Source organism: Lactuca sativa, chromosome 2 (assembly GCF_002870075.4).
Source record: "Lactuca sativa cultivar Salinas chromosome 2, Lsat_Salinas_v11, whole genome shotgun sequence".
Lineage (NCBI taxonomy): Eukaryota > Viridiplantae > Streptophyta > Magnoliopsida > Asterales > Asteraceae > Lactuca > Lactuca sativa.
In genome coordinates this window covers 219,383,282-219,455,370 of record NC_056624.2, presented here as the reverse complement: position 1 = coordinate 219,455,370, position 72,089 = coordinate 219,383,282, and the positions used below count along the sequence as shown (strand labels likewise).

The 72,089-nt window shown below is 38.7% G+C and overlaps 2 protein-coding genes across 2 annotated transcripts; one reads left to right on the top strand and one right to left on the bottom strand.

Moving 5' to 3' along the window:
- The first annotated feature begins 42,959 nt into the window (after positions 1-42,959).
- On the top strand, positions 42,960-44,793 carry LOC111901293 (protein yippee-like). Its single transcript, XM_023897145.2, has 5 exons — positions 42,960-43,150; positions 43,766-43,809; positions 43,996-44,104; positions 44,198-44,253; positions 44,402-44,793. Exons 1-5 carry the CDS (start codon positions 43,055-43,057, stop codon positions 44,490-44,492), a joined length of 396 nt encoding a protein of 131 aa, XP_023752913.1. The 5' UTR covers positions 42,960-43,054; the 3' UTR covers positions 44,493-44,793.
- An 8,028-nt stretch (positions 44,794-52,821) lies between these two features.
- LOC111901294 (arginyl-tRNA--protein transferase 2) lies at positions 52,822-56,211 on the bottom strand. The gene is made up of 6 exons (XM_023897147.3): positions 55,876-56,211; positions 55,017-55,055; positions 54,674-54,824; positions 53,543-54,589; positions 53,114-53,471; positions 52,822-53,038 (listed from the first exon to the last, which is right to left on the bottom strand). The coding sequence occupies exons 1-6, from the start codon at positions 56,024-56,026 to the stop codon at positions 52,922-52,924; spliced, it is 1,863 nt and encodes a 620-aa protein (XP_023752915.1). The 5' UTR covers positions 56,027-56,211; the 3' UTR covers positions 52,822-52,921.
- Between the last annotated feature and the right edge of the window lie 15,878 nt (positions 56,212-72,089).

The window sequence follows — 72,089 nt, the reverse complement described above, 5'->3', positions numbered from 1 at the left end:
GACAAGCCGATAATTAACAAAAGAGATATTCAAAAGAATGGCGATGAAAAAGATCGTAGTTGTAATTATGTATATATGGACTTCTTAGATAATTTTATTTTTATCATTACAATAAATAATATAAAATTAAATACCAAAAGAATAATTTTTACCAAGTGTACATCGTTTCCCAAGTTTCTTCCAAAAAATCAAACTCGGTGAGTGTTGCTCGCCAAAAACAATCCTTACTAACCCCTCCGATGCAAAGCTTATTGATTGTTTGATTAAAAACTTCGAATTTCGTATGTTTATTTTTCCAGTTGAAAGCACAAGTGTAAACATCATCGTTATTAAACTCGATAAGGTACTCGCTACCATTGTTAATCGTTTTAAAAAAAGGCCATTGATACGCCCGTCCACAGCCAACCATGAGGTTTTCAAGACCGATATCTACGATGTGCACGGTGTATTTAGGAAATGGCTCCGCCTGTGAATAAAAGAAAGGTTGGGGTGGCGTCATAATTGAAATCATAAGGAGAACCCAAACAAGATCAAGACATCTCTTAGGATTTTCCATTTTATTATTTGTTAGGTAAACTTCCATCCTACCGAGTTGATTTATAGGCTAGAATATGAGTTATGTCATTTAATATACGATTTCAAGTATTTCAATGTGGCGCGTTATTTTTATGTATATGGTAAACGATCGAATAATTTATATAATTTACATATCAAGTTAAATACATTAACGATTTATGGCTTAGGGGACATAGCAAGTAAAGTTGTATATGTCATTCGGAGTTGTCTCCAGCAACCCTACGGGGCCAGGCCCTCAATGAAATATTTAGGATCAAATTTTTCTCTATAACGAAGTTAGCTCAATGTGATAATTACATATCAGACCATCGGTGATTATATTATGATTTAATACATCACATTCGGTCAATAAGATAACGATAAAAAAATACTAGATTTCTTTGTAAATAAAAATGCAAATGCGCTCGACTCCATACGTTCTCGCAGCCTCCTTTTTCTATGTGTGTATTGTATAACTATACTGTTAAATGTGATCGTGAAACTGTATTATCAAAGCATATGATTTTGCATATATAATTTAGCAAATTATTGTTTTAATTAATCGTTTTTATTTATATTTTCTTGACTTAGTAATTTTTATAAATGTTGTACTTTGAACTTAATTATAACTGTAATTTTGTTGAGATTACGAGGTTTTGATTTTTAAAGTTTAACGGATTAAATATGATTTGTTTAAATTGGAGTAAAAAGAGACAATTCAATCGACCATGTCATTTTGGCCCGAGAAGATCACATACCTAAGACTAGTAAGTAATACCCACAACCTATGGAAATTCTAAATCCAACAATTCATCAGCCGATCCAACATATAATTGTTTTTATTGACTGATGTTCAAAGCGAAGAATCTTTTGGTGCTTTATGTTTTTGCTCTTGGGTCATGTTTTCAATGTGGGATATGGAAATCTTGATCCATTATGCATGATATTATTAAGACAAAACTTCAAAAATGGTCCCTATGGTTTTCGAAAATATCAAGTTTAGTCCCTAAGTTCAAAAAACCTCACGGATCGTCCCTGTGGTTTCAAAACTTTTAACATTTGGTCCTTCCGGCTAACTCCGTTACCATTTAGCCGTTAAGTCAGGGGCATTTTTGGCATTTCACTACACAGGGACCATTTATGAGGTTTTCTATTACTTTTTTTTTAAATAAAAAATAAATAAAATTCAGTTCCTCCAAGAACTTCGAGGAGTTTCCAAAACTCAGATTGTAGTCATAGATCAACCACTAGAAAACCCTGATTACACATCTCTAGGAAACCTCGATTACAAACCCTCAATATATGCATCTTGACACCAGTAGGGTCTGTGGATAAATAAAGAGAATTACAAACCGATTTCATCGATCTTACCTAACCCGATTACAAATTGACTTCATTGGGTACCTACGTTTTTAAAAGGAGAAGAATGGAAGAGATAGCATACGTGATTGGAGGTTCTTGTTTAAATTCATGTTGTCCTTTACAGATCAATTCTCCAAAAGCATAGAAAGAATCTGGAAGCACTCAACATCCAAATGGGTATGGTGTGTATGTTCCTTTCGAAACTGGTCTGGTGTGGAGTCCGATAGCTGAGGAATGAATGCAAGATGCCAACATAAAATCTAGGTTGGGGTCGATTCTTGAAGATGAAAGGTCTCGTTGAAGATAATATCACCACCATTGATCCTGATTTAGATAAAGGAAAATATGTAACCATTGTTTTCCAGTAAATGGTAAAAAGACACAATGAGGAAGATAGGATTTTTAGTTGAACCTGAGCCATTGGAGGAATTACAAACTGATGAAGTTGAAAATTTTGGGGCTTCTTCCTACACATGCTTCTGATTGGGTTTCTTCTTTTCCAACTGCACATGAAGTTGGGTATTCCTATGCTGCCATGGTTTTTTCCAACGAACATGAACAAAAACAGAGGTGTAGCAACCCTACTTGTATCCAGGTTCCGGCCAAGTCGATATGACCTGCTCCTCCACCTATACTTCGATTTTTTTTTTGAAGATCCAAAAAGAAGGTGATGCTTCACCAGAAGAGCCGTCGACTGTATAGTTTCTTGATTCACGAGAGATAAGAGAGAGAGAGAGAGAGAGAGAGAGAGAGAGAGGGGTGAGAGAGAGAGAAAGAGGGTGGGACCCAAGCATATTAAATTTTATTTATTTTTTATTTAAAAAAAAAGTAATAGAAAACCTCATAAATGGTCCCTGTGTAGTGAAATGCCAAAAATGCCCCTGACTTAACGGCTAAATGGTAACGGAGTTAGCCGGAAGGACCAAATGTTAAAAGTTTTGAAACCACAGGGACGATCCGTGAGGTTTTTTGAACTTAGGGACTAAACTTGATATTTTCGAAAACCACAGGGACCATTTTTGAAGTTTTGTCTATTATTAATATGAGTAATATTTTGAGTGTGGGTTTACTTTGAGCAAAACAATCCTAGGCATGTGCGTCATCCATCAATCAAAATTGTTGATGATTCTTGGAAATAAGGTACAAAATTAGAATGAAAAAATAATCAACTAAATGTCTATATATCTTGAGGTTTGTGTAGTTTAACTTTCTATATTTATATTTTAACCCTATACCTGACAATCACAAAATCCCATACGAGATAATACTCGAGGACACTTAGAGATATATATACAAAAATGAAAGTTGTGTAACGACTTTTTAAGACCCTAAGATAGTTTCAAATGTGGTGAATTATGACTATACATATACATATACTATATGAAATTGAATAAGACCGATGAAAATAACTATTTTTATGCATAAAAAACTGTTACTAGAAATAACCCCATGAAAACCGAAAGAATTGATCATACAATTTGTTCTAGGTAGCATAAGTTTACTACTCCGTCTAGTAGCTTGAGCTGTTACAATCCAAATGCGTTTTTCATGTGGAACAACCATATCTGGTATTTTAGTACGGAACTCGAATTATCTTTTTGTGTTCCAAACAGTTGTTATGAACTATTTCCCTTCGACACGTAAGAAGTGATTCCCCATTTGTACAAAAACCACTTCAATCCACAATAGATACACATCTTCTCCCCGTAGAAAAGTCACAACCAACGACAAATTGCTGGGAAGAGAAAGGGGTACTCAAAAAATTACAAGATCTTTCACCTCAAGTTCTCGATTGAAAAATTTTCGATCGTAAAAGGTGAAAAAAGGAGAATAATGAAAATAATGATATTCGATTTGAGAAACTGTGAAAGTGCCTTTTGATAAAGATGATGCATTAGAAGTTTGTTTGAAATCAAGAGTTTTGTTATTAGAAAATTTGAAATTATTTTGAAACTATCGTTGTTTGTAGTTAACTATATGACATAATCATTTGAACAAGTCGGGTAGGCTTATTAAATTATTTATCTTTTGTTTGTATTTGATTATTATTGAATATCACTTTCTTTTGTTGAATTTGATTAAGCCGGTACATCATACTACAAGCTTGAGAGATTTAAACCAATCATGATCCATGTTCAAAGTTTATGGAACTACTTCTCCTAAAAAAGAATTGCGTTTTTATGTTGTATCTTCTTTAAAATCATGGTAATAACCTCGCAATACATTAAATATTTAACAGAAAAAGTGAAGTCTCGTCCATAAAGGGAACTAAAATATGTGTCAAAGTAATTTCATGCATAAAATGATCAAAAATCAAAACTTTGTATATAAACCGGTTAGCACATATTTGCAAATATTATGACCCTCCAATTCATTTCATATTGTTTTCAGAAAATGCATTTTGTTGAATGTAATCAGTTTAACATTAAGATACTAAAGAGTGAAAAAAACTACATCGTCGCTGAAATAGCAATGAGATTCCATCACTAATATGCCAAGTTATTTGGTTCATACAAACGAAAATATTTTGTAACTTCCATTTTCATTGTTTTGACAAGCCGATAATTAACAAAAGAGATATTCAAAAGAATGGCGATGAAAAAGATCGTAGTTGTAATTGTAAATCCAACAATGCATCAGCCGATCCAACATATAATTGTTTTTATTGACTGATGTTCAAAGTGAAGAATCTTTGGATGCTTTATGTTTTTGCTCTTGGGTCATAATTTCAATGTGGGATACGGAAATCTTGATCCATTATGCATGATATCATTAATATGAGTAATATTTTGAGTGTGGGTTTACTTTGAGAAAAACAAGCCTAGGCATGTGCGTCATCCCTCAATCAAAATTGTTGACGATTCTTGGAAATAAGGTACAAAATTAGAATGAAAAAATAATCAACTAAATGCCTATATATCTTGAGGTTTGTGTAGGTTAACTTTCTATATTTATATTTTAACCCTATACCTGACAATCACAAAATCCCATACGGGATAATACTCGAGGACACTAAGAGATATATGTACAAAAATGAAAGTTGTGTAACGACTTTTAAAGACCCTAAGATCGTTTCAAAATTGGTGAATTATGATTATACATATACATATAGTATATGAAATTGAACAAGACCGATGAAAATAACTTTTTTCTATGCAGAAAAACTGTTGCTAGGAATAACCCCATGAAAACCGAAAGAATTGATCATACAATTTGTTTTAGGTAGCATAAGTTTACTACTCCGTCTAGCAGCTTGAGCTGTTACAATCCAAACACGTTTTTCATGTGGAACAACCATATCTGGTATTTTAGTCCGGAACTTGAATTATCTTTTTGTGTTCCAAACAGTTGTTATGAACTATTTCCCTTCTACGCGTAAGAAGTGATTCCCCATTTGTACAAAAACCACTTCAATCCATAACAGTTTTTCTGCATAATCATTTGAACAAGTCGGGTAGACTTATTAAATTATTTATCTTTTGTTTGTATTTGATTATTATTGAATATCACTTTCTTTTGTTGAATTTGATTAAGCCGGTACATCATGCTATAAGCTTGAGAGATTTAAACCAATCATGATCCATGTTCAAAGTTTATGGAACTACTTCTCCTAAAAAGAATTGTGTTTTTATGTTGTATCTTCTTAATACATTAAATATTTAACAGAAAAAGTGAAGTCTCGTCCATAAAGGGAACTAAAATATGTGTCAAAGTAATTTCATGCATAAAATGATCAAAAATCATAACCTTGTATATAAACCGGTTACCACATATTTGCAAATATTATGACCCTCCAATTCATTTCATATTATTTTCGTAAAATGCATTTTGTTGAATGTAATCAGTTTAACATTAAGGGACTGTTTGGCAGGATCTGAATTTTTAAGATCTGAAATTTTTAAGAGGTCTGAGTTTTCTAAGAGGGTCTGAAATTTTAAGAGCTGAATGTTTAACATGCTGTTTGGTTGGGACCTCTGAATTGTACTGTTGAATTATTAAAATGACCATTTTACCCTTCTGTTTTATTTTTTATTAAATTCAACTGTTTATTTAGAAAATAACCTAATAAAAATTCTTAATTATGTATTAAAAAATAAATAAACACCATATAAAATCAAAATTTGGCATAAATCAAATTTAAACACTAATTCAAATCAAACATAAATATTTTTAAATCCATAAAATCATACTAAAATCCAAATAAAATCCTACAAATTTAATTTCACACTAATTGATTCGCAATCTGGTCACGTAAATTATCCATGTGTTCATTTCCTTGTGAACCCCATTCCATATCGTGTACGTTTTCGCCATCATTTTGTCCCCTTGTGCTTGAGCATTGTTCTCCTCGAACGCCATAAATAACTCATCATGAATATCGCATTTCCTTATGAAATTGTGGACTGCAAAACAAGCAACGACTATATCTCTTTGCACTGAAAAAGGAAAAGGAGCCATTCGCTTTAGGATTGGGAATCTCGCCTTCAAAACACCGTAAGCACGTTCAATAACATTTCTGAGTTGCGCATGTGCATGATTGAATTTTTCTTCTTTAGTTAACGCACGACGTCGTCGATAGTCAGCTAACCAATACCTCGTGTTGCGATAAGGAGTCATAAATCCACGAGTGTTGGTGTATGCAGCATCGCAAAGGTAATATTTATCTATACACATGAGTGAATGAAGTATTATATATAGAAATTTAATATCGTATTTTAGAATAAATTTAAAAAGAATTAAAAACCTGGAGGAGGGAACGGAAAGCCTGAAGTCGGGTTACATGCAACTTCTTTCAAAACTCGCGAATCATGTGTTATACCCTCCCAACCGGCCCATACGAATGTGAACATCATATCAAAATCCCAAATTCCTAAAACATTTTGAAAGCATTCACCTTTTCCTCTTCCCCTATAGCGAGTCTGTTGATCAGCAGGCACAACAGCATGTACAAGAGTTCCATCTAGCTCACCTATTGCCCCAGGAAAGATTTCTTTTAGCTTACGATGCCTCTCTGAGGAATTCACGGTTGCATTATGTAACATTCCCCTCTGGCACGTATCACAATATTGTCCGCTTTGGGCCACTCGGCATGAGGACTTCCTAGGGGGTCACCCATCCTGGTACTACTCCCGCCCGAGCACGCTTAACTGCAGAGTTCGTATGGGATCTGCTGCCCTCACGGCTTTAAAACGCGTTGTGATAGAGAAGGTATCCACACCCCTTATAAGGAATGCTTAGTTCTCCTTCCCATCCGATGTGGGATCAGATCTAACCCAACAAATACAACCAATTTTAAATTTTTCAAAAACATCTCGATTCCATAAAATCTTTACAAAAAGGTTTTCAATACAAAACAGTTATCGTGTTCCCAGAATCATAACACTACGAAATCATGAGGAGCGGTACGATCACGCCTTCGCCTTGCCACGATCACATGAAGAACCTGAAAAACATAAAACCACAACTGTAAGCCCAAAAGCTTAGTGAGATATCCCCCAAAATACCAACCGCAAATACCATACACGCATATCATGCCACAACATATCTAAACATGGAACAGCCATGCTCTCCGGGTCTACTGTGTGACTGGTCTGCCACACCGGCCTACAATCCACCTGGTCCACTCTCTGAGTTTATCTGCATACATCGAGTCTGCAGTGTGATTGGTCCGCCCGTTCCCGGGTCTTCAATCCACCTGGTCCACTCTCTGAGTCTACAGTATGACTGGTCTGCCTGCACCGGGCCTTCGGTCTGTCTGGTCCACTCTCCGAGCCTTCGGCACGTCTAGTCCACCCTTTCGGGACCTACAGCCTATCCGGACCGCTAGCTGGGCCTACGAGACAACCGGTCCGCCCTGGGTATCTTGGCCTACTGCACACAGCAGGACCCGCCTCAACCCAACTCCAGTCCAAGCAACCATGTGCACATACATACATACAATCATAAAGCAAATCACAGTCCACAAGCAGATCAAACAGATCACATAACATATCATCATCCTAACCAGGATATTGACCTAACAGGTCACTAGCATAGCGCATCCCTATCTCTCAGGATACCGATCTCAATCAGGCCTCTAACATATACCATCCTAACTCTCAGGATGCAAACATATCACAGCAACAACATAACAATAACATAGCAACAACTACTCGGATCTCAATCCGATAAGGGCCGTCCTTGGTGCCTTAGACCCAGTTGATATAGTGAGGATAACTCACCTCGAAACTGCCGACTGAACAGATAACCCAAGCTGCTCCGATCACTGATACGATCTCCACCACTGGTCAACCACCAATGCACTCAAAAGAACGCCCCAACTGCAAGGAAACTCGAATCCAAGCAAAGCCCCTTGCTCCACACCTTCAAACTCCCAAACTTTCTTCAACAAATACTTCTCCAATGCTCCAATCCACTCAACAATGGTGCTTCTCCGCGATTTAGGGTTTCTGGAACTCAAAGGGGAAATAAAGAGGCTGGGGAGAGAACATAATGTTCCTTATATGGGGCTCAACCCCGAGAATTAGGGTTTTCTCCACTCAGCGCCTACTCGCCGAGTCCATCTCATCGACTCGCCGAGTAGGCTACTTATCACGCGACCAAGTCGCGACCCTACTCGCCGAGTCCATCCATGGACTCGCCGAGTCACTCTTTCCCAATTAACACTTTTAGCCCTTCAACTCTACTCTTGCTATTTCGGGATGTTACAATTCTCCCCCACTTAAATTAGGCTTCGCCCTCGAAGCCTACAGCAACTCAACTCCAAGGATACTCCCGCAACGCGCCACCTGGCCTCAACCAGGCCAGGTCCCTCAAGGCATACCCAATCGAAACTCGAACACACTTTCCCTTCCTCACGGTGTCTTGACCACCGTCTCAAATCGGGCACTGGATTCACGCTCTGATAACTTCACTTAACCACTGAGTACTACTCATAATGCAACACTGCTCCAAATCACAACCATCACTCGACTCATAAGGGCTAGAAAACCATGAACCATCGGATCCCCGATCTGAATCCCACTCTATCCATTCTGTGACGACGGAAAGACTCATTCTCTATCTCAGAGCAACTCCCACGAGTTCTCCTCTTGCAATCACATACACATGCTGAACTAGCTCTAGCACCCTCAGGTTGGGAAAACCCGATACACTGATGACATCCTCAAACATCCCCCAGGATGACCCACTAATACATACCCAAAACCCTGATCAGAATCACACTAAGAGTCCAGGACTCTCTCCCTACATCCTTTCCAAGCCTCTTGGCTCTACACCTGCGGAATTCCTTCCGCAACCTCAGCAGACATCCCAAACCGGATGAGCTTCTATTCCACTATCGTAAACACTCTGCTCAAAACCATACTCGAATTACTCTAATCATAACTCTGCTCTGCCGCTTTCACTTCCGTGAACTTGCACTCCCTCTCGGAGTTACACACCTTTCTCTCTTCCTTTTCCAAGGAATCCACTTGGCCACATTGTCACTCCAACAAGTGCCACGGTGCTCGCCCAACGCGACACCACCCTTTTTGTGTATCCGCTATCAATCCAACACACATACTTTGGCTCTCATCGCAGGGGCTCTCAAGCCCATGCACTAACTCAACTCATCAAAATCACAACCCGGGGCCAGACCTTCCAATGCAACACACTGCGACATACCCTAAACCATATCCTCAACAGATCCATCAATACCTACAGAGTCTTCAGCATGACTGGACCGCCTCACCAGGCCTTCAGCCCATCTGGACCACCCTCAGAACCTTCAGCCAATTTGGACCGCTCTCAGTGCCTTTAGTTTGGCTGGACCGTTCTCCGAGCCTTCGGCCTGACTGGTACGCCTACCGGCCTTCAGTCTATCCAGACCGCTCAACTAGCATTCGTCATTCTGAGCTATCACCTCCGGAAATCCTCCCATGCATATCCTTCTAGCCCTCTAGGGGTTCCGAACTCTAACTTCATCAAACATACTCGATCCCGGCCTGCTTCCAGGCCTCCACAATCAATTGCCCTAGGTCTGAAACCCACCCCGCATGCCCGACACTCGCTCCTATCAGCCTATACTCTGGGCTGACAAAACACTGCTGAATCCCAACAGCTAAGCACCCTCAAATACTCATCGACCTCCCGGAGAATTCTCCAATTCTCCCCCACTTATAGCACTGATTAACAACCACCGGTCGCCATCACCGACCTTCCAGAACAACCCTACACAAAGGAAACACTTTCATGCGGACTGCTTCCCACAAGCATAAACAACCTTAACGAGATCTCATATCAACACAGATTAACCTGCTCGAAAGAAACTCAAACTGCATCAAACCACTCCCGAAAAGCCGATGCTACCCGACCTTCAAACCCATGCCAGATTCCCACTAACAACCCTCATGAATGATAACCAACGGAATTCCCAAAACAACAACCCATAACCAAAACCACAACCCGCAAAATGACGAATACCGCATCGAAAACCACACAAGGATACCAGCACAAAACAATACACCACAATATCACAAGATAACAAGACATCAACAAAGAAACATACCCGCAGCTGTCTCTGGCACTGCCCTGACCTCCTCTGCAACAAGCTGAAAAGCACGACCCTGAGCCCTTGGGGGCTCCGCTCCACCCTGACCTCCACCTGTGATCCTCAAAGTGGTCGGTGTTGGAGCCTACACCGATCCAGCAGCAAGCTGTGGACAGTTAACCCTCAAATTTCCAACCTGATGACAAAGATAGCAAATCCTCAAATCCCGAACTGGCGCTGACTGCCGATAATCCCTCGCATAATGCCCCTCCTTTCCACACTTGCGGCATGCACCTCCAGACCTACAAGCTCCGGTGTGACTCCTCCCACACTTTCCACAAGTGTGGCTGCTCAGATCCCCCACTCTAACATCAATGGTATTGGACCGTTTCGGCGCCAGCTGCGACTGCACTGGGGCCTGCCTCAGCTCACGCAACTGCAACTCAATCTCTAACTCACGCCGCCTAGCGGCCTCCTGCAACTCCAACAATGTCCCGCACCTCTGCGCAGACACAAACTGCCTGATGTCCCTCTTGAGCATGCTCAGATATCGAGACATCTGAGCCTGCTCTGAAGCGAACTCTGGGCAAAACATCGCCCTCTCAGTGAACATCCTGGTGATCTCAGTCACCGACTCCGAATCCTGCTTCAGCTCAAGGAACTCCTGAGCCAATCTCTCCCTCTCAACTTGCGGAACATAACGAGTGATGAACATCTCTCTGAACTGATCCCATGAAACCTCGGCTCTCTGCGCATCTGAATATGACCCTGTGGTCAATCTCCACCAATCCTTCGCCCCGAGCCTCAACAGGTTCAGAGCACACCGCACCCGCTGATCGGCAGGGCATGAACATGTGAAGAAACACCCATCCACGTCCAATAACCATCTCATAGCAACAATCGGGTCCTGAACTCCATTGAAGGTGGGAGGCTTCGTATAAGCGAAGTCCGATACTGAAAGCCCCGACCAGCTCCTCCCCCTGCTGCCGCTACAACCGTTGTAGCCGCCGCGGCAGCCGTCTCTGCGAGAGCCGCATAGCGCTCATCAAAATACTCAACCATGGCGGTCTTAATCGACCCAAACAGCTCTGGCAACTCAGCCCGAAACAACTCAGCAATCTCATCACGTAGGATCTCACGAATCCTCGCATCCAACTCGCTCGTGCTCATCTGACCGATAACCTCGGGCGGTACCGATCCGCCCGGAACTCCCTCTCCTGCTCCTGATCCTGACCCGGATCCACTCTCATCATGCCTCGGAATCTCCATACTGAAAAACACCACACAAAAACTCAGACTCTTCCCACAAACCTGGGATCCAACTCTCTCAACCCAACCCTAGAGATCATAGTTTCCCTGATACGCGTATGGGTCCTGTGCTTTCAGTAGTACGGGCCCATACTACCTTCCACACCTACCCATATTTGTATGAAGTACTACCACAACACCCTAGAGAAACATGCATAACAACGCTCAACCCTCACCACTAGAGGAACACTAAAAATATCCCATAAGGAACCCTAGGCTACAGGCATCACAAATCAAGCAACATATCATGAAATCCTGAAGATCCCTAGCCTATCACTAGCATGTTGTTCTATCAAAGCTCAAAAACAAATAACATGCATGGTATTTTGGGGGTTACTTACTGGCTTTGGCTGATCATACCTCCGCGTCCTCCCCTACTCATTTTTTTGAAAATCATTTTTTTTAATTACTCTTTTGAAAACTCTCCTCGATTTGAGACTGGAATCACACGAATGTTCCTCCAATTCACTCAAACCAAGGCTCTGATACCAACTTGTAACGACCGAAAAATACAACCAATTTTAAATTTTTCAAAAACATCTCGATTCCATAAAATCTTTACAAAAAGGTTTTCAGTACAAAACAGTTATCGTGTTCCCAGAATCATAACACTACGAAATCATGAGGAGCGGTACGATCACGCCTTCGCCTTGCCACGATCACCTGAAGAACCTAAAAAACATAAAACCACAACTGTAAGCCCGAAAGCTTAGTGAGATATCCCCAAAATACCAACCACAAATACCATACACGCATATCATGCCACAACATATCTAAACACGGAACAGTCATGCTCTCCGGGTCTACTGTGTGACTGATCCGCCGCACCGGCCTACAGTCCACCTGGTCCACCCTCTGAGTCTATCCGCATACATCGAGTCTGCAGTGTGATTGGTCCGCCCATTCCCGGGTCTTCAATCCACCTGATCCACTCTCTGAGTCTACATTATGACTGGTCCGCCCGCACCGGGCCTTCAGTCTGTCTGGTCCACTCTCCGAGCCTTCGGCACGTCTACTCCACCCTTTCGGGACCTACAGCCTATTCGGACCGCTCGCTGGGCCTACGGGACAACCGGTCCGCCCTGGGTATCTTGGCCTACTGCACACAGCAGGACCCGCCTCAACCCAACTCCAGTCCAAGCAACCATGTGCACATACATACATACAATCATAAAGCAAATCACAGTCCACAAGCACATCAAACAGATCACATAACATATCATCATCCTAACCAGGATACTGACCTAACAGGTCACTAGCATAGCGCCTCCCTATCTCTCAGGATACCGATCTCAATCAGGCCTCTAACATATACCATCCTAACTCTCAGGATGCATACATATCACAGCAACAACATAACAATAACATAGTAACAACTACCCGGATCTCAATCCGATAAGGGCCGGCCTTGGTGCCTTAGACCCAGTTGATATAGTGAGGATAACTCACCTCGAAACTGCCGACTGAACAGATAACCCAAGCTGCTCCGATCACTGATACGATCTCCACCACTGGTCAACCACCAATACACTCAAAAGAACGCCCCAACTGTAAGGAAACTCGAATCCAAGGAAAGCCCCTTGCTCCACACCTTCAAACTCCCAAACTTTCTTCAACAAATACTTCTCCAATGCTCCAATCCACTCAACAATGGTGCTTCTCCGCGATTTAGGGTTTCTGGAACTCAAAGGGGAAATAAAGAGGCTAGGGAGGGAACATAATGTTCCTTATATAGGGCTCAACCCCGAGAATTAGGGTTTTCTCCACTCAGCGCCTACTCGCTGAGTCCATCTCATCGACTCGCCGAGTAGGCTACTTATCACGCGACCAAGTCGCGACCCTACTCGCCGAGTCCATCCATGGACTCGCCGAGTCACTCTTTCCCAATTAACACTTTTAGCCCTTCAACTCTACTCTTGCTATTTCGGGATGTTACACATTAGAATTCGTTGGCACTATAACTTCTTTTGCAAAAATCATCATTGCATTTAGCACCTCATGAAAGCATCTATGAACTGTTTCTGTGGAGTGTTGAAACCTTCGTTTGATAATCCTGAACCGTTTATTATGTGCTATAGTTGTCAAGAACATAGCCATCTTTTCTTCAACGCTTATATGCCTACTACTTTGCAACCAATTGTTTCGTCTAAAATGATTGCATAAAAGTACATATACTTCACATGACAGACGCATCAGGTCATGACATTGTGTAGAAGTTCCATGTAACAATTCTTGTGTATGTTAGATTCAACCAATAGCAACATAGTAACATGAAAATACAATTTCTTCATCCGAATCCATAAGCAATCTGTTATTTTGAAAATACATAGCAATTATATTAACAACATATAACATAAAAATTCATCCAAAACATCAAGTCATTTATATCATATAATAATCTAGTAATCCAAAACATCAAGTCATTAATTTCAAGTAATAAAAAAAAACCATCTAGTTCAAACCAAACATCAAGTAATCCAAAAAAAAACCATCTAGTTATCCAAAAAAAACCATCAACACATTCAAAAAATTTACTTAGCGAAACATTCCATAATGCGCTCCAACAGTCTTGACCCAATTCTCACAAATAGCTGGATCAATGGTTAACCACACGTGCCTCTTATCCACGCCTTCACCAAAAAGAGCAACAACAGTAGTGTATCTTGGATCAAATATTCCCCATCCTAACTTCTCCAGCTTTTCCATACACGCACCCAAATCTGAAGAAGAATGTTTTTCCACAAATATTTTAGCAACTGTGGCAATATCTTCCCCGATTTCAAGCAATCATGAGTTCGATGCATCTTTACCCTTATCTTTACTTTTATTTTGACTATTTGTTGTATCTGTAGTCTTTTGTTTTTTTGATTGAGCAGATGACTCGTCACTCAGACCTACAGTTTCTTGTTGAGTGCAATCGATGTCATCAAAGTCATGCAAACTATAGTGGCTTGAGTCTTGAGTAGGACGGGGAAGGGTAGAAGTTGGTCCCCAACTATGCATGCCTGTTGCAGTCGCGCCTTCAAACAACTGCGTGCAAAGGTCGGGATACGGTAATGGTGTGCGTCTCAAACAATCCACATGTTTGTTTGACTGTTTGGAAAAAAATATTTTATTATTTAAAAACAATATAATCTATTTTTTATAAATTAACAAAATACCTTCGCTTCTAGTTCCCATTCTTCTTTGGAAAGATTGAAGGTGTTGGTTGTTGAATTGTACACATTATCGGTTTTGTTTTTTAACTTCAAAAAAGCACCAAACTTTGACTTTAGGTAGTCATAACGGTTCTTCATTTGTTTTTGGTCGGCAATAAAGTTATGTTCAATTTTTAGTGTTTCAGCTACATTCCTCCAAGAAAGTGCTTTCAAACTACTCCATTCCCGTCCATTGATCGTAACTTCACGTAAACAAGCTTCTAGAAATGTTTTCTCTACACCTTCTACCTTCCGACTAATCCTATCCTTCTTTTCTCCCATTTCTTTGATCAATTCAACAAAAAAATGCATGTTTTAGCAACAAGTTATGCATTACAAATACACATAACATCAACATATAATGCATTACAAATGCACATAACATCAACATATAATCATATACATAGAACATATCAACATGTCATTATGTCCATTGAAAACATTAGGATTCGTTCATTTAACATCAAACTCAGCATATGACATCAACATATAATGCACATTTCCTAATAACAACAAGAGCATATATGATTTCAATACAACATCAAATACAAATATGATTTCAACAACATTTCAACATAATAATAAAAATAAAAACATTGAACATAAACAATTGAATATAAAAAATCAAACATAACATGAACTCATAGCAGGGAAATAATAAATTAGGAACTCATAGCAGGGAAATAATATCAACATATAACATCAACATTGAACAAATAACATCAACATATAACAAATCAGGAACTCATAGCAGGGAAATAATTTTTTTTCGTTTTTTGAAGAAATCAGGAACAAATAACATAACATGATTTGGATTTTCGATTTTCATGTTTAGGAGCAGCAAGAAATCGGTTTCAGAAGAAGGAAGAAAGAAGAATAGCAAAAAAAAAACGATTTTCAAAAACAAATAACATACTTGATTTCGTTTTTTTAACAAATCAGGAACAAATAACATAAGATGATGTAGATTTTTGATTTCTAGGTTCGGGAGCAGCAAGGAAAACGATTTTCAGAAGAAGGAAGAAAGAAGAATAGTAAATAAATCGATTTTAAGAGGAATAGCCACATACCTGAATCGTCGGCGGGAGGTGGAAGGACGATCGGTGGCAGCGGCTCGTTCCAGGGACGATCGGTTGCAACAGCTGCGTTCCAGCGGCTGCGTTCGTCGACGGGCAAGATTGAAGTGGCTCGGATCGTTGCTGGGAGCAGATGCGAAGGAAGAAAAACGGAGGAATTCTTTTGATGGGTATTAGGGCAAAATAGGCACGCGACTTTTTATTTTATTTTTCAGACACTGCTCAAGATCTAAAAAAATAAGAGGCAAATATAGTTTTAATAGGTAAAAATTAAGATACAGACAAACGATCTGAATCTGAATTTTTCAGACATTGCCTCTTAATTTTGCTATTAAGAGGTAAACAAACGGACCCTAAGATACTAAAGAGTGAAAAAAACTACATCGTCGCTGAAATAGCAATGAGATTCAATCACTAATACGCCAAGTTATTTGGCTTCATACAAACGAAAATATTTTGTAACTTCCATCTTCATTGTTTTGACAAGCCGATAATTAACAACAGAGATATTCAAAAGAATGGCGATGAAAAAGATCGTAGTTGTAATTATGTATATATGGACTTCTTAGATAATTTTATTTTTATCATTACAATAAATAATATAAAATTAAATACCAAAAGAATAATTTTTACCAAGTGTACATCGTTTCCCAAGTTTCTTCCAAAAAATCAAACTCGGTGAGTGTTGCTCGCCAAAAACAATCCTTACTAACCCCTCCGATGCAAAGCTTATTGATTGTTTGATTAAAAACTTCGAATTTCGTATGTTTATTTTTCCAGTTGAAAGCACAAGTGTAAACATCATCGTTATTAAACTCGATAAGGTACTCGCTACCATTGTTAATCGTTTTAAAAAAAGGCCATTGATACGCCCGTCCACAGCCAACCATGAGGTTTTCAAGACCGATATCTACGATGTGCACGGTGTATTTAGGAAATGGCTCCGCCTGTGAATAAAAGAAAGGTTGGGGTGGCGTCATAATTGAAATCATAAGGAGAACCCAAACAAGATCAAGACATCTCTTAGGATTTTCCATTTTATTATTTGGTAGGTAAACTTTGGTCCTACCAAGTTGATTTATAGGCTAGAATATGAGTTATCTCATTTAATATACGATTTCAAGTATTTCAATGTGGCGGGTTATTTTTATGTATATGGTAAACGTTCGAATACCCACAACCTAGGGAAATTCTAAATCCAACAATGCATCAACCGATCCAACATATAATTGTTTTTATTGACTGATGTTCAAAGTGAAGAATCTTTGGATGCTTTATGTTTTTGCTCTTGGGTCATAATTTCAATGTGGGATACAGAAATCTTGATCCATTATGCATGATATCATTAATATGAGTAATATTTTGAGTGTGGGTTTACTTTGAGAAAAACAAGCCTAGGCATGTGCGTCATCCATTAATCAAAATTGTTGACGATTCTTGGAAATAAGGTACAGAATTAGAATGAAAAAATAATCAACTAAATGCCTATATATCTTGAGGTTTGTGTAGGTTAACTTTCTATATTTATATTTTAACCCTATACCTGACAATCACAAAATCCCATACGGGATAATACTCGAGGACACTAAGAGATATATGTACAAAAATGAAAGTTGTGTAACGACTTTTAAAGACCCTAAGATAGTTTCAAAAGTGGTGAATTATGATTATACTTATACATATACTATATGAAATTGAATACGACCGATGAAAATAACTTTTTTTTATGCAGAAAAACTGTTGCTAGGAATAACCCCATGAAAACCGAAAGAATTGATCATACAATTTGTTTTAGGTAGCATAAGTTTACTGCTCCGTCTAGCAGCTTGAGCTGTTACAGTCCAAACGCGTTTTTCATGTGGAACAACCATATCTGGTATTTTAGTCCGGAACTCGAATTATCATTTTGTGTTCCCAACAGTTGTTATGAACTATTTCCCTTGGAAACGTAAGAAGTGATTCCCCATTTGTACAAAAACCACTTCAATCCACAATAGATACTCATCTTCTCCCTGTAGAAAAGTCACAACCAACGACAAATTGCTGGGAGGAAAAGGGGAACTCAAAAAATAACAAGATCTCTCACCTCAAGTTCTCGATTGAAAAATTTTCGATCGTAAAAGGTGAAAAAATGAGAATAATGAAAATAATGAATTTCGATTTGAGAACTGTGAGAGTGCCTTTTGATAAAGATGATGCATTAGAAGTTTGTTTGAAATCATGAGTTTTGTTTATAGAAAATTTGAAATTATTTTGAAACTATCGTTGTTTGTAGTTAACTATATGACATAATCATTTGAACAAGTCGGGTAGGCTTATTAAATTATTTATCTTTTGTTTGTATTTGATTATTATTGAATATCACTTTCTTTTGTTGAATTTGATTAAGCCGGTACATCATGCTACAAGCTTGAGAGATTTAAACCAATCATGATCCCTGTTCAAAGTTTATGGAACTACTTCTCCTAAAAAAGAATTGTGTTTTTATGTTGTATCTTCTTTAAAATCGTAGTAATAACCGCGCAATACATTAAACATTTAACAGAATAAGTGAAGTCTCGTCCATAAAGGGAACTAAAATATGTGTCAAAGTAATTTCATGCATAAAATGATCAAAAATCAAAACTTTGTATATAAACCGGTTACCACTTATTTGCAAATATTATCACCCTCCGATTGATTTCATATTGTTTTCGGAAAATGCATTTTGTTGAATGTAATCAGTTTAACATTAAGATACTAAAGAGTGAAAAAACTACATCGTCTCTGAAGCAATGAGATTCAATCACTAATACGCCAAGTTATTTGGCTTCATACAAACGAAAATATTTTGTAACTTCCATCTTCATTGTTTTGACAAGCCGATAATTAACAACAGAGATATTCAAAAGAATGGCGATGAAAAAGATCGTAGTTGTAATTATGTATATATGGACTTCTTAGATAATTTTATATTTATCATTACAATAAATAATATAAAATTAAATACCAAAAGAATAATTTTTACCAAGTGTACATCGTTTCCCAAGTTTCTACCAAAAAATCAAACTCGGTGAGTGTTGCTCGCCAAAAACAATCCTTACTAACCCCTCCGATGCAAAGCTTATTGATTGTTTGATTAAAAACTTCGAATTTCGTATATTTATTTTTCCAGTTGAAAGCATAAGTGTAAACATCATCGTTATTAAACTCGATAAGGTACTCGCTACCATTGTTAATCGTTTTAAAAAAAGGCTGTTGATACGCCCGTCCACAGCCAACCATGAGGTTTTCAAGACCGATATCTACGATGTGCACGGTGTATTTAGGAAATGGCTCCGCCTTTGAATAGAAGAAAGGTTGGGGTGCTGTCATCATTGAAATCATAAGGAGAACCCAAACAAGATCAAGACATCTCTTAGGATTTTCCATTTTATTATTTGGTAGGTAAACTTTGGTCCTATCAGGTTGATTTATAGGCTAGAATATGAGTTATCTCATTTAATATACGATTTCAAGTATTTCAATGTGGCGGGTTATTTTTATGTATATGGTAAACGTTCGAATAATTTATATAATTTACATATCAAGTTAAAGACATTAACGATTTATGGCTTAGGTGACATAGCAAGTAAAGTTGTATATGTCATTCGGAGTTGTCTCCAGCAACCCTACGGGGCCAGGCCCTCAATGAAATATTTAGGATCAAATTTTTCTCTATAAGGAAGTTAGCTCAATGTGATAATTACACATCAGACCATCGGTGATTATATTATGATTTAATACATCACATTCGGTCAATAAGATAACGATAAAAAAATACTAGATTTCTTTGTAAATAAAAATGCAAATGCGCTCGACTCCGTACCTTCTCGCAGCCTCCTTTTTCTATGTGTGTATTGTATAACTATACTGTTAAATGTGATCGTGAAACTGTATTATCAAAGCATATGATTTTGCATATATAATTTAGCAAATTATTGTTTTAATTAATCGTTTTTATTTATATTTTCTTGACTTAGTAATTTTTATAAATGTTGTACTTTGAACTTAATTATAAATGTAATTTTGTTGAGATTACAAGGTTTTGATTTTTAAAGTTAACGGATTAAATATGATTTGTTTAAATTGGAGTAAAAAAAGACAATTCAATCCGACCATGTCATTTTGGCCCGAGAAGATCACATATCTTACACTAGTATGTAATACCCACAACCTAGGGAAATTCTAAATCCAACAATGCATCAACCGATCCAACATATAATTGTTTTTATTGACTGATGTTCAAAGTGAAGAATCTTTGGATGCTTTATGTTTTTGCTCTTGGGTCATAATTTCAATGTGGGATACAGAAATCTTGATCCATTATGCATGATATCATTAATATGAGTAATATTTTGAGTGTGGGTTTACTTTGAGAAAAACAAGCCTAGGCATGTGCGTCATCCATCAATCAAAATTGTTGACGATTCTTGGAAATAAGGTACAGAATTAGAATGAAAAAATAATCAACTAAATGCCTATATATCTTGAGGTTTGTGTAGGTTAACTTTCTATATTTATATTTTAACCCTATACCTGACAATCACAAAATCCCATACGGGATAATACTCGAGGACACTAAGAGATATATGTACAAAAATGAAAGTTGTGTAACGACTTTTAAAGACCCTAAGATAGTTTCAAAAGTGGTGAATTATGACTATACTTATACCTATACTATATGAAATTGAATACGACCGATGAAAATAACTTTTTTTTATGCAGAAAAACTGTTGCTAGGAATAACCCCATGAAAACCGAAAGAATTGATCATACAATTTGTTTTAGGTAGCATAAGTTTACTGCTCCGTCTAGCAGCTTGAGCTATTACAATCCAAACGCGTTTTTCATGTGGAACAACCATATCTGGTATTTTAGTCCGGGACTCGAATTATCTTTTTTTGTTCCAAACACTTGTTATGAACTATTTCCCTTGGACACGTAAGAAGTCATTCCCCATTTGTACAAAAACCACTTCAATCCACAATAGATACACATCTTCTACCCATAGAAAAGTCATAACCAACGACAAATTGCTGGGACCAGAAAGGGGAACTCAAAAAATAACAAGATCTCTCACCTCAAGTTCTCGATTGAAAATTTTTCGATCGTAAATGGTGAAAAAAGGAGAACAATGAAAATAATGAATTTCGATTTGAGAAACTGTGAGAGTGCATTTTGAAAAAGATGATGCATTAGAAGTTTGTTTAAAATCATGAGTTTTGTTATTAGAAAATTTGAAATTATTTTGAAACTATCGTTGTTTGTAGTTAACTATATGACATATTAATTTGAACAAGTCGGGTAGGCTTATTAACTTATTTATCTTTTGTTTGTATTTGATTATTATTGAATATCACTTTCTTTTGTTGAATTTGATTAAGCCGGTACATCATGCTACAAGCTTGAGAGATTTAAACCAATCATGATCCATGTTCAAAGTTTATGGAACTACTTCTCCTAAAAAGAATTGTGTTTTCATGTTGTATCTTCTTTAAAATCTTTGTAATAACCTCGCAATACATTAAACATTTAACAGAAAAAGTGAAGTCTCGTCCATAAAAGGAAATAAAATATGTGTCAAAGTAATTTCATGCATAAAATGATCACAAATCAAAACTTTGTATATAAATCGGTTAGCACATATTTACAAATATTATGACCCTCCAATTCATTTCATATTGTTTTCGGAAAATGCATTTTGTTGAATGTAATCTGTTTAACATTGAGATACTAATGAGTGAAAACACTACATCGTCGATGAAAAAGCACTGAGATTCAATCACTAATACGCCAGGTTATTTGGCTTCTTACAAATGAAAATATATTGTAACTTCCATTGTCATTATTTTGACATGCCGATAATTAGCAACAGAGATAATGAAAAAGATCGTGATTGTAATTATGTATATATGGACTTCTTAGTTAATTTTATTTTTATCATTACAATAAATAATATAAAATTAAATACCAAAAGAATAATTTTTACCAAGTGTACATCGTTTCCCAAGTTTCTTCCAAAAAGTCAAACTCGGTGAGTGTTGCTCGCCAAAAACAATCCTTACTAACCCCTCCGATGCAAAGCTTTGTGATTGTTTGATTAAAAACTTCGAATTTCATATGTTTATTTTTCCGGTTGAAAGCACAAGTGTAAACATCATCGTTATTAAACTTGATAAGGTACTCGTTACCATTGTTAATCGTTTTAAAAAAGGCCGTTGATACGCCCGTCCACAGCCAACCATGAGGTTTTCAAGACCGATATCTACGATGTGCACGGTGTATTAAGGAAATGGCTCCGCCTTTGAATAGAAGAAAGGTTGGGGTGGTGTCATAATTGAAATCATAAGGAGAACCCAAACAAGATCAAGAGATCTCTTAGGTTTTTCCATTTTATGAGTTATGTCATTTAATATACGATTTCAAGTATTTCAATGTGGCGCGTTATTTTTATGTATATGGTAAACGATCGAATAATTTATATAATTTACATATCAAGTTGAAGACATTAACGATTTATGGCTTAGGTGACATAGCAAGTAAAGTTGTATATGTCATTCGGAGTTGTCTCCAGCAACCCTACAGGTTATCTTTAAGTCGGGAACTCGAGTTATCTTTTTGTGTTCGTAACGGTTGTTATGAACTCTTTCCCTTGGACACGTAAGAATTGATTCCCCATTTGTACAAAAACCACTTCAATCCACAATAGATACACATCTTCTCCCCATAGAAAAGTCACAGCCAACGACAAATTGCAGGGAGGAGAAAGGTGAACTCAAAAAATAACAAGATCTCTCACCTCAAGTTCTCGATTGAAAATTTTTTGAACGTAAAAGGTGAAAAAAGGAGAATAATGAGAATAATGAATTTCGATTTGAGAAACTGTGAAAGTGCCTTTTAATAAAGAAGATGCATTAGAAGTTTGTTTGAAATCATGAGTTTTTTAATAGAAAATTTGAAATTATATTGAAACTATGGTTGTTTGTAGTTCACTATATGACATAATAATCTGACCAAGTCGGGTAGGCTTTTTAAATTATTTATCTATTGTTTGTATTTGATTATTATTGAAGATCGCTTTCTTTTATTGAATTTGCTTAATCCGGTACATCATGCTACAAGCTTGAGAGATCTAAACCAATCATGATCCATGTTCAAAGTAAAAGAGTAAGGGAAATAGCAACCATGGCCGGCTGCCCTTCGGTTTCTATTTATAGGGTCGATTTTCTGGATTCACGTCGTGAACCTCACATGTTCACGTCGTGAGTTTGGTCAGGCATAGGTCATTGCGTTTCGTCATCAGTCCATTTGCTCCGGAAGGCGTCCAGCACCTGTTCACTTTGTGAACACTTTGTTCGCGTCGTGAACTCTGACACAGGCCTCGAAGTTTGTGTTCCGAACTTCAGAACGTCATATCTCTTGCATACGAGCTCCTTTTTAGACGTTCTTTATATCCACGTGTAGGTGAGATTATGTTCTACAACTCTTGTTTAGACTCTGTCGGCTAATTTTGACTTTATTTTTATTATATTATTTTTAATAGGCCAAGATAGGAAAACTCCATTATAAATTCATAACTCTTTCGTCTGACGTCCGTTTTCGTCTGTCTTTCTTCCGTTGCGCTACTATCGACGAGATCTTCGATTCTCGTTTAGATTGTTTCGGCTAGAAATCAGTCGATCTCATATTCGAACTTTGGGTTGAATACCGCTATGTCAAAACTTAAAAAAATCATAACTTCCTCATACGAAGTCAAATTTAGTCGTTCTTTTTACGTATGCTCTCGGTTTAACGTATTCTACGACTTTCTTTTAGATCGCTAAGGATAAATATCGCTCTATCGTAAACTCACTATTTATGTCGCACAACGTCGTATCGGTTCTATCGCGAAACATCGACAGGTCATAACTTCTTCGTTATAACTCGGATTTCGGCATTCTTTATATATCCAGAACTCTTGTCACGAACAATACAACTTAGTTAAGATTATTCATTCTAAATAATCTTCTATCAACAAGTCATTTTTGATGTTTATCGTCTCTAAATTGACTAGACCTAATCTACGGGCGTTACAATTATCTCCCCCTTAGGATGATTACGTCCCGGAATCATCAACCAAATAGGTCTGGTATAGTGATTCCTTACGTTATCTTTCCATCCTAAGTAATAACCGTAATGCTAAATCTTGCACCTCCTCTTCGTACTATGTTGGACTTTCATTCGTAACCTTCGAGTTACAAAATAAATCCTTATTGAGGACTTCTTCTTCTTCTTAGGATAAGTACCTTTCTTTATCTATTGTAACAGACCGATGGGTCATGTTCTAATGATCTTTTGCCGTATGAAGAAACGTTTAGACTCAAGTCTCTTAGAGTTAAATTCCAGAGTGGAATATACCTTCCTTCATATTCTAATGTGATATGATCACATGTAGCATTTCTAGCTACTAACTTCTTCAACAACGAGCACGATGTTATTGGTCGCATTGATTTCAATCTTCTAACTTAAGTCAGATGTTACATCGAACTTGGTTCTTTGAACCACGTAACAAACTCATCGTAGTCGGACTCATTTTGATATGACCACTAGGGTCAGAATAACAATCATCAGCTTAGTCATTACCGAAACAGTGGTAATGACATACATGAACAAAACGGAATCAATTACTACCTTCTTGGTAACCTAATAACTTTCCCTGATCCAAGTGCAAGTCATGTGCTTCCGGTAGTATAGGCCTCTACTACCACCCACACCTACTCATACTCATCCCAAGTATTGTCTCGCAATCAACCAAGTCACCATACAAAATCACACAATCATTCAACACATCATATAACAAAACCAGGGTTTATATTATTTCTTGAAACGAATACACAAAGGTTCAAGTTCACCCTATACTATGCCTCTAATAGGCTACACCACATGTTACTATTCACATTGCTACTTCATAACTTGATCTTTGGATATGAAATCCTTATTCCTGATTCCTCGCGTTATTGCGTGCTTCGTCGAGGATCATGTGGAATGCCCTTGGCTTTGGCGGTGCCTCTAGCCTTACTGCTCCATTTTTCTTTGGGCAGTCACTAGACATGTGCCCCTTGCCTCCGCACCCGTAGCATACCTTATCATTTTGTGTACAATTCTTGTAGTGGCCGATCCTTCCACATTTGTAACAGGTTACTTCTTCGTTGCATGTTCCAAAGTGCTTCTTCCTGCACTTTTCACACCACTTGGCTCCATACCTTTGGTCATCCATGTTAGACTTTGCGAACATTCCCTTATTATCAGGTCTTGAGGATCCTTCAAGCTTCCTCTTCTCTCCAACTTCAGCTTTCTCCAGACCCTTTTCCCTTATTTGGGTCTCAACATTTTTAGCTGCTCAGATGGCGGCTTTCAAAGTGGTAGTTTGCTTAACCATTGGACCAAAGTCCGCTGGTAATCCATTGGCAAACTTGTTGACCTTAGGAAGTTCCATTGGAATTAGGTAGGGAACAAGCTTCATCTTCTCCGTAAAACTAGTAGCGTACTCGGTGACGCTCAATCTTCCCTTCTTCAGATTCTGGAACTCATTGTTGATTTCCAGAAGATCCTGCTCAGAGCAGTATCGCATCTTCAGTTGCACCAGAAAATCTTCCTAAGACATCTTGCTAGCTTCTCCCTTGGGCATCGAACCAGCTAGTAGCTTCCACTAGTTCAGCACTCCAGACTTTAACAGAGGGATCGCGAGAGCGGTCTTCTGTCTGTTGCTGCATTCACAACTCTCAAACATTGCATCCATTTCGGAGATCCAGTCCGTAACTTCCACTAGCATCGGGCTTCCAGATAGACACGGTGGTTTGGATGCCATGAAGTCCTTGTACTTACATCCATGTCTGTCGTTTCCTCCATCCTGGTTGTTCTGCCTAACTAACGGCGGGTCGGCTTGACCAATCATCCCACTGAAGTTTCCTCCTTCTGACTGCCCCCCATTCACTTCGGGCTCTTCAACTTGTATTGAAAGTTCTTCACGATTCTGTTGAAGCGGACGTCTAGTTTCTTCCTTCTGACGATCCAACATCGTTTGAATCATGAATTGTACTCCAGTCATTGTCATCGGCTCAGGTGTTGCTGCTACAACAGCTACTTGTTCAATCATAGGTGGTTGATTCCTGTTTCCGTTTTCGTTTCCAACTCCGCTTCTAGTTCTCTCCATTTTTTATCTATACACCGAATAAGGTGAATTTAGATCCTCAACCATGATAGACATTTAAATCATTGTTGTCACTCCGAAACGATTACATGCTAGTTCTAATACCGTATTCGTACACTTAGAATCCTAATCACATAAGGTTTCTAGATCCGGTTGGCAACAAACCATAGATACGAACAAATAACATCACATATAGCAAACATATATCATTTAGCACATAAAAGCATTTTAGGCATCTTTCCTAAAATAAACTAGTGCTCGTGTCGATTTAGGTGTACTACCTAAAATGCTTTGGACACACTCCTCACGATCACTACTTAGCATTCTAAGTTTATGTCTAGAAACTTCCTACAAATTCCTAGTCCACTTAAACTAATGCTCTGATACCAACTGTGGCATCCCCAATTTTTACGGCCAGAAAAAACCGATTTATTTATGCTTTGTTTTAAAATCAGAGTAATCGTTTAAAGAAAACTGTTGCGGAATTTGTTCCCAAAACAAAATATGATAAGAATCTATCAAAACTTTTCTTAAAGAAATGTATTTTCATTAAATAACAATATGTCGGGGTGTCATGTTCCGATACAGACCAGAAGCATAAACAGTACAAAATAGACCTTACAACAGCTATTTTCAACTACTGGTCTATATCCAAAGTATCTTGTGAAGTCATCTGACTTATTCACTAGTGCCACTACCTGTAATACAAAGAAAAACTGAGTGGGCCAGACTTGGGGGCCTGGTGAGCATATAGGGTTTTCAACCGACAATAATATAATTATTATATTTAATCATCAAACAATCGAACCAATTACCCATCCCCATTATATTCTTTATTTCTTAAGGATTTACCATAAGAATCAATTATCCTTTATTCATTCATTCCTAAGGATTGACCTCAGGAATTGGCACAAAGTCCATTGCTGCCCGAGGTTCCTATGACAAACACTAAATCCATAGCTACAAAGGTTCATCTACAGAGTACTAAATCCATAGCTACTAAGTTTCATCTGCACAGTACTAAATCCATAGCTACCAAGGTTCATCTACAAAGTACTAAATCCAAAGCTACGAAGGTTCATCTACACAGTACTAAATTCATAGCTACCATCGTATTTATATAAGGTACTAAGTCCATAGTTGTCAGGGTTTTTAGAGTACACCGGTAAACATCAAGTCCACAACACCCACATGTTGTGAGCCTGATAATGCTCCATAGGAATGTCTAGAATAGTCCGTGGTTGTCATCCCTACACTGCTGAATGACGGGGCCATCGTTTGGTAAAGGTTTCACTCATTTTTCACCTGTCACCCTCGTCTCATGATCTAAATCATCTTTCGTCTCATCCTCAAACTCATCTTTCATCACACACCAACTATTTTGTTTACCCATGTTCTACCCAACATATTTGTATATATAAATTACATATACAGCTTAAACCATTTAAAAACCTGTATAAAACATTCATTCAACATCCATATCAAGTAAACAAATAATGTATAAACACATAGCACGTATTTCATAGCAAATACTTCATATCTATGTGTTAGAAGAAAGTAACTACACACTCACTTGTTAAGACGATTGTCGGACAGCACTACGACTCTTCAAGTAGAAGTTCTTCTATGAAACCAGGATATCTTCACACACCGGGCTTCTTGCGGGCAGAGCTTCGGTTTAAAACTCTTTTCTTCTCGGGATTTTCGGGGTTTCGAGACTCGCTTCGGGTGTCGGGATGATACCGGGACTTTGGGGGTGCTTCACGATGACTAGAGAGGAAGCAAGTAAGGGAAATAGCAATCATGGCCAGCTGCCCTTCGGTTTCTATTTATATGGTCGATTTTCTGGATTCACGTCGTGAACTGCACATGTTCACGTCGTGAGTTTGGTCAAGCATAGGTCATTGCGTTCGTCATCAGTCCACTTGCTCTGGAAGGCATCCAGCACATGTTCACGTCGTGAACACTATGTTCACGTCGTGAACTCTGACACAGGCCTCGAAGTTTGTGTTCCGAACTTTAGAAATTCATATCTCTCGCATACGAGCTCCATTTTCGACGTTCCTTATACCATGCGTAGGTGAGATTATGCTCTACAACTCTCGTTTAGACTCCGTCGGCTAATTTTGAATTTATTTTTATTATATTATTTTTAATAAGCCGGGACAGGAAAACTCCGTTATAAATTCATAACTCCTTCGTCTGACGTCCGTTTTTGTCTGTCTTTCTTCCGTTACACTACTATCGACGAGATCTTCGATTCTCGTTTTGATTGTTTCGGCTAGAAATCACTCGATCTCATATTCGAACTTTGGGTTGCATACCGCTAAGTCAAAACTTAGAAAAATCATAACTTCCTCATACGAAGTCAGATTTAGACGTTCTTTTTATGTATGCTCTCGGTTTAACGTATTCTATGACTTTTATTTAGATCGCTAAGGCTAAATATCGCTCTATCGTAAACTCACTATTTAGGTCGCACAACGTCATATCGGTTCTATCACGAAACTTCGACAAGTCATAACTTCTTCGTTATAACTCTGATTTCGACATTCTTTATATAACTGGAACCCTTGTCACGACCACTACAACTTAGTTAAGATTATTCATTCTAAACAATCTTCTATCAAAAAGTCATTTTTGAAGTTTATCGTATCTAAATTAACTAGCCCTGATCTACGAGCGTTACAGCACACAAGGGCGTTAGGATTTTACTCTGAGCCTAGTACGCCCAGCGTACTAGGTGGCCTCCGCGATCATGCAAAGTGAATGAGTACGCTGCACGTACATATACGTACCACCCGCGTACTCAATTCCCACCTTTTCTCAATAAGGACTAGTCTTGACAAATGCCTAAAATATTAAGGTCAGCAAATTATACCTTTTTTAGAGATATTACAATTCTCCCCCACTAGGATCAGACTTCTCCCTCAAAGTCATCCTCCAGAAACAGCTTTGGTTACTGCTCGCGCATCTCAGACTCCGGCCCCCAAGTCCACTTTGAGCCTCTACGATGCTACCACTGAAATTTAACCAAGTGTACTACCTTATTCCTCAAGGTATTTACTTTCTTATTTAAGATCGTCGCCGGCCTCGCGATATAAGGCGATCATCAACCTGAATGTCCTCTAAAGGAACCACTGTTATTTCGTCGGCTACACACTTCCTCAACTGGGATACATGGAAGGTGTCATGAATCTGACTCAACTCCTCAGGCAGCTCTAACCGATAAGCCACCTTACCCACTCGATCAATCACCTTGAAAGGACCAGTGAATCTAGGGCCCAACTTTCCCCTCTTCCTGAATCAGATCACCCCTCTCCATGGGGATACCTTCAGGAGAACAACGTCACCGACCTGGAATACTGGCTCGAAACGTCGTCAATTTGTGAAACTTTTCTGATGACTCTGGTCCGTCACCAATCTCTGTCTGACCTGCTGGATATACTATGTCGTCTTGAGCGCTATCTCAGTGCTCCCCATAACTCTATGTTCGACCTCCCCCCAACAGATAGGAGTCTGGCACCTCCTCCCATATATAAGCTCAAAGGGATGCAACCCTATGCTGGACTGATGGTTGGTGTTGTAAGAAAACTCAGTCAAGGGAAGGTAGGAGTCCCAACTCCCACCAAAATCCATAACGCACGCGCGAAGCATATCCTCAAGTGTCTGAATCGTCCACTTGCTCTTTTCGTCCGTCTACAGATGGTACGTGGTGCTAAAATGCAGTCGGGTACCCAACTCCTCATGAAATTTCTTCTGAAATCTAGAAGTAAAACACACATCCTATTCAGACACTGTAGATATCGGCACTCCGTACCGATCCACCACTTCTTGAACATAGACCTCGGCCAGCTTCTCCGCGGAAGAGCTCTCACTTGTAGCGAATAAGTGAGAACTCTTTGTCAACCGGTCCACTATCACCCAGATAGTGTCCACACCCCTCGCAGTCCTCTGTAACTTGGTTATGAAATCCATAGAAATTTGTTCCCACTTCCAAAGGGGAACCTCTAGAGGCTGCAACTTGCCATGAGGGCATTGGTGTTCTTCCTTGACCTTGTGACAGGCCAAACATCTTTCTACAGCTCATGTCACATCTCTCTTCATACAGGTCCACCAATAATTGTGCTTTAAATCCAGATACATCTTCGTGGCCCCCAGGTGGATAGAAAACCTCGACTTATGGGTCTCCTCCATCAAAATCTGTCGAGATCCACCCATATACGGCACCCATATCCGCCCATGGAGAGTTATAAGCCCTCTACTATCTGTCTCAAAAGCCGAAATTTGCCTTATCACCCACTCCCTCTTCTGGTTTTCTAGTCTCATGGCCACCGCTTGGGCCTCCCTAATGACATCTAAGACTAGAGTCATCACTGTCATCCTCATTCGTACATCTCGAATCGGGGCACTCGCAGCTCTACGACTCACGGAATCGGCTACCACATTAGTTTTTCCTAGATGATACAAAATCTCACAACTGTAGTCATTCACTACATCCAACCACCTTCTTTGCCTCATATTCAGGTTGGGCTGATCCATAAGGTACCTCAGGCTCTTATGGTCCGTGTATATGGTACACCGGACACCATAGAGATAATGACGCCAAATCTTGAGAGCGAATACCACCGCCCCCAGCTCCAAATCATGGGTGAGATATCTCGTCTCGTAGGGCTTCAGCTGCCTCAATGCATATGCTATCATGTGCCCTCTCTGCATCAACAATGCACCCACCCCATCTATAGATGTGTCGCAATAGACTACAAAGTCCTCCACTCCCTCCGGGAGGGATAGCACACAAGCTTCGCACAACCTCTGGAGAAGGGTCTCGAATGATGCCTACTGCTCAGGCCGCCAAATAAAAGCAACATCCTTCTTAGTCAATTTGGTGAGAGGAACAGTAATCTTGGAAAATCCCTGATAAATCTCCGATAATAACCTGCCAGACCAAGGAAGCTTCGTATCTCGGATGGAGATCTCGGCACCTCCCATCACATAACCACCTCAATTTTGGCTGGATCAACCAAAATATTGTTCTGATTAATGAGGTGCCCCAAGAACTGGACCTCTCGTAACCAGAAATCGCACTTGGAGAATTTGGCATAAAGCCTCTCCATCCTCAATATCCCAATAATCTCCCGAAGATACTCCTCATGTTGTTCCCTAGTCTTTGAATATACCAAAACATCGTCGATGAAAACGATCACTGATCAGTCCAACATGGGCCTACACACCCGATTCATGAGGTCCATGAACACTGTCGATGCGTTGGTGAGTCTCAAAGGCATCACCACGAACTCATAATGTACATAACGAGTCCGAAAGGTTGTCTTCTGAATATCCTCCTCACGTACCCTCATATGATGATATCCAGATCTCAAGTCAATCTTGGAAAACCAAGCTGCCCCCTGCAACTAGTCGAACAGGTTGTCGATCCTCGGAAACGAATAGTGGTTCTTAACCATCAATTTGTTCAACTCCCGGTAATCGATGCACATTCGGTGTGAACCATCTTTCTTCTTGACAAAAAGGATCGACGCTCCCCACAGTGAACTACTCAGCCGAATGAATTCCTTCCCCAACAGCTCTTGAAGCTACGAAGATAACTCTTGCATCTCGGGCACCGCAAGATGATATGGTGCCTTGGCGATAGGCGCCACCCCCAAAACCATATCAATCTGGAACTCCACTTGCCTCTCAGAAGGCACACCCGGTAACTCCTCGGGAAAAACATCAGGAAAATCACATACCACCAGAACATCAGAAACAGAAATCAATCCCTCTTTTACAATCCGAGTACCCACCACATAAGCCAGTAAACCCATACATCCATGTTGCAGACTCTGTCTTGCTCTGGCAGCAGAACAGAAAGCTGATCCCGATCTAGTACCCTCGCCATAAATAGTAAGCACTCTCCCACTTGAGTCCCAAAACGTCACTAAATACCGCTACCAATCAATCAAAGCCCCAAATCGCTCAGCCAATCCATACCCACTATAACACAAACATCCCATATCGCTATCGGCACCAGATCAATCGGAAACTTGATGCCAAAAATCTCCAATACACAACCACGAAAGACATTGGTAGAAAAATTGAGTGCTTATCAGCTACGGAAACCCTCAATGGTTGAATCAAGGCATCGCATCTGGTGCTAAAACAGCGACTAAAGGATAAGGACACAAAGGATCAACTCGTGCCCGAGTCAAATAACACTAAAGCAGGCACAGAATTCACTGTAAATAACAAGAAACACAACATAAGCATAAACAATTCAAATAAACAATATAAATAAGAGATACATACCAGCAACGGCATCAGGTGTTGCATGAACCTCTTTCGCAGTCAGCTGAAAAGGTCTCCCACGAGCCCTTGGAGCCTCGGCCGACCATCAGTAATACGCAAGGTAGCAGGATCAAGGGCCTGAGCTGATCCATGAGTGAGTGGGGTATACTCGTCCATCCTGTGGCCAGTCTGGTTGCAATGAAAGCTGACCGAAAATCCCTTAGGGAAATCCTTTGCCATATGCCCCTCCTTGCCGCATTTGAAACAAATCTCTGCTCGGAAAGGTCCCTCGTGACTCTTACCACACTTGCCACAAGTGCAACCCTTTTAGCCTCGTGCTCTAAAATCAACGGGCTTGGCCCACTTGGTTGTCGGCCACGACTGCACTGGCATCCTATCTTTCCCTTGAGATTCTCCCTCCTCCCTCGTCTGAGTCTCCAGCTAGATCTCCCTCCTCCTAGCATTGGTCTGCAGCTCGGCTAATGTCCAATATGATGAGTAAGCCACAAACTCCCGAATATACCTCCTCAAAATGCTCAAGTACCAGCTCACATGTTCCTGCTCCGTAGACACGTTTTCAGGGCAAAATAATGCCCTCTCGTGAAACATCCTCGTGATCTCCGTCGCCATCTTTTTCTTCTGCTTGAGAGACAGAAAGTCCTGGCCCAACTATTCCCTCTCCACCCGGGGAACAAACTCATCTCGAAACAGCCGAGTGAACCTCTCCCAAGTCACTGAAGCATGCTCTGCAAGAGAATAATCAATCATCACAAACTTCCACCGGTCCTTCTCTCCCAAGCGAAGTTGGTTCAATGCAAATCGAACCTTCAGGTTCTTAGGGCATGAACAGTTATAGAAACATCCCTCAACATCATAAATCCATTTCATCGCAAGCTCTGGTGGCTTCGTGTTGTTGAACTCTCGGAACATCAATGAATCACCTCGCTGAGGGGTCGCAACTGCAAGAGCTGCGGTGGCTGCGGCAACGGCAGCCTTAGTGACGGAAGCAAAGCGCTCATCAAAAGTCTAGATCAACGTGGTAAAAATAGACCCGAACATCTCTGGGATGGCCTCCGTGATTGCTACGGACACCTCATCAGCATTTATCATGTGGATCTCATCGTCACTGGTACTCGTCCTCTCGGGGTTGCTGGAGCTTGAACCTCGGGTAACCACCATATTCTCTGAAACATAAACACAGAAATCATCAGGGACGATCTAAAGGCACACACAATATTCATACGTCCCTGCAAGTTGTGACATACCCAATTTTACGACCCGAAAAGACCGATTTGTTTATGCTTGATTTTAAAAATAAAATCAGAGTAATCTTTCAAAAGGTGTTGCGGAATTTGTCCCCAAAAACAAAATATGATAAAAATTTATCAAAGCATTTCTTAAAGAAATGTATTTTTCATTTCATTACAAAACTTGGGATGTCCACATCAATACAGACCAAAAGCATAACCAGTACAATATATGCCTTACAACAGTTATTTAATCTACTGGCATATAATCCATAATCCCTTGTCATCGTCCAACTATACTCTTGTTCCACTACCTGTAATATAGAAAACTGAGTGGGTCAGGCTTGGGAGCCTGGTGAGCACATAGGGTTTTCAACCCACAATAAATAAATTTATTAAGTTTAGTCATCAAACAACCAACCCAATTTCCCATTCCCATTATCTTCTTTATTCTTAAAGATCTTAAGAATCATTTGTCCTTCATTCATTCATTCCTAAGGATTATCCTAAGGAAATAGGCATGAAGTACATCGCTACCAGGGTTCTTAAATTACAACTGGTGAGCACGTAGTTTAAAACATATGGTAAACATTCAGTTCAAAAATACTTAATGAGCACCTAGTGAACACTCAGTTCAAAAACACCTAATGAGCACATAGTTCAAAAATATCTGATGAGCACATAGTTCAAAAATAATACACCGGATGAACATATAAGTTCAAAAATACCTACAGATTACGAGTCTATTATCGTTCCACTAGACTGTCCAGAAAAGTTTGCGGTCATCATCTATATTCTGCTAGATGACTGGAACATCGTCAACATCAAGACCTCTCATCATTTTATTTCATCACACATAATTTCATATACCAATGTTATACCCAACATATTTGTAGATAAAAATACATATACAGTTTAAATCATTCTAAACATGTAAAAAACATTCATTCAACATCCATCTCACATAAACAAACAAACAATATATATATATATATATATATATATATATATATATATATATATATATATATATATATATATATATATATATATATATAGCATGTATTTTATATAAATACTTCATATCTATGTGTAAGATGAAAGTGACCATACACTCACCTTATAAGACGGTGATTGGACAGCATTTCGTCCCTTAAAACAATCTTTTTCGATGAAACCGGGATGTTTTCTCAAAAACCGGGATTTATGCGGGGAGAGTTTCGACTGAAAATATTATTTTCTCGGGGACTTCGGGGCTTCAGGACTTGCTTCGGGTGTTAGGGTGGTTCCCTAGACTTTGGGGGTGTTAGGATAGCTTAGAAGAAAGTGGAGGGTGTAAAAGTATAAAACTTTCTAAACAAATCTGCGAGGTCTCGCACCCCTTATATAGTGGCCGAAGTCTCAGGTTACGTTGGGCGTAATCTTAGAGTACGTTGTACATACTGCGTTGAGAAGTTCTTCGCTGGGCTAGGAGTGGATTACTTCGGACATGTTCATCCACGTGTCAAGCATGCGAAGGGTGTGTCATGGCCTCTTCTAGACCAAGCAAAATGCGAGTACGCTGGGCGTAGTGGCTACGTGCCTTCTGTTTGGTTTCCGGACTTCGGACGTGTCAAAGCTACTAACACAAATCGAAGCTAGTCCTTTGTATGTTGGGCGTACTCCTTTGTACATTAGGCGTGCTCCTTCGAGAAACTATTTTTCAAACTTCAAAATTTTATAACTTTCGCATACGAACTCCGTTTTTACGTTCTTTATATCTATGCGTAGGTGAGACCGTGCTCTACAACTTTCGTTTAGACTTCGTCGGCTAATTTTGACTTTATTTTTAAAGTTATATTTTTAACAGGCCGGGACAGGAAAGTCCGTTAAAAATTCATAACTTCTTCATCCGACTTCCGTTTTCATCTGTCTTTTTACCGTTAAACTACTATCGACAAGATCTTCGATTCTCGTTTAGATTGTGTCGGCTAAAAATCGTTCGATCTATAATTTGAATCTCGAGTTGCACACTGTTATGCCGATTCTTAGAAAAATCATAACTTCCTCATACGAAGTCAGATTTTGACGTTCTTTTTATGAAAGTTCTCGGTTTAACGAATACTACGACTTTCATTTAGATCATAAAGGCTAAAAAGCACTTTATTGTAAATTCACTTTTTATGTCACGCAGCGTTATGTTGGTTTTGTCGCGAAATTTCGACATGTCATAACTTCTTCGTTATAACTCGGATTTCGGTATTCTTTATATAACTCCAGAATTCTTGTTTCGACCACTACAACTTTCTTCATAGATATTGGCTTTATGTAACATTTTACTTTCCACGCTTCTTTTTATCCTTAATTTATTATATCATCATAATTAAATATAAGGCACATAAATTCACATAATTCATTCTTATTACTTCAAAACACGTTACAATAGTTGACCTAGACTATTACATCGTCTTTAATGCTTAGCCCAAAAACACGGGCGTTACACAAGCTCCTTAGCATCCTAAGATTCCTTCTTGAGTTGCGTACAGATCTGATGCTTTCAATAGTACGGGCCTAATACTACCTTCCACACCAACCCGTATTTGTCCCAAGTCGTCCTCTTAAGACTCTAAGTCACAAGTACTCTATCCCTCGTAGATATCTAACTAATCCCTCGACGAACTCCTCAAATAGATATCTAGACACTCAGCCTAGACTATTCCTCGATGCAAATCACCTCGCAAGGATCTTCGTCACCCTCGCTATCCACTCCGCGCACACCAATTGTACATGATACAGGGGATCGATAATCAGTTGAATAAATGATTCTTCCTCAAGTCCATAACCAAACAAGGAACAAGAAGAAAGGCTAAATCATGCATTCTAAGGCTATAAAGTCTTAACCATGTACAACTAAGCAGCATACCTAGAGCAATTAGCAAGGATGGGTTCAATCAAAGAAACGACCTCATAGGCTAAGGCATCACAAAACAAGAAACTCTAGCTCATACTCATGAAGATACCTAGCCTACTCTCTAGCATACAGTTCGAACAACTCAATAATAACTCATACTCTTAATATAATCAAGTAAGGGTATTTTAGGAAATCGTTGTTCGGGCTCTGGCTGATTGTACACACTGCTTCGTCTTGCTTTTCTCTTAAAGTTCTTTACTCTTTTAAAATCTTTTTTAAGAAAAGGTTCATTTCTCTTTGAAATTTTTTTTCAATTCCTCGGTTTGAGTCCATACATACCCGAGGGTGTGCTCGAATCCCTCAAACCAAAGCTCTGATACCAACTTGTAACAACTCAAATTTTCAAACAATTTTTATCATTTTTAAATTCTCAAAACATAGTTCATAGCATTAACCCATGCCAATATGTAATTGTCAAGTACAAAATATCATGAAACAAGTCAAATATCTCAGAATCCACATAAACTCTAAACATTAAGCTAGCGTGTACAATCATGTCGGTGCCTTTTCGCAATCCTGTGATGTACCTGCAACATATTTAATCAACACTGTAAGCACAAAGCTTAGTGAGTTTCCCACAATACCATATACACAAATAATTAGCCTCTCATGGCTGAATCTCGATAAGGACCCTCTGGTTATGTGTCTCAATGAAGACCCTCCAGTCTCACGCCTCTGTATGGACCCTCCGGTCACGGCTCAGTAAATACACATAATAACATAATAGTATAAGTCACAAAGACAGAATGCATAATAACACATAAACACATAAGACCCTCCGGTCCATAACATGAATAAGACCCTTCGGTCACACAAAAGTTACCACAGAAGTAAGTATAGTGAGAAAACTCACCTCTCATTGGAAAGCAATCAATCTCGCACCCGAATTGCCAGTCTAGACTCTGCCTAATTATATCATATTCATCTATAATTAATAATTAATACTAATAACCCCAAAATGCTAGGCCGAATCTCTCTACAAAATATCAGGAGGGTGAAAAGACCATTTTGCCCCTCCTTGACCAAAAGTCCACAAAATGGACAAGAGCTCAAAAGTCAACGAAATTCAACACCCAACTAGTACATTGGGCATACAACCCTCTACGTTGGGCGTACAACCAACAATGCATGCATCGGGGGGTCTCAACGCTACGTTGCGTGTAGCTGGGAGTACGCACGACGTACATCTCAGATTTCCACTCCTCACTTCATTTGGTCTTAATCTGTTAAGATAAATGTTATAACTACATATCTGAGTTGAATAAGGCCTAATACTTCATAAAGTCGTGGACTTTAAGCCTTAGCATGGTTGAACAAGTCCCAAACTCACAAACCCTAACCTTCCCAACACAAAAGTCCACATAACTCATGCATGGAGAGGTTTAGACGATCAAGTTCCCATTTTTATGAATCTAGACAACTAAATACACTAAAATGGATAAGAGACATGCTCTAGAGTTCACCAAACTCACAAAGCTCCAAGCTTGGGACATAAAACCCTAAAAATGGACCCAAAACATGAACTAACACAAAAATGAGCAAGTTCCGAACTTGATACCTCTGGAAGATGCACCAACTAGAGTAGAACTCAGATCCAAGAGCTAGAAGTACAAGCTATGCTTCCTTCAAGGCTCCTTCTTCACCAAAAGCTTCACAAGAACACTCGATGAGCCACAAACACTCACACAAGCTAAGAATACAAAATTAGGGTTTGAGGGAGGTTAGAGGCTGGAAATGGTGGCTGGAAATGAGGCCATCATGTTCCTTAAATAAGGGTACACAAGGGCATTAGGGTATTACTTTGAGCCTAGTACGCCCAGCGTACTAGGTGGCCTCCGCGATCAAGCAAAGTACATGAGTACGCTGCACGTACACATATGTACGCCCCGCATACTCGATTGCCATTTTTTCTTAATAAGGACTAGTCTTGACAAATGCATAAAAGATTAAGGTCAGCGAATTATACCTCTTTTCGGGATGTTACATCTCGAGAAAGGTTGGGAACAGTTTTTTATGACGGATCGTGGTAACAATGTGAGCATATTTTTGAGACAATCCATTGAGGGTATATATGACTAAGTTTTTTTCAGGGACAGGGAAACCAATATTTGCAAGAAGATTAGATATGGATTTAATTCGGGTACAATAACATGATGAAGGAGTCTCCAACGATGATGTTACGAAGCTCATCATCAAGCTCCATAGCCTTTGATTCTTTGTTCTCATGAAAAAGGTCTTCGATAACTTTCCATACTTGTGCAGCAGTGGCATCAGATGTGATGATAGACTAGAGTACCGATTGAGTGAGAGTACCATACAACCACTGCTTAACAATGGTGTCAACTTCAATCCACGTAGTACACTAAGTAACCAAAATACAGTGGGTTTTAAACAATTCTTTCCAAGAATCATAGTTGAGTCGATCAAGATCTAGGAGGAGAGGAACATAAGATTTTATGTTTGTAATGACGTAGATCTTATCTATGGGAGAGCATTTGGGATCAGAAGAATCTGAACTGGTCATTGTTAGTGAAGACGAGAAGGACTTAACAACCAAAACATGAAGATAAAGATCGGTAGAAGAAGAGAACATGAATGGCAGAGACGATGGAAAAATATGCCGCTTTAGGATCGGCTAGGGTTGATACAATGTTACAATCAATAATTTTTCATGAACAATAATTGTATTTCATCCAAAATATATAAAGGATACGTTTGTGGACTACCATATACATACATTGGGCCGTATAGGGTAAAAACCCAACAAACCAAATCTAATAAATAAATATACATAATATATGTATACGCTATCAGGAACATTAAACTCAAGAGGAAATATGATCGATGGGGAAGATGACCAGATCAATGGACTAGTGTTCTTGGTTTTGGTTGCTATAAAACAATAAGTTTTACATATTATTAAAATTAAATAAATAATGATAGTAAATAGTAATAAATATGTATCAATATTAATATTAATAAATACATATCAATATTAATAATAAAATAAAATAAAAATTAGTTAAATACTACAAACACGAGAATCACATAGAAAATCATGATCAATTTTTTTCATGTAGAATGAAAATGAGATCATACATTCTACACACTTAATAACTTACATTATAAAATGGGATAATGACTTAAAAGGGTAATATATTTTTCGATTTGTATACATTTGGTCACTGAGTTTTTTTTTTCGTTCACATTAACCCCTTCAACTTGTTAAACTGTACATATTTAGTCTTTATGACCGGTTACTCCAGGTTAGCCGGGAAAAATGACTTAATAGGGTAATATATATCTCATTTGGTACACATTTAGTCTTTAATATTTTTGTACACATTTAGTCCTTAATATTATTTTGTTTCAAAATAAGTCATTTTTGTTTTTGTACATATTCGGTACTTATGAATGTTTTCTTTAGGTTTTTCTCACGACAGCTTACGTGGGACAATCATTAATGAATTGTGTGGGGTTTTTGATGTTTATGTGTAATGTCTCATTTTCACAACCAAAAATTTTCATTTTTAAATAAGGCAAACTCCCTAATTATAAATCCATTATTAAGAAAAAAATGTTTATTCCAAAATACATTTATCGAAAATTAGAGTAATATAAGAAACGCGGAATCCTCAATATTGTTGATGAGTATGTACAGTCATGCATTCTTCTTCCCACGACCAACGATAAAACCTGAAAACATAAACAACTGGGTAAGCATAAACTTTAGTGAGTTTCCCTCAAAATAATCAATACAACAAACGTATTACCATGCATAACGGACCCACATTCATCATATTGGAATAATTTGGCCCAATCAGTCATCGGACTGGAATGCCAACATGCAACAGGTCCAATCAGTCATCAGATTGGAATACCCAAGGTTTGTTGGCATGCCGCCTTAACCTAACCGCTCTTCTCGAGTCTCCGTGCTTATAGCTTATAGCTGGCCCACACCGGGTATCTTGACCTACAACATATAACAAGACCACCATATAGCTATCCCACATAAGATGTTGTGAGAAAAAACCAAAGAAATCATTCATAAGTACTAAATGAATACAAAAACAAAAATGACTTATTTTGCAACATGTAACAACGTAAAATTTCAAAACAAATTTTTCATTTTTCATCAACCAAGTTCGCATAAAAACATTTTCAAATATTTCCAATATTTAGTTTTTGAAACACAACATATCCCAAGATCATAAAATCAACTCTCTCTCCAGTGTGTACGAGTCACGCCGGCGCCTTTCCACGGCCCTCGCTAGTACCTGAAACACATAACACAACAACTGTAAGCATAAATGCTTAGTGAGTTCCTCAAAATACCGCATACAACACATACGCCACTCGAGGCTATAATACGACCCTCCGGTCGATGTGTCTCAGCAGGACCCTCCAGTCTCATAGCTCGTTGGACCCTCTGGTCCGGTCATAGCTCGTTGGACCCTCCGGTCCGGTTTATAACATCATACAACATATATATATATATATATATATATATATATATATATATATATATATATATATATATATATATATCACATAACACATAATCTCATACGTAACACATAAGACCCTCTGGTCAGCACATAATACCACTCTAGGTAACGTATGGTGAGAAGACTCACCTCAGGTGTCTCGGTAAGTCTCTGACTCGGTAGAAATGTGATCTAGCCTCCGCCTAATCACATAAAGTAAATACTCTCATAAATATAACTATACTCACACCTTTCCTTAACACCCTCAGAAGGGTAAAAGACCATTTTACCACTCTCTTGGCTTAAAGGCCTTACTGTTGACCAAACCCTAAAAGTCAACAAAAGTCAACAGTCAAGCATTGACCCGACTCGTCGAGTGCACTAAGACGACTCGGCGAGTCTACACGTGTCCACTGACTCTCTTAGTCCCTCTCTTGGCACGTCGAGTCCTTCCCCTTACTCGACGAGCTACACCTGGCATGAATCGCGGGGCCACCCCGACTCAACTCGCCGAGTCTCAAGGACAACTCGGCGAGTTCCGCCTTGAACTCCAGTCCCCTAACTCTCCCTGACTCACCGAGTTATTTCCCCAACTCGGTAAGTCTACTCACTGAGTGATTTACGGGAAACCCTCATCCTACTCGCCGAGTCTGCTCTTTGGACTCGGCGAGTTCATGCCATGCACAAACTCCATAGGCCTCCTGAGGTCAGATCTGTTCCTTAAATTCATAGATCTATCCCTCCCAAGCATGATAATCACGTAAAGTTCAGACCTTGACACTCATATAACATCTAAATGGTCTAACTTGGTGATTTAGCCCCAAAAATGACATCCCAAGCTCATGGCTCCCAAAATAACTCATAAAGCTCCAAGGGTTAAGGTCTCTGGACCTCTTTGGGTCCAGATCCAAAGCATAGACTCAAGAAGGGACCAATTGCTCCACATATCCATCCTCTAAAGGGGCTAGAAAACCCTAACTCTAAGAATCAACACCAAAACTGAAAAAGGTCCGAACAAATACCTCAATATGATCTCTATGAACTCAGAAGTCACCAAAATCACACCTCCTTCAGCCTCCTCTTGCCTTGGTCACTTCCTTCTTGCAAACACACCAACAAAAGGATCAAGAATGGCCTCTCCTTCCTCACAAACGCTCTAGATCTCTTAGGGTTTCTCTCTGGGGTTTGGTAGCCGCAAATGACAGCCCTAAGGGCCTTTAAATAGGTCCCAAACCCAGGAAATTAGGGTTTCATTAAACAGCGTGGACTCGCCGAGTCCACTCATGAACTCGCCGAGTCCGGCTATGAACCCGGATACGAATCTGCGACCATACTCGGCGAGTTTCAACCCCAACTCGCCGAGTCTCCTTACAACTTCTAAAAAAAATAAGGAATAAAATATTATATCTGGGAATCCGGATGTTACACAACAACAAAAAAATATTAAGGACTACATGTGTACAAAAATATTAAGGATTAAATGTGTACAAAGTAAGAAATATTTTACCCTATTAAGTCATTTTTACCGGCTAACCTGAAATAGTCGGTCATAAGGTCTAAATGTGTACAGTTTAACAAGTTGAAAAGGTAAATATAAACAAAAAAAAATTCAACGACTAAATGTGTAAAAATCAAAAAATATAATCCCTTTGTAAGTCATTATCCCTTGTAAAATACATTCATAAATTAACCGTTAATTGTGAAATATGGGTCCACTAAACTACTTTGAACCAAAAAAAAAAAAAAAGCGTACGTTCGATTGCGTGGAATTTGAGTTGATTGATTCCTTATTCTTCCTCGATTTCACTCCCTTCTTTCTTTCCATTCTATCAATCGGTGTGAGAGAAATGGGGCGATTGTTTCAAGTTACGTTAGAGGGCAAATTTTACACCTGTAAACACTGCAAGACCCATCTCGCTCTTTCCGATGATATCGTTTCAAAGGTATGTACGTAGCCTTTTCTTCTTATATTAAATTTCCTCGCAGTGATTTTGTTGTTTTCTAATTGATTTTTCCGATCTAATCTATTTGATGTGGTGTGAAGATGATCGTGGATAAAATATTTGATGTGGAAGTTTTGATTTGGATTGTAAAATCTTGATTGATTGATTGATTGACTGATTAATAATCTTTATGTATCGTTTGAATTGGTAGTTTGATCGAAGGTCTAAATTACTGGAAAATATTGTTCCGGTTTTACCTAAACACCTTCTGTAACACTGGCGTAGATTTAGACTTAATTTACTTGATTTTGCCTTCCCCTTGTGTGTTTCTGTTTCAAGAAACTTTACCAACTCAAGTGGATCGCTATTCTAAACAGCTAACTACATCTCAATTTGCAAAATCAATCAGATTATTTATGAAGAATATATATAGGGCTGATTCTCAACTTTAGATCGAATCGAATTGTTATGTTACTGTTATAGAAAGAGGGAATTGCACATGAATCAGTTAGTGATCATTATTTATACTTTATCCCGGCTCAACTCTGATATACATGTAATTGCCACATCAAGAAGATATAAAGCTTGATCCTTTCCCTGTGTCTTTTGGTTCAGGCCTTTCATTGCAAGCATGGAAAGGCATATCTCTTCAATAAGGTGTAAGTTTTCCTTGCTCCTAAAGTGATGTGCCAATATAATATATAGCTTTATTTCATCAATTCCTACTACTTTCTTGTGAATAGAGTTTTAGAAGGAAGTTAGGTATGAGTAAGGAAATTTGTTTCTCTATGCCAATAAAACTAGCATATAATACATACATCATCTTATATTTTCTTGTTTTGCAGAGTAAACGTGACTGTTGGTGTGAAGGAAGATAGACTGATGATGACAGGGCTTCACACAGTTGCAGACATTTTTTGTGTCAAATGTGGATCCATTGTTGGATGGACATACGTAAGATTTATAACCCTTAACACACACACACACACACACACACACACTCTTTTTCTTTAAGAATCCATTTGTAATTTGATCTGTGACTTTCAGGAAACTGCTCATGAGAAGAACCAAAAGTACAAGGAAGGGAAGTCTGTCCTGGAACGGTTAGTACCCATTGGATAGGACACTGTGTTTGCTTTCATTGAAAAGACGTTTATGCCCTTGTCATTCTGATTATCAAAAATAGCAGTAGAAAGATCATCCAGCAGCAGTGCAGTTGAAGGGTGTTTGATCATACAATTGCATTTGCAGGTGTAAGCTATCGGGTCCTGATGGAAGCAGTTATTGGGTTAGTCATGAAGTTCATGCTCATTTTGGTGGAAGTGATCAAGAAGATGTTTGATAAATAACGAAGATGATGATGATGATGATGAACATGTACATTCTGAAACCTCACAACTCTTGTCCAGATTTGATTTGTAGCTCAAAATCAATCATGGATTGTTTGTTATCCGAAACTAAAGTATGTGTTGTAGATTTGGATGCTTATTGAGTAGTAAAAGGTATCAGTAAAAAGTCAACAGTTGTTACCCTTTGCTATAATAATAATAATAGCATTTAGGGGATTGCTTTTCTTGTAACTCGTATCAAGGTTTTTTCAAGTATTGCTGATAATACAAGTGTTGTGATCGTATCCATGTTTATTTTATGTATTGATATTGATATTGATATTGATATGATTGTTGATAAACTTTTAAAAAATAGATATATTTTTACTTATATAAATTTTAAAACTTGAAATAATTAATGAGTGGCGGGGTAAATTGCCAAGTTATAGGAAAACACAGCATTTCATAAAAACTAATAAAACTAAAATTCAATGGTTAAACCTCTTCAAGAAAAGTTTGATCTACTTAAAGAGTTAAGATGAAACAATTGTCATTCTTTATTATTATTTAATGACATTTGCCTCGTTGAATTATAAGGTTTTTGTCATATAGACCCATCTAACTTTTACTTTATGTTTTAAAAGACCAATAATATTTTTTTTGGTCTTTATGGACCCTCAAACTTGAAAATTACATGTCTCTTATACCCTTTACCCTAAAATTTACACACAATTGTCGGTTATCCATGAAGTTACTGCATAGGTGGACAATGTTGTCCACGTAGATACACAGTTGGCAAGTGACGGATCAGCTTCATTAATACGCTATTTAGAGTGCACTAAATGAAGACAAGATATTCAAAATCATTTCTAGTTTATAACATTTACTTTTCAGGTCACGAATCCTTAAGAATCGATTAGCTTCTCCTTCGATGGCATACTCATCTGGATCATCATCTGATAACCACACGGTTCTCGCTACTAGGAATCGTGACAACGACCTGTGCGCTTGTCGTCATCCAAAGTTAAGCGTAGAAAGGATGTCGATGTCAGATAAGAATCCAACTCGTAGATTTCGCAACTGCGTTGACTCTTTGGTAAGCATCGTCTTCTTTAAATCTGTTGTCAAGATTGTGGAATTAGGGTTTAGCAAACAATGGGGGTAATTTTGAGTTTAGGGTTTACTGTTCTCGATTAAGTGGATAGTGGAACGAGCTTCTGGTGAGTGTGTGTGTGACTGAATATTTCATTGGTATGTTTGTCTGTAGGTGGAGATGGCAGCTGAGAAGTGTAAATACTTCAAGTGGATCGATGATGAGCTGACACCACACTACAAGAATGCTTTCAACAATCCCAAGTATGAGTTGAAACTAATGAAAGACACTAGTTATGCTGCAAGACTAGAGAGAAGGGTAGCTTTGCTGGAGAACCTGAATGCTGAATCCATTGCTGCTAAAGAAATTGTTGATGGTGAGCTAGCCATGGCTGTTGAAGAAAAGAAACAATTGAGGGGTGAGTTGAAGTTTATGAGGTTAAAGTTCAGGATTGCTATGATGTTTCTTGTGCTTCTCGATTCTATGTTGATGATGCAGAAAGCAAAGGTGGTGGGATAGATATGGTTGGGGCTAAGGGATTGGGCGTAGTTAATGGTTTTTGGTGGTATAGATGCTCTCCCTTTTTGTAAACTTGGGGTTGGGGATATGAAGATCTTCTATGGTTTTTGGTGGTTTTTGGTGGGTATGATATAGATTAGTATACGTATGGATGTAAATGCCCTTGTTTGGTAAATGCCCCTGTAATTTAATCAACTTTTGTATGCCCCATGGACTTTTGTATCTATGGAAACAAGCATCTTTATTTTACTATAATTTTGTTCCACTGAATGGTCTTGTTAAGTGAAATTGAATACGGATAAAAGGCATTGGTTATTGTGGACCAAAACAATTGAATATAATGCATATCACATGGGTACAACAGACAAGTGAAAGTGATTGAGTTTGTGGACCAATACAGGTAAAAGGCATTGGGTAAAATGAGGACCACACATGGGATCCAGATCCGGATTAAAATGACAACATTTTGGGAGGAGTGTACATTTGTGGACCAACTCAAGGATTAAATATTGATAAAATAGTAGGGTACCATCACATATGATATTAGAACAATAATTCATAAAGACAAATTACATAGGGTTCAAACGACAGAATTAGGGGATCCATGTGAAGTTAAGTAAAGGTTCAAAAGACACAAATGTTCCCCATGCAGCAACAACATAAACTATTACATAACATAAAGGTTCAAAACATGACACGTGTAAAGAGACAAATCCTAATCTATATCCACTGCATTTGTTGTTGAGTTGCCTTCACCATTTTTCCCATACACTGCTTTTGCAAGTTTGGTTTTCAAAATTCTCTCAGAAGGCTTTCTTGTTCTAACTGCAACCCCCACTCCTCTTGCTTTCACCTGTAAATAAGAAAATTACCATATTACCCTTCCATTCAAAATACTTAAAACAGTATTAAGGGTATACTTGTACAGTTTCAAATAATAAAATTACCATATTACCCTTCCATTAATAATAAAATTACCATATTACCCTTCCATTAATAATACTAAAAACATTATTAGGGGTATACTTGTACAGTTTCAAAGTACCTTTTTCTTTTGAACACCATGCACTCCACCACCTTCACCACCATACACATCACCTTCACCTCCATGTACACCACCTACAACACTGTTAACTGATCCTTGCACACCTACTGCACTACCATTCACCGACCCTTCAACTACAGATTCTTGTACAAGGTAACATGTCAATATTTAAGATTTACAAATTTGCTTTGCTAAAATGACAACATCATTTCAATATACCTGTGTAGTCTTGGTTATCTTTGGTCTTTTCACCCTGAGCTTAACCGGCTTATTTGTTGTGGGGCAAGTAACCTTGTTGTGGCCAGGCATATGACAAACACTACACACAATAGGTTTACCCTTCTTTGATACCTTATGCTTCCCCATTTCTGGCTTATTTGTTGTGGGGCAAGTCACCTTGTTGTGGCCAGGCATATGACAAGCACTGCACACAATGGGTTTACCCTTTTTTGATACCTTATGCTTCCCCATTTTCTCTGTCACATCTCTCTTCCTTTTTGTTGCAGGTCTTCCAAGCATCCTTCTTCTTTGGGGAGGTGCTCTCCTATCCAAGAGTATGTGACAATTGATCCTAGTTTGTAGTTTCTAGCACAATTATGCTCAATCTTCAATGACTTGATTTGAAATGACACCTCATGTCTCATCCATGTAGCTCATAACCTGAATGGGCAAGCTCATTTGCAACACACCACTATCATTCTTCTTGAAGCATAGTTGGTATCCATTTGCCACAACATAGTTACATAACATATTTTTTAGTTGCTTTGGACTTTTAAATTTCATCCTAAGAACAGGTATGTGCCTCTTCCATTGCATATCAGGGTTGAAATGGAATGGATCTCAACATCTTCTTCTTCAACTTCATTGCCACCAGTATCACCTTCTGGAGGACATAACTTACTAAGAAACTCATCCCCAGTCGTCTTGTTCAAAGGTACGTTGTCAATGTCAATTACTTCAGCTTTAAGACCTACATTGGGATGGGTTTCATCAGGGGCAGTGTTTTCTTCTTTTCTAGGTACACCATCATCTTCAAGGCCACTTTCATTATCTTCACTAACAACTAGATTCATGTCATCATCCCACCATTCCTCCAACCGATTCCCATTATGATCAACATAAACTAAAATTTCCCCGTATTCATACCCGCTATCTATAAACTGGGCAAAATCCAAATCATCTACAATGAGACGAATCCCTCTAGATAAAGGGATGTTAGGTAAGCAGTAGTAGGCGTTTTGAAACTCTTCCCCGATAGCTCTATCAATAAAATCAAAAAAGTCTCTTACATCCATACCTGCCCAATCAACATCAGTGAAGAGGAACTTATTCCCACCAACATACCCAAAAGGATGTCGAACAAATACACCATTATAGTGTAGATGAACTCTCTGATATACAGCTTCGTTATCGTTCTCAGTCATGCAACAGTGATTCAAAGAGTAGAATACCTTCGACAGCAGTAGTGTAATCTCAGTAGTGGATACGATGGTTAAAAACCCTAGTTCAAATCTTCATTCCTCTTTTTATAAAACGACTGTGGAAAATGAATTAAGATTATTTACAAGTTTTTTCCACTCTAGAATTACACATTTAGCACAATTACTAATTGACCACCTAAGTCGACAGCCACATCAACTTTTTAACCGGCTAAATAAATTACGAATAAGAGACAGGTAATTTTCGAGTTTGAGGGTCCATAAAGACCAAAAAAACAATATTGATCTTTTAAAACATAAAGTAAAAGTTAGATGGGTCTCTATGACAAAACCCTAAATTATATACTCAATCAAACATCTGTGAAACTATAGCAACAATTCAACTATTTTGTCTAATATTATACTAATAATCATATTTTGTAGAAAAATGTGAACCTGATCAAGGCAAAAGAAGATAAAATTATAGGTGTACTTTTACATTTTCTAATATTAAACCATGAGTTTTTACCAAAGGGTTTCTAACAGAATTAGGCGAAATTAAGGGTTCAAGTCTCGTTATAAATATAGGGGAAATTAAGAAGTAGTATAATAGATTTGTGCCTTTACAAAACAAATATATATATATATATATATATATATATATATATATATATATATATATATATATATATATATATATATATAAGGTAAAGTGAATATACCTAACAACCTTATATAAGCTTAGGTACCTAACTCCATAATACTACATCGGTTTGTATCATATTTACATTGTAATTGCCTAATGTTCTTAAACTTAAACCCCATAACTTGATTACTTCCAAAATCTTTGGACTTTCACCAATATCTTTCTTTTACATCACGTCTTTCTATCGAATACCACCTGATGGGCTTCATATCCTACCGCTACAAATGAAAGGATGTAGGAGAAATATAATGATGAATTTCCAAAAATTTTTGAAGTAAATTAAGTTTAGGGATGAAGTTTAAGAACCTTGGATGATTGCAATGAAAATTTAATGCAAAATGACGTAGTTTGATGAGGTTAGGTACCTAAGCTTATATAAGGTTGTTAGGTATATTCACTTTACCCCCATATATATATATATATATATATATATATATATATATATATATATATATATATATATATATATATATATATATATATATATATATATATATATATATATATATATATATATATATATATATATATATATATATATATATATATATATATATATATTGAGTTTCGTTTTGTTTATAGTATATAATGAAGTCCTAACGGTTACATTTTTTGTAATAAATTTTCATCACGCTTATAGGCTACCACTTCTACATGTTTTTTAATATATATCAAATCACATAAATATATTTTTGTCAATCATATTAAACATATCATTTTAATTTTATTTCATTTCTGATCATACCAATTAAAACGGATAATCAATTTCGAAAAAAATCTAATAAATAAACTATAAATATTTCTAACAACAACTAGCTCTTGTAATGGGAGTCTAATGGCTACAATGCTAAATTCTATACGGTTAGTGTTCAGTGATTTACCCACACATGATAGGACATGAGACGAGTTCGATATGGGTTAGTTAAGAGGATGCGATTATCTTTTTTCAAACAGTTGTAACTATTTATACATAAACAAAAATATCCCTACTTCTCTCAAGTTATTCTAATGAAATCATTAAAAGATAATGTTTAATGATTTTTTAAATAATCATAAATGGATACATGTTTAACTCGTATCACCTTATGTTATATGAATGTGATGGGCGACCCCCACAGGGATCTAATTACATTATACCCTCTTGACAACCTTTCATCTACCTTTCTAATTAACCCTTTTATTGGCTAATATGTATTATTATCATTTGACTTCACATTGTCGATAGAGATAATGTCATTCAAGATTAGTTATCCAACAATATTATGTATTCTAGTTATATGTCGAGACTTACCATTATACATAGCATTTTATGTTTGTTTAATCATTGGTTGACTATCATATTATACATATATTGTAGGGACTGTTTTAGACTATCTTGGAATATTCTTCGAGAATTGATGTAACGGTTCAACTTCTTCTCTATAAACTCATATTCTATGGTGGATCATGTTGCTTTGAGGATTTTCACGACATAGCTCCACCACCAAGCGTGAAGAGGAAATCGCTAGTAACTTGGAATATTTTATATCCGATGTCTCATTTGCATCAATATACAATTCAATTACTTTAGGATATTATCATATAGTGCAAACTATAAGTTCAACTATACCTTAAATATTGTAACACTCTTGTATTTTTATTTTTTTTTCAATTCTCACCACTAGTATATCTATTTAGTTTGTTCGGTGCAAAAGCTAAATCACCTCTATTTCAACTCATCATGCACATCAAACTACCAACAATTATCGACCATTCTACCAATGAAACTTCTTTACGTCCTTAGATGGCGCTCATTTCATTCTATTTTCTAGCTATATTAGAATAGCCGGCATCCAATGTCTCAAGAATCCTTCCCCTATAATTTGTTTGACTTGATACAGGTCCATTTTGAGTTCTTATGATCTTAACGTCAACGGTTACATATTCTAAACCTATGAATTTCATGTCAAACCTTTCATATCATAATTTTTTGAGATCATTTTATTGTGGCTACCAATGATAAGTATATCATTAATATAAAGGCATAGGATAAGATAACCATCAATTGTATTATCAACATAAACACATGTCATTTGTGAATCATAAATCTTCATTCCAATATCATGAGGTCAAACTTTTGATGTTATTGTTTTGGGGCTTGTTACAAGCCATATAATGACTTCTAAGGTCTAAAAACTTATTACTCTTGTCCTAGGGCACCATATCTCTCTAGTTGTTCCATGCAATTTCTTAATCTAAATCACTATAAATATTGTTTTGGCATCTATTTGATGTAATTAAATATTTATAAATAATGCAATGACAAATACCAATATGATAAATGTTAAACATGTTATTGAAGAATACATATCAAAGTAATTAATGCCACTTTGTTTTTATATCATTTGATTACTATTATATCCTTGTAGTTTTGAGTGAATCAATGTGATATTTTTTTAAATCTATTGGTGGCCTAATGGTTTGTTTCATGCATGTAGATTCATTTGCTCCCATGTGTGATTTTGCAAGATGGAGTCCAATTTGCTTTTAATTGTCTTTTTCCATTGAGACCTTTCAAACGAATTGATTACCTATAGGAAAGTTTAGGGTTCTTTGCCAAACATATAATCATATTAATCATCATCCAAAAAAAAAGTTCTTTATGTATGTCCTTTTATTAGTGTGGATATATTTCTTCATCTGCTCTTTCCTCATGTGTAATGTTCATCATGATCAATTGCTTGTGGAAAACTTATCTTTTTTTATTGAGATAAGAAAACGTTCAAATGATGATACATTATAGAATTCCACTATCATGGCCCTTATTAATGTCAAGTACATACGAAACCAATAGGTGCTATTGTTTTGCGCATATGAAATAAAGATGTAATACACAATCTTGAGGCTTATCTTTTATCATGTTGGCTGCATGTTCCACTAACTTAGGGCAACTACAATGGACACCTAAAACACCATTTTAGAGACCACTTTTACTTCAATCAACCTTAAAAAGTCACATTATTTTGTTACTGGCTCTTTTTAACCCCAAATATAAAGGCCAAACTTTAAAGCTTCTAAAAACCGACATTTTAGAGGTTGGTTGGAATGAAATCACTATTTTAATGTTTGTGAGTGGAGAAGCTCTTAGCTAAACACCCTCAAAGTTAAACACAATTATAAATAAAGACAATTATAAGATGATTTTACATGCACCCATAACTCATATGATGTGTATTTCTTTGTTTTCTTACTAGGTACCTTATTAACTTACATCTCTAACATAAATGATTAGTTTGACGCCAAAAAAAAAGGTCCAGGGAAAAGAAATATACAAGATAGAATGCTAAAATTTTATTTATTACTCGATTAAAGAGGAAGGAAAAAGTGTAGTAAAGATGAGGTTTCTTATGATTTTATCCCCACGAAAATTGGTTGAGAGCCTATTTTATGCAAATCACAATTTGTACACCAAAAAGTAATTTATAAAAATCCAAGCATCCAAGAACGGAGTAGTAAGTTGAGTGTGGTTAGGATATATGATTATATTCTAGTGAAACCACAAAAGATGAAACAACAAACGTGATTTTCTTTTTTTTTTTTTTTAACAAATGATATGAAAGTAGGAGCTCTTGTTCTGAAAAGCATTTCAACCTTACTTGCTTCTGATGATTTCTGAATATGCATCAACCAAGCGAATAAATCATTCTCTCAGACAGATCCGTACCCACAACCGTCGCGTATTTATGCAACTGATTTTCCAGATAATTTCTTTCATTCGCTCCAAAAGCTTGTCGTATGTCCTTCAATTCAAAATTCAAAATTCAAAACAAACATAAGGATCACAATATTTTGAGTATGAGCTTAGAAATATGTACCTTGTATTTCAGATGCATTCCCTTCAAACCAATAACAATATTACTCACATCTTTTTGCATTTCTACAGGCGTCAGACTACCTGTTCCATCATCGTCATCAGACTCATCAGACTCATCAAAAGCAACTTCAGACATTTCTTCATCCCCATCCATACGAACATCATTTGATCCTTCTCCAAATCGCTCATCTTCTTCTTCCTCTTCACCTCTTTGAGTTTGATCTTCCACCACATTCTTCTTATTATTATTATTATTATTAGCTGACATATCTCCCTCATCTAGCAAGTTAGCATAATCAGACAACACAACATACGCCTTTCTATCAAGCAACCTCTTTGCAATATCAAAAGAAACCCACCTGTTTATCAAAAAAAAAATTAAAAAACTTCATATATTTTTATTTTTTATATCTTCTTTAAACTAACTTACTGATAACGAAGAGGACAGAGAAGCTCAGATGGGCGATAAGCTGCTTTGTATCTCATCTTGCTACAAGAGTGAATATAATAGCCAAGATAATAATACTGCAAGCTAGAACAATGTTTTTCATTCTCTCTCACCCAATTTATTTCTTGTAATGCCGAGTATTTACCCAGTGACAAAGAGGCAAGATCCGGATCCCAAAACAAATATTTACTGGATAAACATTTAGGAAGAATATCAATCACACCAACTGCAATCAGCTTCCCATTAATCAAATACTGTTGATGAAAAGAACCGAATCCACAAGGTGGAACACTGACATCACCATTTGTGGGGACAAAAATCAAAGGACTGTCCACCAAAAACCGTTTGTAAGAGCTTTCAGTCACGTGATCCGGTGTGTCGTTATGCACTTTAATTTGGTATCTCCTGTATAGCGCGTACTCTTCCGGGTCAAACCCGGATCTTTTTAAACGGATCTCAAGACTCTGTTTATTTACAGAAATACCCTTGGTGCCACTGGTGGAAGAAGAGTCTTTACAAACCGAAGAAGGCTTTCCGGTTATTGATTCCGTGTGTGGTGGTTGTATCTCGGTGGAATAGAAGTTTATATGTCCGTTGCAAGCTTTCACAGACAAATGGAGAGGTGGTGTTAAATTACTTAAATGCCCTGATAGCATTTCCGCGATCAGTTTCGGGTTCGGGTCGATGCTTTGGTTGTCTTTTTGGATAGTCTTGTTGCCTCGTTTTAAAGCAGCGGATATCTGAAAAGAAATGTTGCTGGAGTACAAAAGGTCGTGTGCTTCTTCGGCTTGTAACTTGCGCTTCGATGGTGCAACGGGTTTTACAGAAGCTTTAGGGGCATTTATGTCATTTGGGAACTCCCCGCGTTGGGTGCATGTGACTACTATGGAATCGATCTCATTGGATAAATAGTTCTCGATGCTGTTATCTGCTTTACCATGATCATCACTATCTGAAAGGCGGATTGCATCACTTGATGGCTCGTTTTGTTCGTCTGGTTTCTTAACGGTCAATGAACCTTCTAGAAACCTGAAATTAAGTTGGTGTAAGATTATAAATTTGTTTGAAAAAGAGAGAAGGAATAGAAAGTTGATTTTTATAATGTATGATCACCTTTGCATTCGTTTGGATACACGGACTTGCTCTTTGGAAGGAACAAAATCACTTGCTTTCAAACGAATTGTGTATGAGGGGCAACATGTCTTTTCCATCTCAGGCTTGTAGAGGAAACAGCCAGATCTCCTCCAACCTCTGTCAAGAAGAGCTAACAAAAGAATAAAAGATGTTATAAATATTCTAACAAAAAAAAAATTGGAGTATGAATCCAGAATTTTGGGTATAGGTGATCCATAGAGGATTTAGTAATACTATCATTATGTAAGCATTTCAGTGGTTATTACTTAATACTAGCTATAGGACATAAAAATTTTATGGTTATTAAGGTATACAAACTAACCTTGGTAGTCATGAACAGTCAAACTGTGTGCCCATAAACCTGCAAGATCAAGAAAATGAAATTTACATGGGAAAAATGTGCATAAAACTGTCTATTTATGTTCTACTTGCATATAGAATCAAAGGGAGAAAAAAGAATGCTCGTTTATAGAACCAATTTTGGTGGGCTGGCTTCTGGTGCACAATGAAGGTCGAAACTTGAAGACTTTCCAATTTTCTAAATTTTGACCAACAAACTCATTTATTTGGGATGTAGGTATATTTTTTACAACTATATTAATCATTAAGATCACATATATCATCTGCTTTTGGTGCGCACTAGGTGATAGTGTATGGAATATAGATAAAAGTAACTTGATAAAGTCTTTAATCTCTCTATCACGCTATGGAATGTAAGATTTTCGATGTCAAACCTACAATTCTCCCATGGATGTTGGATGTAGGTAACTTGTAAATCTACATCGGATATGCTACTCTAATGTCGTTATCAATCTTTTCCGAAAAGTTTACAATCCACATCAACTTTAATGTAGAAAGCATCTTGTTTTATTGATAAAGTCAAACTTGAGCTCTACGGACAAAGAATGGAATACCCAATACAGCGCTAAATTAGCTGTTGTTCTAAGTCGTTTTGCACATTCTATACCCCTTCCCCGGAGGGAAAAAGTTCCTGAACAATCGCACAAGAACAATCTAGTTTTAACTAGATAGAACTAAAATATTAGGTATCAAAGTCCCCTGGAACACGAAGATCACAGATGGCACTATTTCAAATGAAATCATACACATAAACCTAATCATATAAACATTATCATGACATATGCGCGCAACCGATCAGTAAAATCTATAAACCAACTAACCGTGAGTAATACTGGTGTTGGAGTCGGATTTGCAATAACCGCAAGAGCTTCTCCGGCGACCAACATCGACGACGACGCTTTCGCCTCTACCATTATTGATGTTACTGCTGCTACTGCTAGCTTCGGTCTTGATCTTCCTCTTATCCGCCATATATACCCAATCTTTTGGTCAATCCTTCATTTCATCGGTGAGAATTGCTAGATTACTACAGCTCATCACAGGAAACTTCGATCGGAGAACAAAATCGACGATGGGACGATTAGGTCACCCAACCATAGCTCGTACACGCTACTCTTTAATTTATTTCAAATACCCTGTTTAGAAACGTAGCATTTATTTTTGTAGAAGCAATTTTAAAATATTACGTGATAAAGATAAAGATTAGAAAGAAAATTATAAAAAAGTTTTACAAAGAAAATTATGTGATAATTGAATGTAGAACAATAAGTTATAAGAAAAATAGTTATTTATTAAAATAATTATAAAAATTGAGGTGATATTCTTGAGAAATTCTAGTTTTTGAATATTTAAAAAAAAAGATATTATCTTTATCTTTTTCTTTTTAATGACAAAATTGTCCCTATGGTATTCAAAAGTATGGATATGGTCCAAAAAGTTTTCAACTTGCATGGAAGGTCCAAAATCAAGAATTTTTTGTGGTTTTGGTACCTTGAGAACTTTAAAATATTGTTTTACCCTTTTCATTTCTTTTTTCCATTTTTTAATTTTATATTAATACCATAAAACTACCCACGGTAACCCCCTCCCTCTCTTTTTGACTTTCTTTCTCTCTTTGACTTTCTCTCCCCTTCACCTTTTCACTGCCATTATTATTGTCTCCGTCTTTCTATATGTTAAGCACTTTAACCTGCATAACTCACATTTGTCCATCTTGTTCTTCACAACAACTGATCAAATATCAAAACACAAAAAACACTTCACATGTAGATACACATACCTGCAACTAAAAAACAACTACATCTCAAAAAAAAACCACCATCCCCTCTCTCAATCTCTCTCTCTCTCTCTTTCTCTCTCTCTCTCTCTCTCTCTCTCTCTCTCTCTCTCTCTCTCTCTCTCTCTCTCTCTTGCAACACATTTAATATAATCGATGACTACACAAGAATATCATGGAGTGGTGGGGGTTCATCTAAACCGTTCATGCCATAAACCAACTTGTAACCTTTTCGAAGCTAGACATTCTCGCCATAAAATGGTAGAAGTCGTTCTTTAAGATATGGAGAACAAAAAAAACTATGAGATGGATCAGGCAAATGGGGAAGAAGTAAATAAATTGATTCTCATCCCCCAACCCATTCCCGTCTCTACCGCCTCCATTCCCTCTTTCATTCTCCCGTTGTTGGTTGCCCCAACACCAACAACCAACTGAAGAGCATTGGTTCCTTAGGAATCCCAAAATTGAAGATGCAACACCAAACCTAATCAAGTAAAAACGGGATTTCTTCGACGGAAATCATAGTTGAAGCAAGCCCCACTTCTGGTGAACATAATCAAGAAGCCCAAAATAGAAAAATTAGGTTTTTTGTCAACAACTTCTCAACTATTGGAACCGATCAAGATGTAGGTCCTAAAGTACAAATAATATTCGTTTTTGGCCTCTGTGTACCTATTAGTTGTGGGCTTTGATCAGTCGCCATTTGATCCATATTCTTTTGGATTGATCGCCTCTGTTATTTATTCATTGGAAAACACCACTCGCTCCTCCTTCATCTGTAGCGTGTACATCCCTTGGGGACAACGAAAAGGGTTGGTGCTGGAATCTTGGCTTTTCTTGTTGGTTCTGGTTTTAAGGTGTTTTGGTTTGTGATTAGGTGAAAAAGTGGTGAAGTGAAGGAGTTTGATGGGGTATCATGTTGCAAATGGGGGATTCAAGGGAGAAAAAACAGGATAAACGGGGAAGATGGATAGAGAGAGGGAGAGAAAGAGAGAGAGAGGGAGAGAGAGATAGAGGGAGAGAGATAGAGGGGGAGAGAGAAAGAGAGAGAGAGTGTGTGTGTGTGTGTATGATGGGTTTTGAGCACTACATCATTCATATGGTGTACATGCAACCTTAATGCTTTAGATCTAGGTTTTTCTCAAGTTATACATGCAATACTAATCATCCAAAGCATGAACCCTAACTAGCATACAATTTTCTAGATTTTCAACATGAAACAAGATTAGAAAAATACATTTTCCTTGTATCTTGTAGATCTTGACCTTCAAGAGTTTAGTGCCTCAATTGTTGCACCTCTAGTGAGTCTCACACACCAAGTAGCAATGGAGGATTATGAGAAAGAGGTGAGAGGCTCCTAAAATCGGCTAGGGTATTCTCTTGAATGCAAGTGGACGATTTCAAGGTGTCATGGGGTCTTTATATAGTTGTGCAATTAGGGCATTTGACTGAAACCCTAATTCTCTGCTTATGCCTTAAGCAATCCAGTAGATCCTTCCAAAAGGCCTCTTATGGACGAAATCTATGTGGGTTATACATAAGATTTCGTCCATCCCTTCTTAGGGATCCACAAGCCCAACTTTGCAACTATCATATAATTGCGATATTAGTCCCCATAATTTAATCAGCCTCTTTTAAACACCAAATTAATTTCTGATCAATACTAATTAAATAATATGATTTCTCAATTAATATATTATTCTTATGATATATTAATAAATCATAATTAACTTATTTCTCCATAATTCATCACATCAAATTGCTATGGTGAAGGCAACCCAAAAGGATCATGTTGCTATCGGTTCAAGTACATACTGATTATAGTTATGTGCTTAAACACCTAATTCAATAGGGTACAGGTGGTGTGGGTGGGCCCCTTTCTTTTTCTTTTTCTTTTTCTTTTTTTCAAATGTTAAAAAAAAAGAGTAAAGAAAATCAAAAGTAAAATTAAAAGGGTAAAAATGTCATTTCAACTTTTATAGGGACCAAAACCACAAAAAAAAATCTGATTTTGGACCAATGGTGCAGGTTGAAAAGATTTTAGACTCTATCCGGTGATATGGTAAAAAACGACATGAACTTGTATCCGATTTGACCGGAGAATCTCGAAGTCAACCTGGGATATGGTATCCAAAAATAAAAAAGTAAGGATGAGATAGGGTAGGGATACCCCTAGTCCCTAATTTCGTGATATTAATATATAAAAATAATACAAAACATATATTGGTAGTAAATTTATAATACTTAAAATTTGATTCAAGTAACCCAACTCGTTAGATTATTTAGTTGAATTTATTTTTATTTATTTTTTCTATCTATTTTAACCTCATATAATTATTTGATTAAAAATTGGCTTTTTTTCAAAAGTCTTAATCTGTTTTTTTTTTAATATTTTAATAACTATTTATTTGGTTAGAATAAATTCGAAATTAAAAAAAATCAAACTATAAAAAGAAAATTAAAAAAAAATCTTTGAATATATATATATGAACAAAACATCAAAAAGAAAATTTTAAAATATTTAAGCCACAAACTGTCCATGACTTGCTTACTCTTTGGAGAGGTCCTAGAGAGTTTCGACACACTAAGGTGGTGTTTGTTTTCATTAAAAAAACTTATTCAAACTACTTTTTGTTGCGGCGCAGCACACGTGCAACACTTTCCCTCTCGCAGCACTTTGTTTTTTGGAAGACTTCAGACTACAAAACTTTTGCGCGTGTGCTACGTGGCGCAACACTTAACTTGCCTCTTCAAACCTCTTCAACTTTCATTTTTTTTCCAAGTGTTTTTTTTAGAATTTTGGTATAACTTATTTTTTTAACTTTTGTTTTTTTTTAAACTTTAATTGATTTTTAAATTTTTCTTGTTGCTGCTGTTTCTGTTAATAAAAATTTTAGTTTTCGTTGCATTTTTTTTAACATGTGTAATTTTTTACAAACTATGTAGACATCATTTGCAATACTTCTTAACTTTTTTATTATTTTCTTTTTTATGTGTTTTAAAATTAGTTTTTTTCTAGAATAAAATTGTTAGCTTTTTTATTTTTTTTTAAGTTTTTTTTAACTTTTAAATTTTCGTTATTTTACATGTTCATTTTAGTATTATTTCAATGTTTTAAAACTAGAATTATTAAAATTTAAGTGTTGAGAACTATTTTTAGTTTATTTAAATTTCAGTTTATTGTAGCAGTCTGCAGACGTTAAAAAACAAACATGTTTTTTATTATAGGTTGCAGCCGTTTGTTCCACCTCTTCTGCTACAGAGGATTGCAGAGGTAGTTTGCATACTTCATAAAGTTTCTGTAACACCGTAAAAATTTAAACAATTTTTCGCATTTTCAAAACACCTTCCCATTCATATTTATTATAAAAATCTCAATGTATCACATCTCAATTCATAAAACATATCCCAAGATCAAAAGAACATATAAAACTCTGTGTGTGTGTGTACGAATCATGCTGACGCCTTCCCACAATCGTCACTAGTACCTGAAACACATAACACAAAACATTGTAAGCATAAATGCTTAGTGAGTTCCTCAAAATACCACATATAACACATATTAGCCACTCGATGTTATAGCTCTGTGGGCCCTTGGGCCCTAACTCTGTGGACCCTCTGGTCCTAGCTCTGTGGACCTTCCGGTCCTAACTCTGATATACACACGGCATAAGTCACATAGAAATAATGCAGTGCAACACATCACATAGATAGCATACAAGATACTCTATCTCATAACTCTGGTTACCTACTCAATGTAAAGTATAGTGAGAAGACTCACCTCGGGTTTCTCGGTAAATCTCTAACTCGGTAAAATCTGGTCTTACCTCCGCCTAATCACATGGATAAACACCCTAATCAATATCACTCTCAAAGGCTAGACTAAACTCTCTCTTGGCACTCTCAGAAGGGAAAAAGACCATTATACCCCTCTCATGGCTCAACGACCCAAATATTGACCAAACCCTAAAAGTCAACAAAAGTCAACCCTCTTTGGGTTACGCTGTACATACCAAACATGTATGCCGGGCGTACCCGGCAACCTCACAGAAACGGGGGAACGAGACCCCTACGTCCCGCATACTGGGATTACGCCGGGCGTAACTCCCAGTTTCAGTCTTCTTTGATTTTTGGGTCTTAATCAGTTAAGACTTGCGTCCAAATTCCAGACCTGACTTCTATAATACGACTTAATCCATAAAGTCGGTGACTTTAATCCTTTGCATGGCTGTGGAAGCCACCAACACCCAAACCACCCCGTTTCCAACCTTTAGAGATCCATATTTCATGCATGAACAACTTTTGACAACCAAGACTGGATTTTTATCACATAACAACCCTAAATGGGCTAGCATGGGACAGATCTCGGCTTCTAAGAGCTCATTAACTCATAAAGCTATCAACTTGGGGACAAAAACCCTAAAACTTCTCTTACAAGGTATGAACAGAAAAGATGTAAAGCTTGAAGCTTTTTACCTCAAAATGAAGCTTTTTTCACTGCTAATCTCGTATCCACAAGCTTGAGCTCTAACTCTTCCTTTTCCAAGGCTTTCACTTTGCTCCAAATGGACAAGAACACACTACAAGGATCTCCTAGACACTCCATTGATATATGAACGAGATTTAGGGTTTAGGAATGATAATGCTCTGGGAAAGGTGGCCAACAAAAGGGCCATAAGGTTGCTTAAATAGGGAGGCTCAAGGAATCAGGGTTTCTCTTCTGGGCCGGGTACGCCCTGCATACCTGGCAATCCTTCACGGTCAGAACGCGGACAAGTACGCTGAGCGTACACCTCAGTACGCCCCACGTACCTGCCTTATGGGTTTTGTCCATATGAACATTCCTATGTGCACATGCAAACCCTAATGCTTGGATCTAGGTTTCTCTAATCAAACATGCATTAAATCCAAGACTTCTAATGACTAATAGAGCATAATAACATAAGAAATCAAAATTAGAAGTTTACCTTGAATCACTTGCTTGATCTTCTTGTCCTTGGAGCTTTAGAGTCACAATTGTCACTCATCTAATGGCTTACAAACACCAACTAGCAAGATGATGATTTGAGAGAGAGGAGAGGGGATCAAAATCGGCCAGGGTTTCTTCTAAAGCATAGGTGTCGATTTCCCTTGACCCCTAGGGTCTATTTATACTAGTGAGGCTCCTAGGGTTTCACCCTTAAACCCTAATTGGATAACTTAGGCCCTAAGCAATCCAATACCCTAATTGATAAGCCTTTGGACGATTTCAAGGCCTATCCATAGTCCTTAAAATCGTCCCCCTTTATCCATAAGGGATTTATAGCCCAAAGTACAACTATCAAACATTTGACAGTTTATGCCCCTTTATTCAATTAATCTCTTTAAGTCACCAAATTAATTTTTACTTAATTTATGACTTATATTAATCAAATAATAATATTATTATTCCTTATATTATTCTCATAATATATTACTAATATTTCTTCTCTCATAATAAATCATCCTGTCAAGTTGCTATGGTGAAGGCAATCCAAAAGGACCATGCACAACCGGGTCAAATACTTGCCTAATATAGTTGCAGCCTTAGACACTAGTCCAACAGTCTCCCACTTGGATAAGTCTAGTAACTATATACACAAATATAATCCGATTAGCAATCGTAGCTCTCAAAGACGCTGTCAAACTCTGATCTAATCAATCTTGTCCTTTAGATAAGGGATCGTACAGTCCTTTGTTTAGATATCATGCTGACAATTCTATGGAACCAATTTGTCTAGCATTTGGTTTCTCGATCTTCGATTCATTTGACATAGAACTTAATCGAACACATCAATTCAGTTCTGACTGGGCCCGACACATAAGTCAAATCAAATCATCGAGCGGCCGAGATATCGCTTTTACCCTCTTAGGATAAAAGTAACAGATAAACTTCGACTTATATGCATTTACTTATTCATTAATCAACTATACACAACAATGCGTTTTATAACATCAAGTTACTGATGCGGTTTCACATTATCAATGTACAACCAATTAACAAATAACAAACCATATATCTTGGTTTTAAGACCATATGATATTATCGTCTTGCGATCACCCTTTTTATCACATTCCATAAGGTGATTCCAGCAAGCGCGGGTTTGTTCCAATGCTCAAAACTAGTTCATAAGCACTCATGAACGTTGCAGCAACCTTTTGCTATGTCTAATACCATTTAGACAATCTACGCACCAATTCATGACAATCTTCATTCATATCTACTTCCAACATATGAACAATTGTGGACAATTTGAATAATTCGATTATTCTTAATAAACTCAATTATTCTGAAACTCAAAACATGCAAAGTGAAACAATAGTTAAACAATTAACATAAGACAGTAACATTACTCATAAATAATACTCTTTTATTTAATCATCAAATGTTAATTACATTTATCTATTACACGTTTCTACTACTATCTAATCTATACTAATATCATCCTTCAGCCCAATACTCCTAGCATGCTGCAAGTGCTTAACCTTACTCAGTCCCTTCGAAGCGGATCTGCTGGGTTATCTTCTGATGATATCCTCTTCACCACGAGTAGTCCTTCTTCTACACGATGTCTAATAAATTGATATTTTCTGTCGATATGTCGAGATCTACCATGACCCCTCGGTTCCTTGGTCAAGGCAACCGCTCCTTCATTATCACAGAAAATCTCCATGGGCTCCTTTATGGCAGGTACAACTCCAAGATCACCGATGAGGTTCTTCAACCATATTGCCTCCTTCGACGCTTCGCTCGCTGCAATGTACTCTGATTCACACGTTGAATCAGCTACGGTTTCTTGCTTGGAACTTTTCCAAGTTACTGCTCCTCTATTCAGGGTAAAGACCCAGCCCGACTGCGAACGGTAGTTGTCCCAGTCGGTCTGAAAGCTGGCGTCACTATACCCTCGCACCTTCAAGTCATCACTCCCTCCGAGGACTAAGAACCATTCCTTCGTCCTCCTATGGTACTTAAGGATATTCTTGACCGCAATCCAATGGGCTCTGCCAGGGTTCCCTTGATATCTACTAACCATGCTCAAAGCAAAGGCTACATCAGGGCGAGTACAAGTCATAGCATACATGATTGAGCCAACTGCGGAAGCGTATGGAACTCGGATCATTTCTGCTATCTCAGCTTCGGTAATCGGACTTTGAGTCTTACTCAACTTGGCATTACTTTGTATTGGTAATTGTCCCTTCTTCGAGTTTTCCATACTAAAACGTTTTAGTACTTTATCTAAGTAAGTGTTCTAACTAAGTCCTATTAGTCTCTTACTTCGTTCTCTCACTATCCTTATTCCCAAAATATAGGAAGCCTCTCCGAGGTCCTTCATAGCGAAGCACTTCCCGAGCCAGGACTTAACCTCCTGCAGAGTCGGGACGTCGTTTCCTATGAGTAGGATGTCATCGACATACAGAACGAGGAAGCTTACTATACTCCCACTGGCTTTGACATATACACATGATTCAACTTCGCTTCGTACAAATCCAAACTCTTTGACTTTTTCATCAAAGCAAAGATTCCATCTGCGAGACGCTTGCTTAAGTCCATAAATGGACTTCTCAAGCTTACACACTCTATTTGGATGCTTCGGATCGACAAAACCCTCTGGCTGAGCCATGTAAACATCCTCAGCCAACTTCCCATTAAGGAAATCGGTTTTGACATCCATTTGCCAAATCTCATAATCATGAAATGAGGCAATAGCTAGCATCACTCTAATAGACTTTATCTTCACAACTGGTGAGAAGGTCTCATCATAGTCAACTTCGGGAGTTTGAGTAAAGCCCTTCGCAACCAATCGCGCCTTATATGTGTGTACGTTTCCATCCACGTCGGTCTTCTTCTTGAAGATCCATTTGCACCCAACGGTCTTACGTCCGGGCACATTATCAACCAAATTCCAAACTTGGTTGTCATACATGGACTGGATCTCGCTGTCCATTGCCTCTTTCCATTTTGCAGACTCCGGGCCTGCCATGGCTTCCTTATAGCTATTAGGTTCATCTAAATTTATTAGTGTACCATCACTAATATACGTATCCCCTTCGGTAGTAATATGAAAACCATAATACTGGGGTTGAACTCTAACTCTTTCGGAACGTCTAAGAGGTAATGACTCATCAATCGGTTCAACCATAATACTTGGCTATCGGAGCCGCACCAAGAACAAGGTCAATCCTGAACTCCAGGAACAAGGTCAATCCAGGAACAAGGTCAATCCTGAACTCCACCTGTCGGAGCCGCACCAGGAACAAGGTCAATCCTGAACTCCATATGTCGCTACGGAGGTATCCCAGGAAGCTCCTCCGGGAAAACATCTGCAAAGTCTCGGACCACCGGAACCTCGCTCACTGTCGCCTTACCCGCCTCCCGGGTATCCATCACATACGCGACATACCCTGCGCATCCTTGCTGAAGGTAGCGCCTAGCCCTCGCTGCTGAACATACAGTGGGTCCACACTGAGGCCTCTCACCATGAATCACTAACTCTCCCCCGCTTAGGGTCCTGACCCGCACTAGCTGTTGCACGCAATCTATCACCGCCCCATTAGGGCTCAGCCAATCCATGCCTATAATCACCTTGTTCCCACGCAACGGAATGGGAACCAAATCTACAAAGTAGCACTCCTCAAACAAACGCAGCACGCAATCTCGAAATACCATCGATGCTCGCACCAATCGATCATCAACAATCTCCACCTCCAAAGGGCAATCTAACTCGCCCGATGACTCATGAAACTTCTTTCTAAGCGCAAGGGAAACAAATGATCGGGATGCACCCGAGTCGAACAACACCTGAACTGGAAGGTCGTTCACATGGAACGATCCCGTCACCACATCGGGTGCGACGCGTGCCTCCTCTGTAGTCAGCTGAAATGCTCGACTCCTCACCACTGGAGCCTCTGCCTTGCCCTGCCGGCCATCCGTGATCCGTAGGGTCGCTGGAGTTGGCGCCTTCACCGGCGCTGAAACTGTCAACTGGGGGCAATTGGCCTTCTTGTGGCCCCTCTGGTTGCAGTGGAAACACAACAACTCTGATGTCTGAATAACTGCTGTCGGAGCAGTGCAATCCCTGCTGATGTGCCCAGTCTTGCCGCACTTGTAGCAGCCTGATGATCCCATCCTGCACGCCCCCTTGTGCGGCCTGTCGCATTTCCTGCAGCGGCTCGGTCCTGACTGGCCTTTCGGCCTACCATCTGGTCCCTTGGGCTTCTTCCCCGAAGCCCCTCCTGTCTGACCCTCCTCTGATTTCCGTTTCCAGATGTGCTCCAAATCTATCTCCCTCTCCCTTGCCCTGGCAATCATAGAGTCCAAGGTAGGGCAAGCCGAAAAGCTAACATGCTCCCGGATGTCAGCTCGTAGCATATCATGATAACGAGTCCTCCTCATGTCCTCTTCACCAGCATACTGGGGCACCAACAAAGCCCTCTCCCGGAACTTGGCGGTGATCTCCGCCACAGTCTCCGTCGTCTGTCTCATGTCTAGAAACTCCCTGGCCAGCTGCTGAAGCTCGACAGCCAGCGCAAACTCTGCCCTGAACCTAGTCACAAAGTCCGACCAGGTCATAGCCTCGATAGCTGAGGCTCCCAACGAGTCACCCACTGACTCCCACCAATCCCGGGCTCGGTCCCGTAAACACCCTGCTGCATACCTCACCTTCGACCCCTCGGGGCAGAAGCTAGTCAACTGTGCTGACTCGATGTCTGCAATCCATCGCCTGGCAGCAATGGGTTCCTTCACCCCATGGAAGTCCGACGCACCACTGCCCCTGAAGTCCTTGAAGTACAGTGTGCGAGATCCCGACTGGCTAGATGCCATATCACTCCGGAATGCCCGAAGGCGATCCTCCATCAACTCCATGATCCCTTCCTTGATCGACCCAAAGAGAATGGGGGTCGACTCAAGGATGCCTCTGGTGATCTCTGACGCGATGAACTCGCGTAGTCCCTCATCAACCGGCTCAGAACCTGATCCCGAACCTGACCCCTCTCCTGAACCGCCATCTACTGGCCTCGATCGAAGTACCACCATTCTACAATACATAATACAATCATTAGTGATATTGATACTTCCTGAGGGATCACTGCTACTTGCAAGTTCCCTGGTCTTATCTTGGCCTTCCTTGGTTCGGGTACGGATCCTCTGCTTTCAGTAGTACGGGCCCATACTACCTTCCACATCTATCCGTACCTTCTTCAAGGAATGCCTCGACTCTACCAGATCCCTTTCACTACTGCTGATCACTGCTATACCCATCCTAGGCTTGCCCTAGGAAAATCTCTGATTCTACTCTATCCAGTCCTCAGCTGCTGCAGGCCTCCTTGTAATGCCAATTAGCCATTACCCGAATACCATCACATGTGACGAGGATCAGATAATCCTTCGAGTACTCGACTCGTCCCTACAACGGTTGGACTCAGACAAGAGCTGCGCAGTAGGATCAAACCCGACACTCTAAGATTATTCAACCCTGCACACACGTGACGTGATGCATTCGCCTAATGGCTAACTCCCACTAACCAGAGTTCCGCATAGCACGAAGCAAGCAACATTCAGACAAGGGTAACAATCTCAATCGACTCTTTCTGCTTACAGGAACTGAGCTAGCATAAAGTGCTAAACTCATACTATCAGGCATAACCTAATCAGGCTATCCTACTTACTGTCCACTCAATATCTAGCATGCAATTCTCCTACAACTGAAACACATAAAGCAGGCACATAAGGCATCACTCCTAGACCCTTAGTCCTATTCTAGCATGTTGTTCTACAAAAGCTGATAAACATAACATAAACTTGTATGGGTACTTTGGGGAACACTTACTTGAGCTCGGCCGGTCGCGCACATCACACACTTCGTTCTTTCTCGAAACTCTTTTCTCAATTTTTAGAAGACATTTTCTTTTAGAAAATCTTTTAATCCCTCGATTTGAGTTCAGACACTCCCGAAGGTGTGTCCGAATCCCTCAAACCAGGGCTCTGATACCAACTTGTAACGACCCAATTTTCATGACCAAAAATTTTGTTTTAAAACATTACTTTAGAAAATATTAATAACTAAAAACATTGTTTGATCAAACCATAACACAACGTGAACCATGTCTAAAGGCCAAATCATACAACCAGTCAAAATATCAGAGTACAAATCCCAGTGAAGCTCGTAAATGCGGAAACCAAAGAGTGTGTGTGTGACATGCTGCTATCGCGCCGGCTCCTTTCCCCTAGCTGAGGAGGTACCTGAAATCAAAACCGAAAACCGTAAGCACAAAGCTTAGTGAGTTCCCCCATCATACCACATACCATACAAACACATAACATACATACTGCCAGGCCATTCTGGGGTGCCTGACTACCCGGTCAAGCCATTCTGGGGTGCTGACTACCAGTGTCAAGCCATTCTGGGGTGCTGACTACCCATGTCAAGCCATTATGGGGTGCTGACTACCCATCGGTCCTAAAAACCGATCCTCGGGGACTAGTCCCCTCTTACTACCTTTATCGCATATAACATAACAAGCCAACATGCAAACATATCATCACGTATTGTAAGACATATCTGGGGTGTCTAACCTACCCTTCGGTCCTAACAACCAAACTCTACAACTATCACATATACATATCATGCCAGCATATAACATATCAGGTAGTAGCAAACCTAGATGATATCACAAAGACAATCATCTAACATACAACTCCTACTGGTGGGCCGGCATTGTGGCCGTAGACCCACCGCTACTGGAAGGTAACTCATCTCGAAGTAGCTGCTGATCTGATTGGGAACTAACTGTCTACTGCTTCTGCTGCTGCTCCGGAAATCCTCCGGCTGCAATCCCCACAACATACTCAATCAAACACTGCTAACGGTCCTTTGGGTAAAATGACCATTTTACCCCTAATCATGCCCTAAGTCAAAGTCAGAGTCAACTTCCAGTTGACCCGACTCGCTGAGTTGGCTTTCCAACTCGCCGAGTCCTTACTCAAACGATTGCCCTGAATCCCGTTCCTACTCGTCGAGTTAGGCGATGACTCGACGAGTCCACCTTCTAAACTGATATTCAAGTCCTTCATCCTACTCGCCGAGTTGTATGAACAACTCGTCGAGTTCATCTTCATCCGGTGAACACTTATGCTAAGACTCGCCGAGTTGTATGAACAACTCGCCGAGTCCATCTTCATCCGAAGAACACTTATGCTGCGACTCGCCGAGTTGTATGAACAACTCGCCGAGTCTGTTCTTGATCTAAGGAGATTGCCTTGAACTCGCCGAGTCAGGGCATTGACTCGCCGAGTACCTCCATAGATGAGTTCAGCTTCCGACTCACTGAGTCACACCCCGTGACTCACTGCTCATTCGACACTACGAAAAGGGGACAAACTCGGAGACTCGCGAACAGACTCGCCGAGTCACATAAACGACTCGCCGAGTCGTTGCCATGCACCCACTAAATACACAGATCTGCTCGATTCCAGTCCATGCCATTCACAGATTTGGGCTTCTAGGACACGAATCACACGTAAAGTTTCCAACTTTACGTGTAGATATTCACCAATATGGATTTTATGGTTCAAAATGCCTCAAAAGGGTAGATCTAGGGTGGACAAGCAACATGGGGCCATAAAGCTAACAGATCTGAGCTCTTGGAGCTCAATCTTGCCTAGATCTAGAGGCCAATCAACTTATTACAAACCCTCAAGCATACACAATCTTGGAAATGGCTCAAAAAGGACTTTAATGGAGCTATAAGGGACAATAAGCTTAAAAACAGAGGGAAAACGAGCTTTACCTTAGGGGAAACGTTGGAATGACACATAGATGCTTGGCCTCCTTCTCCTCTTCTTGATTCCCTCTTCTTTTCCTTCAAAGAAACTTCAAGAACACCACAAAACACTTCAAACTCACAAGGAAGCAAGGCTAGAGAGAGATACAGGGTTCTGAGGGTGAATGGCGACGAGGTTGGGGCGGATAAGTCGTTTAAATAGGGTGCAAACCCCTGAAACTTAGGGTTTCATCCAACAGTTGTGACTCGCCGAGTCCAGGATATGGACTCGCCGAGTCGCCAACTTAAATGTGTCCCGGGTCCCACATCCACTCGGCGAGTCGGACCTATGACTCGCCGAGTCCAAGGCTAAAAGAAGAGAAATACTCAAATAAGATTTACGTACCAGGAACCAGGTGCTACACTGCGGGTAGCCGATGAAAATACATCGCTCACTACGAGGTTCGAGATTGTCGTGAGTATCTCATCTTACGAAAGCCTTGCAACCCCAAACCTTGATATATGCTAACGAGGGAGCTTTCCCTGTCCACATCTCGTGAGGTGTTTTGGAAAACTTCTTAGTAGGGACTCGGTTAAGGATGTGGGTGGCAGTCTCTAAGGCATACCCCCAAAATGAGATAGGTAGTGAAGCACGACTCATCATAGAGCGAACCATGTTTAACAAGGTTCGATTACGCCTTTCTGCCACACCATTCAACTGCGGTGTCCTAGGTGGCATCAATTGTGAAACTATTCCACACTCCTTGAGATAGTCGTGGAATTCAAGACTTAGGTACTCTCCTCCTCGATCGGATCGAAGCATCTTGATTTTCCTGCCCAATTGATTCTCCACTTCATTCTTGATCTCTTTGAACTTTTCAAACGTTTCTGACTTTTTCTTGATTAAGTAGATATACCCATATCTACTATAGTCATCGGTAAAAGTCACATAGAAGCGGTTCCCATCCTTTGTGGTTGATTTAAACAGTCCACATACATCGGTATGTATGAGGTCCAATAGACCCTCACCCCTTTCACACGTACTAGTGAAGGGTGACTTAGTCATCTTTCCAAGCAAACAAGACTCACATGTGTCATCTTCCCTAAGGTCAAATGACTCCAACACTCCATCCTTTTGGAGTTGGGCTATGCGCTTCTTGTTGACATGTCCAAGACGACAATGTCACAAGGATGCTCTATCCATACCATTGGAAGAATTCATGCATAAAACATCATTTCCTAAGTTATCTACAATCATAACAGTTTCATAAATTCCATTACATGGTATTGCTTCAAAATATAAGACATCATTTAGATAAGCAAGAATAGAACCATTCTCATTATTAAAAGAAAATCTAAAACCTTGTCTAAACAAACCATGAAATGAAATGATGTTTCTTGCCATTTCTGGCGAATAACAACAATTGTTCAAATCTAAACATAAACCATTCCTAAGCACTAAAGAATACACTCCAATCTTGGTCATAGGCGAAGATCTTCTGTTCCCCATGATTAGATTTATTCTTCCATGCTCCACATCCCTATTTCTTCTTAGTCCCTGCAATTCAGAACAAATGTGGTAACCACAACCGTTATCAAGGACCCAAGAAATAGCATGAGATGAATCGTTAGATTTAATTGTGTATATACCTGCGAAAGACGGCTTGATCTTTCCTTCCCTTATGGCTTGCAGGTAGTCTGGGCAGCTTCTCTTCCAATGCCCTATTTTATGGCAATGATGGCACTCTGCCTCTTTTGGGTTAGGGTTAGGCTTAGCGGGATCAACTTTGGTCCCACTAGAAGAAGAACCATCTCGGGACTTTCCCTTGCGGTGGCTCTTAGACAGAGCCTTCCTCTTCTTGCCTCTTCCTTGCCCAATGGCCAAAACAGGAGAAACGGGTGGATTGGGAGTGGGTGCAACATACTTGTCCTTGAGGTTGCTTTCAACAACCCTAAGGAGACCTTGGAGCTTACTTAGGGTGACCTCTTCTTTGTTCATGTGGTAGGTCATCCAAAATTGATTGTAACACGGAGGCAAAGAGTGAAGCACCATGTCGATCGCCAAGTATTCCCCAAAGTCAACATTCAACTTGCGAAGACGATCGACATACCTTTGCATCTTTTGTAGGTGCATGGTTAGAGATTCTCCATGACCCATTTTGGCGGAAATCATGTTAGTGAAAATCTCGTAACGCTCCTGCCTCGCGTTTTGGTGGTATCTCTCCAACAAGTCTTGGTGCATTTCATACGGATACATGTCCTCGTAGGACTTTTGGAATTCGGCGTTCATTGTGGCTATCATGATGCAATGAACCTTCGTCGCATCCCGTTCATGAGTCTCAAAAGCAGTCATTTCAGCCGGAGTAGCGATTTCTGGGTTGATATTCTCGAGCTTCTCATCGAGGACATACTCTTTGTCCTCGTAGCGAGCAATTGTGCGAATGTATCTTATCCATTCGCTAAAGTTCGTCCCATCGA

What these genes read in the sequence shown, in the direction of transcription:
- LOC111901293 (XM_023897145.2), top strand. Translation starts at nt 43,055, where the DNA reads ATGGGGCGATTGTTTCAAGTTACGTTAGAGGGCAAATTTTACACCTGT. An exon ending in CCATTGTTGGATGGACATAC is followed by an intron (nt 44,105 to 44,197) that starts GTAAGATTTATA and finishes TGTGACTTTCAG; the next exon opens with GAAACTGCTCATGAGAAGAA. An exon ending in GGGAAGTCTGTCCTGGAACG is followed by an intron (nt 44,254 to 44,401) that starts GTTAGTACCCAT and finishes TTGCATTTGCAG; the next exon opens with GTGTAAGCTATCGGGTCCTG.
- LOC111901294 (XM_023897147.3), bottom strand. Translation starts at nt 56,026, where the DNA reads ATGGCGGATAAGAGGAAGATCAAGACCGAAGCTAGCAGTAGCAGCAGT. An exon ending in CAACACCAGTATTACTCACG is followed by an intron (nt 55,056 to 55,875) that starts GTTAGTTGGTTT and finishes TTGATCTTGCAG; the next exon opens with GTTTATGGGCACACAGTTTG. An exon ending in CTCTGTCCTCTTCGTTATCA is followed by an intron (nt 53,472 to 53,542) that starts GTAAGTTAGTTT and finishes TTTGATAAACAG; the next exon opens with GTGGGTTTCTTTTGATATTG.